Raw genomic sequence first — 72,089 nt, 5'->3', positions numbered from 1 at the left:
AAGTTTCTTAGTGAAACTCAAGTTTCAAAGAATCGAGCTCTTTACATTAGAACTCGACTATCAGAAATTCGAGTACCAAATGAGGCTACTTAACAAAATTGTTTGTAAAAATAAAATAAATAAATAAATAATGCCCAAAAATTGAGCAATACTACAAACACAACAATTTTCACAAAATTTCATAATAGCTGAGTTGGTAGGTTATTATTGATTTTTATATAAACTCACTACTGACACTACTTTAATATCTATTATCAATAACTTGCCATCTCAAACAATTGTAAAGTTTTTTGTGTCTTTAGATTCATTGTGAATGATTTAACCCATCTCATAAATACAAGCAAGAAAATGAGCGTTGAACAATGGAGACTTTTTCAAGGTACCTATTAGAATTTATTGTGATCCCCATTCAATTTACCTGCAATCAATTTTCTCTTATTATGAGATTATTCATGGACACTTAGGATTGATATTGCATGATACGATAATGATAATTGAGCATGTGTGTCTTTCCATATATGCGAAGTATGACCTTATTGGTAGGCTTTGGGGGTTTGTAACCAACCTGCGATTTCATGAGTCCGAGTAACCACGTTGGTCATTATGTCTGAGATCAACTTGAATTGTCACGTCATAATTTCTTCCTATCATAAATATAGATAAGAAGGGGGATAAACATAATGGCTTAAATAGTCTGGTAGGATTAAATCTGTGACGTCTGCTTAACTATGATTTAAACCCACGTTTCCTATTCGATGACAAAATATGTTATCAATAAGAATACAAGCCCCATATTTGTAGTTCGTAGTCTACCAAAAAAAAATGTTGGGAAGTAATTGGCTTAAGAAATGAAAGCAAATTTGGAAAGGAAAAGTAAAAAAAATCGATAAACAATTAGGATTTTTAAATTGATGATGGCTTAGTGGTTAAACAATCAACTTGTCATTGAAATCCATCTCAAAGAAGGAGAGAGGGGGGGGGGGGGGGAGACCAAGTGGCCTCCAATGGCATTGCTATAGCATTGGCCTAGGTAGATCACTTCTCTAGCTTGGCAGTCCCAATTAATTATAGCGTTTATCTTTGTCACAATTTTAATGACCTCATGATAAGGGGCTTGGATATCTTAATGCTACATTTGTGGCATAAACTTTGTTAGGGGTGAAATTCTAGATGTTCATGTGTTAAAACTTAATTCTCACAAACGAATGTTACAAGCTCCAAACATTTATTTGAATTTGAAGGTCCTTGCTCGTCCTCTTGGTTGAACTTGTCTATGGAGCTCGAGAATTCATGCTCACGCTTTAAGTGTGAGTCTGTTGTGTTCAGTTACTCACCTCACCCTACGCACTTAAGGACAATTGAGATCGCATTCTTGCAATCGTATCTTACTTATGTTGGCATCGCTTGAATCAACAACCAACAATAGGTCTATGGGAAAACATGGAAAAACAATGAGAGATGAGTTTTTTTATTATTGTTATTATTAACAAATTCAGATAATTAGATAGTTGAGGAGGGGAGATTCAAACCATAAATATCTTTATTAGAAACATCAAGAGATGTCAGTTGCACGTGCACTACAAGGCTTTTGATATTGACAAGTTATTATTGGGAGAGTTTTTTATAATGTAAGGTTTTTTTTTTTTTGTTGAGAAGGTAATGTAAAGTTTATTTGTGAGATTTAGTTGATGATATATATATATATATATATATATATATATACACATACCCCAAACTCCACTTGATGGGCTGGGCTTAGAATGGGGCTCACAATTTACTTATACAGGTGGGCTTAGTGTTTCCAACAAAGGGTAGTTCATGGCCAAGTGACCTAATGGCACCCCTTATCCCCCACAAATTCCCTCTTTTCCCTCATTGAGTAGCATTCCCTCTCTGTGTTGCTCTCTCCCCTAGTTGTCCTAGTTCACTCTCTCTCTTTCTATTTCCTCTTCAGAGTTGCCCACCCCACCTTCTCATTCTATTCTCCTATTTAAAGCTTCAGGTGGGTGGAGGCGTTATGATTATTCCCTAAGCTCACTTGTGTGGGTGGGGTCCAATCTAATTATTCCTAATGAAAGTACGCTCTAATCGAAACAGTGGTAATGGCATTGGAACTAACTCCAGCCTCCAAAAAACTGCTCGGCAGCGATATTCCCTATGGCAATATCGGGCTGCCGAGAACTTGGTTTCCTCGAGCAAGCACACTCCTGACCACGTTAAAGTTGATTGACAGGGGCTTGCTTTTGATATGTTCAAGATAGGATGGGCTCATTATGGTTTTTGGGCTCAGATTGGGCCTTAAAGTGCGTCCGGATCAAGACCTAAGATCCAATGGGAACGGGGTCACATACTGTACCACGAGGCCAGGGCCCAAGGCCCAATGGGCCTGGGGCCCTACCCCGTACAATATATATATATATATATATATATATATATATAACTGCACTAACTCATTAAGTTTGTATTACATTGACCACCGAAAACATTTTTCATCATACTAAATATTGAAAATTGTGAAAAATATTTTTCAATGTTTTATTTTTATTTTTATTTTTTATTATAATTCCATCTCTTTATTTTGGTATCATCTCGGAGAACAAAACAAAATATAATGAATTCAATTGCCCCTCCTTTTTTAAAATATTTCATGGAAAGCAATATAGATATATATGTGTGTGTAGGGGTGATAGGCCCAGAGTACATATCTATGAATATATTAGGTCGGAGGTCCAACCCGAGGACATTAAGTAGTTTGAAGACGGGTAAACACCTTCCTAAGAATCCATGTTGGTAAGATGAGGTCTGATCATGACCATCTGAGAAGGCTGTTTGAAGAGGAATGTTTCCTCGGCTAAGCAAAACTGAGGTCAGAAGGTGTGATATGATACCAGGAGCAATGTCCCTAACAATTCCACTGATAATGTTAAGTATCCAAAAGAAACAGGATAGAGGAAAGCCATAAAATATCTCAAGGGAAAGCTACTACCATTGCATTAAATGCACTGCAGTTATAAGGCTTAATATCACTGTTCAAACATCATTTCCACATAAATGCGGCCAGTTGGTTAGGTGCAGAACATTTAATGTGATGGTAGTAACTTTCTTCTCATATATTTCCTAGTTTATTGTGGACTCTTTTATCTGAAACTTATCCTTAGAAGTATAGTACCCTCTAGCACAGTATTCTCTAGGTGACCTGGCTCTAACCCCCACAACATTTTCCGAGGAAGTTTGGATCCTTGGGAGACAACCTTCGTTCGTCATTACTTGTCCTTGTGCTCGTCCCATTACCCCACATGCTAATCTTACTGTTTGACCCTCCTCGGGCTATCCTACATTCTTGGGCATGGCCCACGGCCCTATACTCCTACTCGGCTCATTTATCCCCACAATGTATAAATGTAATCTTTGACTCTCTAGACTTGTAAAATATAGAAGTTTTTACAAATATCATCAGTAGGCTTTGATACTGAGTATCAATTTAACTTTTAAATTTTCAACATGAACAATTAACAATCATCATTACGTTTATGACAAATAAAATATTCTATCTCTTCAATGAAATGATGTAATCGCGTGATATGTATGAAATTAGTGGCACGTTAAAATGGTTGATGATGTGATAAAAACTATACTCACCCTTGGTAATTAAATTTGTTGCACTTAAATGGAATGCGACCATAAGTTTTTTTGTTTTGTTGATGGAAACAAACATAAGATTTGATTCGTTGCAAATTTAATATTCTTGGATTAATTATCTTAATCAAAAGTTTAATCATTAAGTTAACACTCACATAAAAGTACAAGAGTGATATTTGTATAAACTCCATAATTGGTATTAGTGACTTGGTCAGGCTTCCTAATTGGACAAGCTCAACATCATACCTTTTTTTTCTTTCTAATGCTCCAAAAAATAAAATGTGCCATTATATTGGGATTCATAATGGTAATAAGTTTACTAACATATCAAATACTTATATGACTGAATAACAATTTGTTTCCCTTTAATTATGTATGCATATGTAGCATATACAACTATTAGGACATATGTGATTCACTTGTTAAGAACATATATTACTATTTTATGTAATTGACTTATCATTTGACAAAACGCACTTTACTTGTAATTGAGTAGATCTAAGATGTGTTTAATACTTCAAGAAACATATTGTTCAAGTCTAGTATTAAAGCCATAAAGATTGGACCAAGAAACAAGTGAATAAGAATTATTCATTAAAGCTGGATAGATAACTCAAAACCTGCTCGACAGATAGCTATCTATCGAGATTTAATGAATGAAGCTTGACAAATTCTTGATTGAACGAGGTATCTATTGAGGTTACGGGAATTTAGATTTCCAGATCTGATTTTCGACCTAAGCTTATATATTTGTGTAGGGTTTCTTTTCTCACAACCCTAAACATATATAAGGCTTATTTTAAAGGACATCAGGGTTTCTTTTCTCACAACCCTAAACATATAAAAAGCTTATTTTAGAGAACATCACATAAGAGAATATAAGGAGAACATATGCAAAAGGTGACCGATGCCTTATTCTCCATGAAATAAGCTACTATGTCTTTACGCCTTGGGGTTTTGTAACCAAGTGCTTCTTGATCTTCATTGTTGATGAAGTGAAGAACTTTGCCGCCAACATCTTGTTCTAGTTGGTGTGTTAGTTATGTATTGGAAGTCGTGCATCATTGGTTAGTCACGTACTGGGATCCATGCAAAAAGAGTGGCATTCATATATTGAAGAGTTCAAAGATTCTGAAACGGTAGAAGGTTTCTGCTGTTAGTTCTTCAACGGGGATTGTAGAGTCTAGGGACAAAATTTTTGTACTAGATCTGAAACTTCTTTTTACTATAGTGAATTGCTTTTCGGGAAGGTTTCCCCCCAGATTTTTTACTGTGAAACTTGTTTGTTTCATTGGTTTTCCTAAGTCATCATATCTTGTCTTATTTATTTTTCCGCTGCATGATTTTGACATGATATTGATGTTTGTTTGGTTGTTTTAACAAGATTTATTCATAATAAATCTAATTAACAACTTGGGTTTAAAACTTGTTAATTCTATCAACCGGGGTCTAAATTTCCCAACAACAACAATGTGTATGAAATCTATGAGCTCAAGCAAAGGTTGAATTACCAAAAAAAAAAAAATTTCGAACCCATACCAAAAGCTGCAAGCTTTTCAGATACAAGAATATATGAATAATTTTAGATCAAACTTCAAAGGTGCATATGTCAGGTAATAAATAATTTTTACAATTGACAAAATTCGTATCTTAATTTTAAGGTAATTATATTTATGTTTTATAATTAAAAATTTATAAATACAGTTATATTAATACATAATAATGTTTTTTAAGATACAGTTATATTAATACATAATAAGCAAAATAAACTGATAGTTTTATCCAAGCACATGTTTTTCCCACAATTTATGAAGTAGAGAATTATTGTGTGAATTTGTAAGAAAGTAGTAAATATGAGTCTTTTAAAAGGCCAGGCTTAATGGGCCCTCAATAAGTACAACATTATCAAGCATATGTCCCAGGGTCTTGGTGGGTACTGGTCATATGTCCCACTGACTCGATGGAAGGTCCCCACCACTATTGACATCCCAACCTCCTCTTTTTTCTTGGACTCGCGTTATCTACATTTACGTCTTCTTCATACAGTTCCACTCTCTACCCTCTACTGCTTGCTTTTTATCAAAGTCATTGGCTCAGAAATTAAAGAAGGAGTTAATGAATTTACTTAGATATGACAATATAATGACTAAGGTCCCTTTTAATTATCCAAACCGATGGAACCCATAAAATAAATAAATAAACTGTTGTGATGGTTCATGAAATTCAAGTTGCACATGAAGACTAGTTTTTGGATAATACCGCGTTTTTGTTTTGTAACGCGTTTGCATTTTCGTAAATTGTTTACGAGATTAACAAATACAAAAAAAACACGTAGAGTTTTAAGATTCATGAAATTCAGGTTGCACATGAAGACTAGTTTTGGATAATAACGCGTTTTTGTTTTGTAACGCGTTTGCATTTTCGTGGATTGTTTACGAGATTAACAAATACAAAAAAAGCACGTTGATTTAATCTTAAAACTGAGTCTTAGAGTACTATTTACACATTTAAAAATTATTTTATTACAGTATTTTCAATTTCAATTTTCAGCAATAAGAGGTATCCAAATAGAAATTGTTGTTCTGGGAAAATTGATCCTCTGGAAGAAGATATTTTATTAAGCACCAATCATTGAACTCATATATATATTTTCTCAGTTACTTCTGGTGATCAAGAAGGTAGAAGCAAAAAAAAAAAAATATATATATATATATATATACACACACATTTGAAATGATTAGAAATTTCCTAAGCTATTACTTGAATCCCTTCTCTAGCTCCTCCTCAACCCTTAGGTACTTAGAGAGGTTCCACTAGACATTGAGTCATTGGCAAGAAATTTTGTTTCATAGTTCATCAAATGACATTTTAATAAAGTAGAGTTTACTTAAGGGGAGTCATCGAGCGGAATCTTAATTACATTATTTCTTCAAGCAAGGTATTCAAAATTTCAAAGTTCAAACTGTAGTTAGCCTAATAAAACATTTTATTAGAGTTTCAATCACCTTTGTTATTATTATTATTATTATTATCATTATCATTTTTTCGCTGAGTAATCAGTTATCACCTTTCTTTTGTACGTACAAATGTGACTTCCATTACAAGCTGAGGATATTCAAGGCTGCTAGGGTTCATAGGGAGGCCAAAGGTGTTGGTCATGAATTTTGCAGATGGGCATAAGGCTGGATCCATCCAGATGAATTCCCTCCCTCCTAGTTTGTGTAAGGCTGTTGAACTTGATACTTATTCACAGCCTTCTAAATTTTTTGTTTGCAACGCAATTTATATTTTTCTAGGGAAAAAAGAAAAAAAAAAGTTTTCTACACGTTCATGAAACTTATTTACATGTTAATGTAGAAATGAAATCTTTATTAAAATATTGATAAGACTAATTTTGGATCAAAATTCCACAAAATAAAAAGATAAGGCTTATATAACATGCAGTAGCCCAAGTTTTCTAAAATCAAACTTAATTGGGTAAATGCTAATTAGGCCGAAAAATCCAAAGTAAGTCATGTCTTATTATTATTATATTTTTTTGATGTGAAGTCATGTCTCATTTTAATGAGCCAATAACCCAAAGAGCCATCAAAATAAGTTTTATATCTAAAATGCTCTTATTGGTAGGGTAAATCAAGTCTTTTCACTATTTAACTACCTCTAAAAAAATAACTTCACACACTCAAAAACAAAATCATAAATAGGGAAGGATACTCCTACTCGGGTCAGGGGTTGCAAAGGAAAAAGATTAACTCTAAATCGATTTGAGGTTATCTTTCTCTAACCCACTATGTAGCAATTAAAGAGAGCATATATACATGTAATTTTAGTTATATGACTTTTTAAACTAGTCATGTAACTTGTTTAAAAAATACACATGAATCGTTTTATAAATCGCTATGTAATAGTTTGGAAAAGATATCTCAAACTTATGCTATGTTTGGAAGTATGGAGGTAGAGGAGAGTAGAGGGGAGGAGAATGGTTATCCTCCACCTTATTTGGATGTTTTTAAAATTAAGTAAGGGGGAAGAGAATAATTAGTATTTTAATAGTTTGTAATTTTTTTAATATGGTAATGGTAAATTTGGTAATTCATTTGGTCAAGTATTTCTATACTCTACTCTCCCTCCAAATCTCTTTAATTTGCCAATTTGGAGGAATTAAAAATGTGGGGTTAGAAGTAATTAGAAATTCTAACCCCTCCAAATCTCTCTCCATCCTCCCTTAAAAAACATTCAAATAAGATAATTTAATTTACTTTCCCTCCCTTTACTTTGCTCTCCTCTACTCCCCATCCATCCAAACAAGCTATTAGTTTGGAGCTAAACTTTGTTCGAGTTGGCTTTCACCTTATTCTTACCATGTGAAATATCAAACCTTTGTGTGCAGTAACCCATGAGAGTAACAGCTCCTTTTTATTTTATTTTATTTTGTTTAGAAAACTATTTCTTGTAATTTGTATACAAATTTGTGTTTATGGTTACAATAGTATGTCTAATTCACAACTTCACAATTTGCATTTTTTTACAAGGTTTTTTTTTTTTTTTTTTTTTTAGAAACATTTTTTTACAGGGTTTTAATATTGTTATTGTCAAGCTACCATGTGGCCGTTAATTTGGTCATAAGTCATAATAAGGAGCTTCCTTGTCTTACCAGTTAGCATTCCTGTCAATGGAAAATAGATTCAATGGTAAGATTGAATATGTAGTATGATGACCAAGAAAATGTTCAATATGCCCAAAAATATGACGGTAAAGATGCCTAATAAGAAATGGTCCCCCATCCTCATCAAAAAAGAAAAACCTAACATGGAAAAGGAAAAATCTTGGAATGATGATTTACCTTACCTTACAATTGCATAAAGAAGCCTACCTCAGAGAGAGAGAGAGAGAGAGAGAGAGAGAGAGAGAGAGAGAGAGAGAGAGAGAGAGAGAGAGAGAGAGAGAGAGAGAGAGAGAGAGAGAGAGAGAGAGAGAGAGTGGTTACCTAACAATAAAATAAAATGACACTTATATTCAATTATTCATTAAAAGAGATAGTGACTTAAATTTTTTTTTTTTTTGGGGGAAGAGAATAGTGACTTTTTTTTTTTTTGTTTTTTGGTTGGTGGAGAAAAGAGAGAATAGTGACTTAAGTTATTCAATAACCTTTTGCTTTAAAAATCAGCATCGTGCATGTATTTAACAACAATATTGGATGCTTATTTATGGCTTTGCGTTTCTACCCGCCTTATCTATTTTTCTATAGATTTATCTATTTTAGGGTTTGGACCGACAGCAATGTAAATGAGGATATTCATGTTATGGTGCTCCTTATTAGAGCCTAGAATCTGTAAATAATTGAGAAATAAATAAAAAGTTCAACACCCTTATAACTCCTTTCTAATTGTCAAGTTTCGCCTCTTTGTTTGGAACCATTTAGCCATAATCCATTTGGTTAGGACAAGATTGATGGAGCAGTATACCATAGTAGTTGTTTTTCTTTTCTATTCGATGTGAGAGGTGTGTGAAATTTAGGAACTTGTCTTGATAGTTCAATACAATTTTCAACCTTTACCAATTTTCCTACACACCATCCCCTCCCTAACTAGTTTTCTTTAAGCATGACTATCTGTAATAATTGAATTTTCTTTTACGAAATGTCCCTTTTAAAGCTTGGGACATTGGCTATTACCCTTTTTTTAAGGCTCAGATGCTTTGAGTTTGTCATGATGTGCTTCTTTTGTGACTGAGAAAAAGTAACAAAGCATTAGAAGGACCAATTTTGATGATGATAAATGGAGGTTTCATATTTCCTAGAAATACTAGTTTCAATTTCAAACGTCTCCTCTTAGCTCCGATTTTTGCTTGCAGCCAAAAAAATTAAAATTTCAGATTTTTGCTTGTAATTATCACAAGAAAGCTTCTTTCATTTTTTTTTTTTTTTTGAATTCATGTTTTAAAATGTATATATAATTTATGGGGTATAATAAACTTAAATCTGAGATTTTAAAAATTAACAAATTAAACCTTAATGTTTTAAATAATAACAAATTAAATTTCAACTCAGTAAATTGAAATTGTATTGTGTTTGAGGTTTAATAAAAGTTGATTTTTAATCTGTTACTTTTAAAATTATTGGAAATTACGTTTGTGGGGCCCAAATAACTTATGGGCCGGGCCCGTTTACCTGTGAAGGGGGCCAGAGGCCCAAGCCAAGGAAAGGCTGTGGCCTAAGTTCGGCGGTATAGCTTTGAGATTTAGCCGAGGACAGTTCTGTCCTCGGCAAACCCAAAGCCCCACCAAAGAGAGGGGCAAAAACGGTATAGGAATAAGTTTGAAAGGAAATCTAAAATATCCGGGGAAAGCTGCCCTTACTGCCATTCAATGCTCTGAACCTGACAGAGCCGCATTCTTTGGCTTTTACAATCACCCCCAACGACTTTGGGTATGGGCTGATGGGACAAGTATCAGCCTTGGAAAGTTTGACCCTACACTTGGACGAAGGACAGTGAACATAGACTAGTATAAAAGGAAAAGTAAGTAAACTAGAGAAGGGGCTGGGAAAAAGGGCCAAAAACCAGAGCCTCCCAGCCCACCTCCAAGAGAAAGATTCCAGGGGTGAAGAACACTTAACTATGTATGAACACCACGAAAAACCCACCACCAGGTGACTAAGGCCTAACCTTCTAAACCCACGCTCTACAAATGATATTTTTTGGGCCTTTTCACGTGCGAACCCAACACCGTTACGGTTCGTTACGAATCGTGTCCTTACAATTGGCGCCGTCTGTGGGAAAGGCTTGTGTGTTGGCATAGGCGGTGGGTCGAGAGAGTTCCCTTGTCATTTCTGACAACTGGTTATAGAGTTTTAGAGTAAAGTTCCGCTAGGGGCTATGCTTCTTGACTAGGGGCTACGCTTGGTAGCGTTAATCGCGCGGATAATTCTAGGGGCTTGGCCGGGGAGCTAACTCCCCTAAAGCCAAGGTCCAGCGCCAAAGGAAAACTAGGTTTTGGACAGAACCAAGGCCTTGCATAGTCCTCGGACTCAAGCCTATGGGGAAACCAACTACCTGGATGAGGAAAACTAGGTTTTGGATAGAACCAAGGCCTTGCATAGTCCTCGGACTCAAGCCTATGGGGAAACCAACTACCTGGATGGGGAAAACTAGGTTTTGGACAGAACCAAGGCATTGCATAGTCCTCGGACTCAAGCCTATGGGGAAACCAACTACCTGGATGAGGAAAACTAGGTTTTGGACAGAACCAAGGCATTGCATAGTCCTCGGACTCAAGCCTCGGGGGAAACCAACTACCTGGATGAGGAAAACTAGGTTTTGGACAAAACCAAGGCATTGCATTGTCCTCGGACTCAAGCCTCGGGGGAAACCAACTACCTGGATGAGGAAAACTAGGTTTTGGACAGAACCGAGGCATTGCATAGTTCTCGGACTCAAGCCTATGGGGAAACCAACTACCTGGATGAGGAAAACTAGGTTTTGGACAGAACCAAGGCCTTGCATAGTCCTCGGACTCAAGCCTATGGGGAAACCAACTACCTGGATGAGGAAAACTACCTTTTGGACAGAACCAACTAGGTTTTGGACAGAACCAATTGCATCCCGGACTCAAGCCTATGGGGAAACCAACTACCTGGATGAGGAAAACTAGGTTTTGGACAGAACCAAGGCATTGCATAGTCCTCGGACTCAAGCCTCGGGGGAAACCAACTACCTGGATGAGGAAAACTAGGTTTTGGACAGAACCAAGGCATTGCATAGTCCTCGGACTCAAGCCTCGGGGAAACCAACTACCTGGATGAGGAAAACTAGGTTTTGGACAGAACCAAGGCATTGCATAGTCTCGGACTCAAGCCTATGGGGAAACCAACTACCTGGATGAGGAAAACTAGGTTTTGGACAGAACCAAGGCATTGCATAGTCCTCGGACTCAAGCCTATGGGGAAACCAACTACCTGGATGAGGAAAACTAGGTTTTGGACTATTGCATAGTCCTCGGACTCAAGCCTATGGGGAAACCAACTACCTGGATGAGGAAAACTAGGTTTTGGACAGAACCAAGGCATTGCATAGTCCTCGGACTCAAGCCTATGGGGAAACCAACTACCTGGATGAGGAAAACTAGGTTTTGGAAAGAACCAAGGCATTGCATGGTCCTCGGACTCAAGCCTCTGGGGAAACCAACTACTTGTAGGGAAAAACTACATTACATGGACTTTAGGATTTATCCGAGGAAAACTCCCCACTAACAATTGGGTTAGTTCCTAAATTGCGAGGATTCTCAAGTCTGCTTTCGGGTCTGCAGCACCAAAGGGATCGATGCAATATAGAGCAATATGTCGCCTGAAAAACAATCTGAGTTTTCTACTGCTCAGTCAACTCCTCGAACGAATTAGTTGGGTTATGTTTCAAGGTTTCCCGCTCTAAGCATCATTGAAGAAACACACACATGGAGCACACCCTTTCACAAAGTAGTGTTGCGAAAAGAATAGTATTCAAAACAGGTAAATAAATTTCCCTTTTTACTAAAACGAAGAAATAGTACAATGTACAATGGAAAGCTGGAATCAGCTTATGTCAAAACTCACTACATAGTTGAAAAGGAAGATACAAGAGAAGGAGATAAAGCCGAGGAGGTAGCACAGAGGAGAGGTTGGCTACTGCTTCAAGACCTTGATCTTCCTCAATGCTTTTGCATGCCCATAACTCAGGCAGCAAAAGAACCCAACTTGAGCCTCACACCGCTGAAGGAAAGGTGTAGGGAGCCGGGAGTTGAGGAGCCTTCACCAAAAATTTGCCTGCAACAAGGCAGAGGTGATGATGGCGGAGAATCTTTCTTCTGACACGCCAAAATTCTGGCATGAACAGAACCTGCTTTGGATTTTGACTAAAAGAGGGAGAAACACCCTTTTCCCTCTGTCGAAACAGAGTAATCCCTTGAATTTATGCCTCCTTTGCCCGTACCTCACTATTTTTAGTCTCAAGAGGACACGGCGCCTCTGTGGCGGAGAGAGTTCCTTTTCTCCAACCCTCACCTCAAACATGATATACTAAGGGAGGAAACTGAAGGATTTGTGCGTAAGTAAAACAACTGTCTCTCCTATTTATTTAAAAAAGATAAGGTGGTGGCATTTAATTCGCGCAGCGTCCCAAGGAACGCTACAGAAAAAATATCTCCGGCTCGATTTCCAATGCCATCTGCAACCATGAGATTAAAGGAGTCTCGTGAAGGCGCACCTCGAACACTGGGACGCCGAAAGGTACCGCGTGACCAAAGGCCACAGAAATACCTCTTAATTTGTGGGCCTAGTAAATTCGCGGCTCAGGCCCGTTCTGCATGGGGGCCTAGGGACTACAGCCCATGCCGAGGAATAGTCGTTGCTAAGGGCAACCCCCTGCTCGGCACCTTGTGAAATACCTGAGGAAAGAGAGAAACTGAACTATGGTCCTCGGACTCAAGCCCATGGGGAAACCAGCTACTCGGATGGGGAAAGTCCTCGGTTCAAACACTATAAAATGTTAAGGCCAATAAGAGTGTTAGGATGATGGCGGGATGCTCCACTATTCGGTGGCCTAAGGGGGCTGTTCATTTTTGCGGGTGATATGTCTTCGAAGGATTACTTCCTACACCGCATAAAGCATCCAGTTCTAATCTCGGCATTGTTTCGGGCAAGTATCGTTATTCACAGGTACGCATTGCTATGTCAAACAATTCTATCAAAGTTATGGTGACATTTTTTTGTTAGCAACTATTTTGGCCTTAGTTGTCATTGATTCAAACGCTATATTATTGTGCCGAGCAGCGCTTGCAAATTTGTAAAAACATAGAGACAGAACATGCGAAGTAAAATAACAACAATTTTTATTAATATGAAAAATTATTACAACGTACAAAGAGGGGCTCAAACAAGTCTATACAAAAGGTAAACTGTCGAAGCAACGATAACATCCGCAGAACAGATAAGTAAACAGTCAGGTGTCTTTTAAACTCGTCTTCAAAGTCTCTCCAATCTCTGCCTCAGTATTACTCATATTGAGAGAAGAACCTTCTTTGAAAAAAGATGAAGGAGAAGGACGAAAAAGATGGAGGAGATGAATGAAAAGAAGGAGGAGAAGAAGAGAGAAGAGATGAAAAGAAACAAAAAGGAGTAAAAGAGAGAGAAGGAAAAGCACCAGGATGGATCTGGTGCTGGGAAGACTAAGAAAGAGAGGCGGAGGGAGGCGCCAGTGAACGAAGAGGGGAAGAAGCAGGGGCGCTTGGACCCTGCTTCAGTCCTGACTCCTAACACACTGGTGCCATATTAGGTATGCTCATGAGAGAGCGGATGGTACCGATGATGGGTGTCCTCGACTCAATCACGCCGAAAGTTTGACGTGACAAATCCTTACTTCGGATTTTGGCTGAAAGAAAGGTAAGGTTGATTTTGAGTCTTCGTCATCCCTGTCCTGACTGAGCCACTACGAGCTTTATTGGAATGTGACGTTTACGGGAGGGGTATGGCTCCTTCATCACTCATTGTTATGGTAAAGTGTATCACGATTTAGTGTGTAAACTGGTGGGTAAAATAAACTCTAGGGGAGGCCAAGTATTTCAAATCTCAGAAGAATGAAAAGGGACTCTTTACAAAAACAATAAACCTCCTACCTTCCTTCTTATACAGAGGGTGGAGCGGGAGGCATTTAATAGGTTCAGATCTCTAAAGGAATCTGCAAACACAAACATGCCGGTTCCATTTCTCCACCTCATCAAAACAAACCGTCGAATTAAAGTAGTCCCGTAAATAGAGGTCATTAAAAGCGCGTTTTGGATACCCAAACGATAAGAACGCATCAAGCGTAAAATCAAAAGACTGTCTCGTAGACCGGTGCATTTCCCGGGCAGATGAAGAGCCGCCAGCATTATTGATAGGCCGAGTTGACTGGGCCATAATAAAAGCTCGGTGTTACCAAAACCCCCCTTTTCCAACCAAGAGGTTGGACAACAGGGTTTTGAGGGGCTATTGTGGGGCCCAAATAATTTATGGGCCGGGCCCGTTTACCCGTGAAGGGGGCCAGAGGCCCAAGCCAAGGAAAGGTTGTGGCCTAAGTTCGGCGGGATAGCTTTGAGATTCAGCCGAGGACAGTTCTGTCCTCGGCAAACTCAAAGCCCCACCAAAGAGAGGGGCAAAAACGGTATAGGAATAAGTTTGAAAGGAAATCTAAAATATCCGGGGAAAGCTGCCCTTACTGCCATTCAATGCTCTGAACCTGACAGAGCCGCATTCTTTGGCTTTTACAACCACCCCCAACGACTTTGGGTATGGGCTGATGGGACAAGTATCAGCCCTGGAAAGTTTGACCCTACACTTGGACGAAGGACAGTGAACACAGACTGGTATAAAAGAAAAAGTAAGTAAACTAGAGAAGGGGCTGGGAAAAAGGGTCAAAAACCAGAGCCTTCCAGCCTACCTCCAGGAGAAAGATTCCAGGGGTGAAGAACACTTAACCATGTATGAACACCACGAAAAACCCACCACCAGGTGACTAAGGCCTAGCCTTCTAAACCCACGCTCTACAAATGATATTGTTTGGGCCTTTTCACGTGCGAACCCAACACCGTTACGGTTCATTACGAATCGTGTCTTTACAACGTTGTTTAACCATTACAACCCTTAATTAGGGTTTAAAATGTTAATTTTTTACTAGTTCATTGAAACAAACACAGTTATAAATTATAGGCAAGTGGTGCAAATTAAGTTTCTAAAAAAAAAAAAAGTAATAAAGTGATGCAAATTAAGGGAGACGTAAAACATAAGATTGTTTTTTTTTTTTTCCCTATTTGGCATAGAGTAGATATGACATCCACAGTGTAATTTACGAAGATAACAACATTAAATAGTACTCTCTAAAATAATGATAGATATAATTGATGTGGCATAATTAAAAGAGTACGAATTGTATTCATGTTGTCATGTTGATTGTTAAATCGTTGATAATACATCTGCCTATGTCTTCTTTTGGCCTCACTTGGTGTCTCTTTTATGTTATTTACCGACGGCCACAAGTTTAGACTCATATGATAATCAATTTTACTAATTAAAAAGACAAAAGAATCTCCAATGATTTCATTTTTAGTGGAAAAGTTTTACTCTTACAGGTTCAATAAAAATCTGAAAGTATCATAATACTATATTACTAGATATGCGTAAATACTGTTATTGCAGGAATTTGATCATTATTCATGAGTAATAAACAAAAATAGTTAGTACTTCGTCTTCTTTTTTAATAGCAAGTCTAATTTCATTATATCTTAAAGGTGTCGATATAATTTACCATATTTTTTATTATTATTTGTTAAAATGTTCAAGGTTCTTAAAGTATCTAATTAATAAAGAATGAATGAAGAAATAATATTTAAATAAGATAGAGAATGTGATAGAGAATTTGTTGGAAAGTGTATTTGAAAAAGTGGGTAACTAAAAGGTAAAAGTTACTGTTCATTCTCTAAAAAGTACAAAAATTTGGAGAATCTGCTGGAGATGCTCTTAAGTATTTACTCAAAGTTTTTGCATATGCTTTTTGATTGACACTCAATCACCTCTATATTATATGTGCATTTTCCTAACACGTTTTTGCGTTTTGTGTTTTAAATTCTAGGTCCCACAATACTGTTCACAAATCAGCCAACTTGTGAAAAACGCAGCAATAAGTTTGCTATAGTGTTTTGTGTTTTAAAAATTATTTTGTTATAATGTTTTTAGTAATAAATTTTCAGTTTTTAGCAAAATAAGCGATATCCAAACAAAACATGTGTAAAACTGCAGTTTGATTTTATTTTATTTTCTCAATTGAGTAATTGTCACTCTTTACCCTTTTTCTCAAAAAATAGTAATAAAAATAAGAGTTCAGCTTCTATCCAATTGCCAGTAGACCTGTCAAAATACGGACACGTGTCCGCTATTTAATGTGTCAAGTGTCATTGGCCACTACATAGAAACCGTATCCTAATAATAAAACCTATGGACCTAGTGAGGTCATGGTGTGAGCATCCACACACTAGACAAATAATTCTTCATTGGGCCTGGTCTTTTTGGTGAGCTCTGACAGATTAACAATTTGTACTATCACTGGGCCCATCTACCTGTCCTTATGCTAACGTCACTCATGTGGGCCTCACATAAGAAATGCCATTTGCCCAAGAAACCCATATGCTACCCCATTTACATATGATTTCCATGTGGGCTTGCCACTCAGCTTTTGCATGATTAAAGAGATGTAGGCCCATCAACATAATTTTCTTCTGAAAGATTCTACATACGCACCCACCTTTCCTATCACCCTATTCTTCTAGGATACAAATGAAAGAGTTTAAAAAGAAATAAAAAAGGCAAATCTAAGTCAAGTCAATACAATTGAGATGGATAAAAGACTGATTTTGTGGGCCTGTGTCCAATAAATTGTAGTCTCTCTTTTCTTTTTTGGTTGGGAATGAAATTGTTAGATGAAGTGTCAAATCTTGAGCCATAAATTGAGTACTATTGAAATGAAAATGAATTAATTAGTATTTTTTTGTGAATACCTTACCTTTTGATGGCTAATATGCACTAATACTAATATGGATTTTTTAAGTGAATATTTTTCAAATTAATTAATTTAACCAATTGCACAAAGCTAATGAACAAACCCAAGGTCATTGTAGGAAATTAATGACTCAAACTTGAACCCAAAAAAAAAAAAGTCTTGATCATTTTGAGCTTAATAATAAAATAAACTAACCAAACTTAAACATAATCATATATAGCCTAATCAAATTTTAAGTTGGAACAACAAAATAATTTTGGGAACTAAAATCCTATTGGATGTTCTTAGCCTTTCGTTTTCAATTAAAAATTTCTTAGCCTTCCTTTAAATTTTGTGGGTTTTTTTTTTTTTTTTTTCTTCTTTTTTGTGTAAATAACCTTCTCACACCCTTTGGGTAGATATATCATGTAGTCCACGCCTACTAGCCTGGTCATTGAAAAGATGGCCCAGAAAAAGTTAGGTGCTAATTTAGATCATCAAGACCTTACCATGTTCATCAATACACCCTAGTTTCCTAGGAAAGATTAGTTATGATATCATCCACATCGGTACTTATGGTTATGGGTACTTTTTAATTTAAAATAAACTTTGTTGGTTTGTATCATTTGATTGAATCAGATAAATACAACAACAAAAAAGTTAATTTATGAAAAACAAAAGCAAATAAACTAAATAAAACAATAGTTAAGACTCTTATAACTTAACCTAAAGACAATAAATTATTTTTAAAAAAAAAAAAAAAACCAAACATGCATGGATTCGGGAGTGATATGACTATGATTACCAAAATAGACTCATTTGATATATATTATTTTTCGGATTAATTCAATGTCTTTGATTTATAGTGTACAGTGTAGTCAGTCATTGAGGAAATAGGAAATACTAGTAGTTTTTTAGAATAGTTTTCGAAAACATGTTTCAGACAAGTCCTTAATTTCCACGCTAACAAAATTATGAATACTGGATATATTTAATTAATCTTGTGTAGACAAAGAAAAGAAAAGGACAGTTTTACATGATACCATTGGTTATTCGACCAAAATGTCTAGATAGAATTTCACTTTAATCTGTCTCCCATTTTGTATGCTATTTCATAGTGTGGAATTTTCTGTCAACAATTCATCAGGAATGTCCTTCTCCAATATCTCTCTCCTTTAAGATAATTTAAAATATAATCTCTGAACCTATCCATTTGAAGCCCTCGTTTTTGCTACCATGTTGGCTGAAAATAATGGAACCTGTGGGTATTACTGTTTTTATTTTATTTTATTAGTACCATGCTACCATCTACTAGAGAAGACGAGAAAAAATAATAATAAGAAGATGGAACGGAGATGGTGATCAATCGTTTTTACGGATGTAACTATAATAACTTTAGAATTTGTTGGAGAACCAATATTTGAAGGGTCTAAACGAGGGGTTGAACGCTCTCTCTAATAACTTTAGTCATAAGCTAACTTCAATTCCATCTAAAGTGCCAACAATTTCAAGAGAAAAAGGATATCTTATCTTATACCCTACATTTTTTTTTTTAACTCGTAAAATTTCAATAATTGATGTAATCAAGACAATATTCCTGCTCTTAATTATTAAAAAAAATGTTAAGAAATTCAAAATCAGGTTAGTAGCAACCTACATGATTGCAGAATATTTAACCAAAAAGAATTCACTAGTTGTCATAATCAAAAACGGTATATATCTTCTTACTATGCATAATTTCATATTAAAGATATGCACTACTTAATTTAAAAACAAAAGTAAAATAAAGTCTTAAGAGAAAGAAAAAGAAAAAGATAACAAAGATGAATATGGGGTTTACCAACCCACAAAAGTAATTAACTTTTTGACTTCGTGAAAGAAAATAAAAGTAGATTTTGCTCGTTAACAGGGACTAGAACCAAGGTTAGGCCCATTTGATTGCCCTAGTCATCATAAAGCTCTTTCTCTCTCAAGCTGTAACATCATAGCAATTTCAAAGATAAACCTCATTTCAATGTAACATCATAGCAATTTCAATGTAACATCATAGCAATTTCAAAGATAAATCTCATTTGGAGTGTGACCCATACTACACAATCCGTTCATTTCCTCTTTTCTTTCTCTCTTATTGCTTTGCTTTACCTAGTTTTTGAGCACTCCAATGTGAGAAACCACCTTTGTATTTCCTTTTTCTTCTCTTTATCTAACTTTTTTTTTATAAAAAATTATTATTATCGTTTATCTTTTGGCAATACAAGAATGATTCACGCGTTTGTAACTATTAATTAACAAAGTTATGTGAGCCTAGTGTGTCCCATATTTTAGACTAACTTTGTCAAAATTAATTTTACTTCACGGTGAATTAGTAGATGTTATGATTAGTTTATTAAAAAATAAAATAAATAAAGATATTAATGTCCTAGTTCCCACCGACAAGTTTATTTACTTTTTTACCTTTATTTTTTTGATGGTTGCTTTTTACCTAAAAGCCTACAACAAGTAGATAAGAAATATTCCAACACAAGTTTTTTCTCACCGGATATTGTTACTATGCTAAAATGCCATAGGGCTCTTCTTTTTATTCACTCTCCCTTTTTTTTTAAATAATTTTTTTCTTCTTTGTGTTTTTGGAAAGGATAAAAGTTATCTCACTTTATTTGTTTATTTCAAGATTCTTTTACCTTGTAACTTTTGGCGGAGGCCTAAAGGAGGGGTAAGAGTTGTGCAAGGGTAACCTTATGGAATAATATGTAATTTGTAGTCACAAATTGGTGCAGCCTCTTGAAATTAGCTTCTTTCTTTCTTTCTTTCTTTCTTTCTTTCTTTTTTTTTTTTTTTTTTTTTTTTTTGGTTTGTTTGTTTTGGGTTGTAAGTACCATATTTGTTTACAATATGTAATAATATAAGGAGGCCTTTCATTGCTTTTAGGAATCAAAATTAGCAATCAAATTATTATCAATAAATTTATCCTCTTATTAAAACAACTATTATCATAAAATTTGGGTATTTTTATAATGGAGGATGGAGAATTTTTACAAAGGGGATGGTGCTTTTTGTAATGGAGGCCTTAGGCCTAGGTGTTGGGCCGACCCTATATATTTAGGAAAGAAGTATTAAATAGCAAATGACATTTCCTAGTTGTTTCTTGGATCTAAATCTCCCCTTACCTTGAAGGTATAAAGAAGACGCCTTGGATAGATGTATGCTATATATCTCTTTTATTTATTATTTATTAAGAACCTGTTTAATTGATGGATTGTGAAAATGAATGTTTTACTAGGAGGAACAATTTGTTTTGGATATCCACAAATTAGTTTTTTATTTTTATTTTTATAAATATAATAGAATTTCAATCTTAAGGTTTATGCTTCATGATAATTTTTTTTAAAGTTAAGAGATTTTTTCAATTGAGCTAAACTTTAATAATGCTAGAATAGTCCTAATTCTTTCTTTCCAATAATATTTACAAGCTACAAAAAGAAAAGTAATCGTCTCTTAGTTCACAATTTCTATAATTCACAAATTAAAACAAGGTTATAAAGCAGTCTTACAAAGAAAAAAGGTTTTTTTTTGGGAACCCCTTACAAAGAAAAAGTTATATTCTAAATAAGTTTTGAGGAAAATTCATCCAACTCACAACACGGGAATAAATAATAATCATTACCTTGTAATTTTGGTGACATGATTTACATTAATGATTATACAAAGAAAAATTTGTTCTGCCAACTGGGTAATGGAGACGGAGGTCATAATGTTTCAAGAACAAAGTTTCTCTCCAAACTAGTTTGGAGAGAAACCCTTCAAACTTATCCTATATCTTTTTTTCGGATGTGAATTTTGAAAATCTAACCGTTAAATTTCATGTTTCTTATATTCTTAACATGTATATCAAATTTCATTCAAATCGGATTTTATTTATTATTTGATCAATGAACTTATTTTTTATACACATTTTTAGATTACAAAAATTTGAAATTTTAACATTTGTTTGATGATATAGCAATTGATCTTTGATCTTCTTGAAATTTTGCAAGCATAAAGGATATAATAAGAACATGCAATCCAACGGTTAGATTTTCAAATTTCACACTCAATATAAAAATATATGATAAGTTTGAAGGGTTTCTCTCCAAATTAGTTTGAAGAGAAACTTTATTCATGTTTCAATGGGCTACCTAGGCCCATTGATTTCCCACTTTCTTCCCGCACATTGTCATCGCTTGTGCGGACTCAAATGCAACGTTACAGATTCACAGTTCACCTTTTGGATGTGAGTGTGACCCACGGAAACACAATCCCTATGTTTCCTCCTCAGCTTTGCTTTTCACTATTTATTAATTTTTCTTGAACATACCTTAAGGGGACACCTTTTTCTAGTTGCTACTTTCTTTTCAATTTTCATTCGATGATGATGGCAGTACAAGAATCAATCCTTGACGCGTATGTACTCATTGTCACTGATAGCAATAAAAAAGTAAGAAGCACAATGATTTCCTTTCACAATGGTATATAGATGGGTTTCAGATTAATTAATGATTCTATTTCTAAAATCATTCATTATGGACCAATTATCATATGCAACCACATTTTGTTATAATAATTTGGTGCAAGATAGTGAAAATCCAAACCTTAAACTATAATAATTTAAGTTTGGATGAAAAAACCAATAGCAAATGCAAACTCTCACTTACAACTTGTTACACACACATATATATTTTTTTTTCTTTCCTTATAAAATAATCAAAATTTAAAATGAGAAAAAAAAAATCAAACACATGATAATTTGTGATTAATAGAAGATAAAATGGAATAAAGAATTTTCATTTCTCATTTCTCAGTTCCTTAGCAACTTTTAAGCAATCCACATATGACCCAATGATTGTGTTAGTTGCAAGTTCCTCAAGAATTAAAGATAGTTTCTAAAGAAAAGATGACATGTTACCTTCACTTAATAAAGTAGGCAAATGTTTTTTTACTGTTTGAGATTTGGGCATTGCAAGGTACATCAATTGATGAGGACTATATTAAATGTATTTCAAAGCAATGCACTCGAGTATATATGGTAAATGTGAGAGTAGTAAGGGTGTGTCTGTTTGGAAGTGAAATAGGGTGCATGAAAAACTTTGGAGAAAAAATAGGAAGGAAAACTTGTTGGAGTGTATTTAGTTGGGTGGGAATGAAGGAAAATAAATAGTGGGACTCAAGTGTTTTCTCTATGGGCCCATCAAAAAGTTTTCTTTCTAAGTTTTCTCTCCATTTTAGAGAGAAAACTGAAGAGAAAAATTGGACATTATTTTTGAACAAAAATGCCCATGTGCAACTGCACATGGGCTTGTCCAAGTTGCTCTTTTTTATTTTTCTTTCCTCCTAGATGTTGCGTTTTTTTTTTTTTTTTTTTTTTTTTTTGGGCAGGCTTCCTACACTTTCAATGCTCATATATATAATATATATATATTTGTTTGCTTTCTTTTGTGTTTTTTTTTTTTTTTTTTTCTAGACATGATTTTTACTTTAAATAAATTAGGTGATTGATTTTTTTTTTTTTTTTGGTTGTTTATCCCTTTTTTGGTTTTAACTTGGCATCATTTTTTAATTAGGGTATATGCGTAAATTTATACAAACTCACTTTTTTCTATTTTTCTACTTTTCCACTCCCAACTAAATAAAAAGGAGGGAAATTAAAATTTTTTCTATCCTTCTATTTTTTCATCCTCTCACTTTTCCACCCCTCCAACCAAACAGATCCTAAGAGTTTGCACACTGCTGCTAGAGAAGAAAAAACATCATTGTTCATAAATGTGAGCAGTAGCTTAAATCAAGAGAGGCAATGGTGCAGCATTACACTTGACACTTGCGAAACAATTAATTTTGATCAATGTTATATACATATAGGGTCATGCTAACGAGTACCCCTAAAAACTTTAATTGCTGTCAAAACATGAATTTTTTTTTTTTTCCCATAAAAACTATTTTTAAATAGATTATTAACCATTGTCCTAATGGCATCCATTAGCATTTCCCATACATATATACACAGGAGATTATACATACTCGCTAATATATAGAGGGCATTAACGTTGTTTCATGAGATGGAGTCTCCATTTTTTATTTTTCTAGAAGAATGACACAAACATGAATCTACAAGGCTCATTGGACTACAAAGTGAATTGGAACGCACACCAATTGTGGGTACATTAATAAGAGGACTAAAATAGTTGGGCAATCTTCTATAAGGCTTTGCAACATATTCTCTAAGTGCTAGTGCAACACTTGGTAGTCTTCTTTAATTGGTAGCAAGTCTACAACATGATTCCAAAGTTAATCATTATTGTTATATGACTGACCTTTGTTTGTGGGCTTAATAGGTTGGCTAATATGGGAACCAAGAGTGATTGCTCTTGACGATTTGAGAAAGTAAGGGCTAAGGGGGAACAAAAGGGAAAGGAAGGGGGGGTTCTCTCAGCGTAAATAAACATCAATACATAGAAATGTATTTCTTCCTATTCCTTTTTTTTTTTTTTTGAGAGAGAGATTTACAGGGGGGTTGTTGTTTGAAAATTGAGACAATGAAAATAACTCATTGCGGCAAAAGATGAAAAATTGTTGAAATTGTCATAATGTCACAATATAAAACAAAATGTGTACTTATTTGATTCTAATGCATATCAAAGTTGACAACAAGAGTTACTACAAGCTTGATTTTATATCATAAAAGTCATTCTCAAGTGCAGATTTTAGGGATTAGGTGAAAATTTCCAGTTCCTTAAAACCTTTCTTAGGGAACTTTGCTTCGTTTAGCAACTTCACCGTGCATTCCCAAAAATCACACCATCGGCTACACATCTAGCTACCATAATATACAATTTAGTAATATATGCCAACATGGAAGGAAGCACAACAACCTACACAAACATTTAAAGGTAAATCTTCTAAACCTAACCTGTTTTACATGCTTAAGATTTGATATGCCAAAGCTAACTGCCACAAGCTTGGTAATTGCAAGTCATCCAAAAAATAAATTTTAACAAGCTTTATATCATGTTAGGCAAAGATATTTGCTACATTCCAAGAATCTTAACAGATGACAGAGTTATACTTTGAAGATACTAAGATAATGAACTCATTGGTATTTAAATCAACTCATTGAAATGGTTTATCTACACACCCAGCACAACCACAATTAGATTTTAGACATGCTTGCTTCCTAAATATAAACTCCATTCAGGGGTATATTACTGATTCCAATCCACCAATTGCTATGATAGTTATTGTTTGTGGTTTATTAATGACTTGAAACTCCTTTTTTCTCTTCAGTTGGGACTTGAAACTCATTCAAAAGTTATCATAAGAGATATATATTGGATACCGAGAATAGATTAAGTAGACAAATCTCTTCAATTTCTCAAAGAAGAGTTTAACTAGCATTCAAAAGAATCAACAATTAACTCGTTAAAAGTTTTTTCAATCCACTTTTGCAATTGAGTTTTCACTAATAACAAAGGTGGTATGACGTGAGTCAAATTACTATTCTTTATGAACATCTCACAAAGACTTGATAGTGGATGTTTTGCCTAACATAAAACAAATGAAGAAATAGTACAATAAAATAATAGAGCTTTTTTTTGTATCTTGATCTAATGATGGCAAAAAATGGCATGGCATTGTATAATGGCCCTACCTTCATCATATATATAATTGCATTGTAATTTGTCCCTCTTGCCAAGGAACATGTAGCTGCAACTTGAACAAAAAGACACATTATTAAAAGAAGTGCACACATTAATTTTAAAAAACATAAAAGACAACTATAATACTTGGATAATTGGAGCATCCACCAAAGGATCAGAGTGTGGCGTACCAGCTCAATTATGTCTGATCCATGAGAGTCAAGAACTTTCAATGCTTCTGCTGTGGTTGAAAGGTCAAAATCACCAACCGTTGTGTATGGATTTATACAAGCATGCTCGTTAAAGAGAAAATACTTGATAGAGAATCTTGCATGTTTAACAATTGTTAACACTTGATCCCAAATGATATGTAATTGAAATTAATATTTCATGATTTAGTGAAATGAGTACATTTGATTTCACAATTCAAGAAGATGCCAAAATATGCAGTATAGGACCTTAGCAATTACAAGAGATAATTTAGAAAGCTATGCTTTAAAAGATGGCATGGAACTTGAATAATGTTTCATAAAGTTGGCAAAGCAATAGCCAAGTAACAAGTTCACATCAATACCCAAAATGAAATACAGTTGCAAGCTTGCAACCTCATTTGTTCTCTTTTTATTTTATTGGTTATTTAATCTGTGATCTTGAAACTATAAACTCACTCACCCATTGCATTTTATGAGGGGAGGAGATGCCATTTGAATTAGAGGTCATTGGCCAACAACAAGATCACAACTTGAGACCTAAAACAACAAATTACCACCAAAAACTGCCAAGAGAACTATACAAGATCCCAGTTCATGGAAAATGGATAATAATTTTACTTAAGAGTGGATAACTTACCCAGACATATGCATTCCAGTAGTGTTCTATGCCTATTCATAAGAGAAGTATGGAAAATTTGCTAAAGAGATTAAGTTGGTAGCATCACCTTATAAATTTGAATTTTCAAATCCCCAAAACACTATGTAGTTCAACCGGCTCTTCTATGATACATCTTTTATTACCACATTCAAACACACACCATTAACTAAAATCCACTAGAATCGTCGACCAATTGAACAAATTAAACCACTTAGAACAACCCCTCAAAAAACAACCAAATCTCCAAGACTTATCTCACTCAACAATGGAGCAATTACATAAAATAGTAAACCAAATTTAAAATTATTAACTCATGCTCCATTACCATATCAAACAAGATCATAATGGCATATGATAAGAGAACAGGAAATCAATAATGATAAGATGCACAACAACAAATATACCAGTAGTCCAACAACAAAGTACCCAAAACAGAAAGTGAAAGGAGTGGATTTGAAATCAAAATAAAAGATACTTGCTTACTTTGCCTTGTTTTTTCAATCTGTAAAAGTCTCAGAGAGCCCAACAGTATCATATTAAATGGGTTACGAAAACAGGTATTTAAGGTTAAAATTTGAGCAAACCTTGATTTCACAAGCTCATACTGTGAGCAACTGTGATGGATGAATTTGAACATGAAATTTTGCCAAGAAATAGAGAGCGAGAGAGAGAGCATGGTTGAGATATTTGAGGATAAACAAGGACTCAATGACATGACATCTAAGAGATAGTTTTGGAAATTGTGTACATTCTTTAGGGAATTATGTCAAACACAGGTATTTAAGTGTGTGTTTCGTTGCAAATTCAGCTTATTTTACTATTCAGTTTATTTTTGCTACTATTTATGTCCCATTGCACTTTTTAGTACTATTCATAAGTCCCACCGTACTATTTCAGCTAATTTTTACTTTTATCTATAATACTTTCAGCAAAAAGTTTTAAGTCTCAGCAAAATAAGCAGATTCCAAATGGACCTTAAGTGTCCGTTTGGCTCCAGCTTAAAAAGCCAACTTATTTCACTATTCAGTTCATTTTTGTTACTATTCATAGGCAACATTACACTTTTTAGTACTATTCATGGGTTCTATTATACTATTTCAGCTAACTTTTACATTTATCTACAATATTTTCAGTAAAAAGTTTTCAGTTTTAGTAAAATAAGCGGATCCCAAATAGACCCCAAGTTAAACTGTCCACTAAAAGAAAGAAAAAATCATCACCATACACATAAAAAAGCAAACCAATTATTATCAAAATCCAACACAACCTAAGAGACTACATGATCAAACAATCAGAGAAAAAATTGATTATGATAGTTACCGGATAAGCTTTTCAAGTCAATAGAGAAAGGGGTGAGAAAGCTTGTGAAGTCAATCTCTGGTTCAAATTGCTCTCGCAATGCAAGATATATTGCTCTTTTTGTAGAGAGAGAGAGAGAGAGAGACTAAGAAAATGAGAGAAAGGTCAAGAAATATTTTGATTTGAGAGAGAGAGAGAGAGAGAGAGAGAGAGAGAGAGAGAGAGAGAGAGAGAGGAAATCTATGGAAAGAAAGGTAAAGAATGTAACTAATGAAAATCTTTTCCGCTGCCCGTGTCCATGTCCATGCCCATGCAAGTAGAAACAATTTTTGCTTTTCCTCACAAAAAACACACTAATTTTTGCTCCCAAAAGAGACGATGCTTGACTAAATCAAAGTACTGTACATGAGCATATTTACACTTCTTATGTAGTTAGTAGATAGTAGAAGTCCTTAAAAAAAGGGTAGATAGTAGAAGTAGAAGTAGAATATATATATATATATTTTTTTTTTTTATGAAATTACAATTACTATAATTAATATATAAGTTACTTTATTTATTCTACTTTGTTTGCTGTTCTCATAGGAGTCGCAAGCTCAAACTATAGGATATCATAGGAGTACTGTCAATACTGGAAGTATTATACATAATTTTGTGTTTGGACAAATTATGTTTATTGTTTGGCATACATGACACATTGGAATATGTGTTATGAAATTATCTTTTTTTTTTTTTTTTTTTTTTGTTTTGTTTGTTTTTTGTTTTTTTTTTTTGTTTTTTTGTTTTTGTTTTTGTTTTGTAAATAGAGATTAATAACCAAACAAAAACTAACCAACAATCAAGGTTGCTAGATTAGAACATAGTTTGATACAAAATAGCCTCGAAGAGTCTTGTATGTGCAAGTTAGATTTGAGCTGATATAGACGAATAAAATAAGTTATCTAACAGTACATCTACATGAAAAAGCTTCTAAGCGACAATGATTCTAGCTTTAACATGACACATGTTAGAGAAGAAGAAAATGATAGTAAGAATGTAAAAAGGGACACAAGATATACGTGGAAAACCCTAGGAAAGGGATGAAAAACCACGGTTTGAGCAATAATGGAATGTTCTTGTTTTGCTCAGATTTGTATTATGTGAGGAAAAGAGGTTACTCTTATACAATAAGGATGTTCTTCCTTAAAGAGAGACATTGTTTCCTATCTTCTTATATTATCAACTTTCTACTTTATTCTCCAAATATCTACTTGGGCTCTTACCCCAAAATACAGTTACATGTTCCTCTTATAATCTGAGGAATATGGTTGATTACAAAGGCAGGTGTCAAGTCATCATTTCTTTATTTTTGACATTTTCACATTTGTGACATTATTTGTTGATTAGATGATAGAGATTGCACCAATGTGGCACTAGGGCCCGTGGGTAGGTGACTTTGCCACTGTTTGGAAAATAGCCCCTAGACATTGAGAAGGACATCAGGAGTCCTGTAACTGATACACGTGTCTTTGAAGTGGTCCAACATGCATTCAACTAATAAAGGGTGTCTTTATAGCTGATAATCTTAGAAAGTCACTATCTCCCTTCTTGTGAGTGCTTGAGTACTATGTCAGGTGCATATCTTACTTCCTTCCAAAGGCAATCACGCCTTTAGCATGAACCAAGAATAGGATATTTTTGCCAACGCTTCCTCTTCCTTTGCTTACAGCCATTCCATGTCTAGGGTCTATATTCAATCACATATGCATTCTTCCATGCCTTTATGATGTAACGTACAAGTTCCTAAGCAAAAGCTGGGCAATCTCCACAAACGGAGTGTCCAGAGTAACAAAATCATACTAAAGACGAGTTCTTTCATAGCTAACACATCCGTACAAGCATTTGCCTCCTTAAAGCAAGGGAGCATCTTCAATGCTGGGATTGGTTCATGAATTGTTGCAATCATCAAGAATTGAAGCAAATTCAGCACAAGGCCCTATCATTATTATCTTCTTGTCACCATTGATCACTCCCTCTCAAAACAGACCCAGTTTACTTGGTTTTTTAAGGAATTTATACAACATTTATATTTATAACTTGCATATAACATACTCAACGACCAGCATCCCATCCCATCCCGCCTTACCCTCAACCTCAAGCACCGAAAAGAACCTACTGTTCGGTCCGGTCCAGTCCGAGACTCGGACCTAAACCAAGATTGTTAAAAATACATAGTTATTGGGCCAAGACCCAGACCCACGAGTCTACTTCCTGTACTCTATATTCACGTGACTGTCCAAAGGGTTAAAACTTAAAACAAAGAAAGTGTGGGAAAAAAGTAATTTGAAATCCAAAAAATTGGGTTTTTCACTTTTCATTTTCCCACCCAAAACAAACCCGCCCATTTTTGCTCTGACCCCAATTCAATTCAATTCAATTCAGAGCTTAAAAATTAAAAACCCACACAAGTTCTTTCCTCTCATTTCATTTTCTTTCCCTTCTCCACTGTTCCCTCCTTCTCTTCCTTCTCTCAAACGCTCTCAGGTCTCTCTCTAAACCTTTTTATCACTTTTAGTTGTTTTTCTCCTTTCATTTTGTTCGTGGGTTTTAAAAGCAAAGCTGCTCTTTGAGCAATTAACCTAAATTTGTGTATTATGCTTCATGTGTGTGTTTTAATTTTTCAGGTTATGTTTCAGTTATTGTTGTAACAAAGTTAATTTTTGTTCGAGAAAATTTACCCAGATCTGTTTTACCCCAAAAGTTACAAACCAGATCTGATCTGGGTTTTTCTTTACTCAAATTTCTGGTCACAATTTTCTCTCCATTTATATTTTTAACCTAAAAAAAATTGAAAATTTGAAAGTTCTTTACTCGTAACTCGTAATTTGGTTTTTGTTGTCTGTATTGGTTATAATTTTGGTTGTATATTGCTGTGTTTCTGATATGGTTATATTAATTTGAATTTTTAATCTCAATTTATCAAATGGGTTTTTTGGGTTTGAAATTTGGATAGGTGAGAAATGGCGGGAAAAGGTGGAAAGGGGCTTTTGGCAGCCAAGACAACAGCAGCTAACAAGGACAAGGACAAGGACAAGGATAAGGATAAGAAAAGGCCCGTTTCCAAGTCCTCCCGTGCCGGTATTCAGGTTGCCAAACACCCCCGTACTTCCTTTTTTCACTTTTATATGCAATCTCTTTATATTAATTTTATGAATTTAAAATTTTAGATGATGTGACAGTATATCGTTTGTTACCTAAAGTTGTTAATTATTCATAAAAACTTGTCGGCTTTTGTAAAGAGAGTAGGTGAGCTGTCATGTGTGTTTTAATAAAAATGAATTATGAAAGTCTCAAAAGCAACTTATGTGTTTGTCTTTTGGTGTGAAGAATTTTTAATTTTGAATACATGCTTGTTTTTGGAACTGGGTCCCAATTAACTGAGGTTGATGATAGTACTTGGTTTTTTGAAGTATGGTTAATTTGTGTTTGGTTTAATTGGATTGAAATGCTAATTCAACTTACTGTGACTAAAAGTTAATTTTGATGATGATAATTGGCTAGGTTGTCACATAATTATTGATTTTGTTGGGCATAGTGAAGGTGATAATGATTTTTTTCCTGCTTCAATTATTATGCTTTAAAACTTTGTACTAGCTCCTCAATGTTAGCAATAGGAACATAGTTTGGGTTGCAGTAAAGTTGGTGAGAACTATGATTTTGATGCTGTTTGTACTAGTTTTCTTAGCCCATTCATGATTATTCTGCTTGGTGGAAGATTTGATTGCTACCAAAAAAGTTGTCTTTGAGACTTACCTCAAGTTGTAGGAGGAGCTGAGATGATATAACACATATGATCTTGTTCTTGCATCTTGATATGCGAAAAGTATTTTTCTATAATAAATTAACAGATTTATTATAGATAAACATTGGTGTGCCCTCGTAATACACGTGGTTGATCTTAACTAGTTTGTTGCAGATTCATAATCGACTGAATTTTGGGACTGAGGCTTTGATTGTTGTAATTGAATTATGTTTGTGACAGCACTTGTTTTCCTTCTATTTTTTCGCCTGGTTTATGATTCTGAATTTATCTTATATGTCATGTTGTTGCATGGGGGAGTAGTTTCCTGTGGGTCGTATTCACAGGCACTTGAAAACAAGGATTTCTGCTAATGGGAGAGTTGGGGCCACGGCTGCAGTTTACTTGGCTTCAATTCTTGAGTACCTGACTGCAGAGGTGCTTGAGCTGGCAGGAAATGCAAGCAAAGATCTGAAGGTGAAGAGAATCACACCAAGGCATCTGCAGCTGGCTATTAGAGGAGATGAGGAGCTTGACACCCTGATTAAGGGAACCATTGCTGGAGGTGGAGTGATCCCTCACATTCACAAGTCCCTCATCAACAAAACCTCTAAAGATTAAGCTGTTTGTGTCTGGTTTGAAATGGCTGTTAACTTTAGGACAGTGTGTTTAGTTTGTGACCCATTTTAGTAATGGTGCTGTGGACTTTGTTTCAGTTTGTAGAAGATTGTTTAGATGGGCTAGGTTAGTACTTAGTATATATTGGGTAATCTATTGTGCCTTCTTCAAACTGTTATGTTCGTTTAGACTCTAGAGTAGGACTGGCGTTTCTTGAATGGATTTAAATGTGGTTTCCTAACCACCTTTAACCATTATCTATGATTCTCAAAACTTCTGCATGTAATATGATGCTTATGTTGTTTAATGGATTGACCTGTGATGGGATGGGATTGCTGGTGTTGTAGCATTTTCTATGAAGACAACAAATGTCACACTCTTAGATTGTTTTCAGACTTCTCTTTCCATTTAACTTGTTATTCTTGTTTGAGTTTGAATGTAACCATTTATTGCTTTTCCTCTTCAGTGAGCAAATGTCTGACTGTAATGAATTTATAAACATGCAATTTTGCTTTTACATGCAGGGTTCTTTCTCTCACATACAAAGGCATGCTCACAGCAGTAATTCTCTTACGTTCATAGTGGGCCACTTTTTATAGGTGGGTTTCACACTTTTGGGGCTTACAGTGTTGTATGCAGCCCATTCTAAGAAACAAACACAAAAGATGCTTCAACGTTTCCTTGGGCTATCATTTGGGCCGAATCGGCCTAATTTAGAAATCCTGGGGCTATAATCATTTGGGTTTGATTCAGTCTCGATTTGATATGTGCTTGTCCAAGTCTTATTGGGTGAAATGTAAATTAACCTCTGAATCTGTACATCATATTAATTAGCTCCCACTCTTTGGTTTTTGCTCCATTTTTTGTTATGGCTTCGTGTAATTAATCTTTGTTTCTGGTTTGTGTTATATTTTTCTAGCTTAAGAAAACAGCAAGAATGTTGGTGACCTAAGGTGTTTTGGTGTAAAACCAATAGGTTAATTGTCTTGTTTCATTATTATATTATAACAAAGGTTCGGTTTCTATCCGTTATTGTAAGAATGGGATAAGGGGGTATCTTATTATAGCAAGTGTATATATAAAAATCATTTCTTTCACACTCGTGGAGTTCACATATGCTGGTTCTACGTGCATGTGTGATGAGTATTGTATAAGATTAATGTATTCTATTCTTTTGGTGAATGTTTTCTATTCAGAAAACGTTACCATAGAGGCATGTTCATGTCTAATTCGATGAAAAACTACACATAAGTTGGATACAACAATTAATTAACAGAGAGGTCAGTCTCAAATGACAAATCCAAATTCAAACTAGGACTGCGATAGGTGTAGAAAATACATAATTTGAGAAGGCATTTTAGCTACTTCAGTCTTGGACTGATATTATCGGAAGTTCTTGCATTCACAAAAAGACATGGGGATGGGGAGGCCAATTATGACCAATTGTGTGGTTAGGAAAAAAAAAAAATGCGTTGCATTAACATGAACATGATACGTCAGAAAAATGCTGACGAAGTTGAAAATGACAAAATTGTTATAGAAGCTGCTTATTGCCAAAGAAAAATTCAAGAATTCAAGAGTATTTAAATAGCTAATAAGCCGTTGCAGGCCAAGAAATGGTACAAAACAAGCTGCTTAATTACGCAATTTCAAAAATTTATAGTATTTGTTTTGGCTAAGCTCGTGAACAGGGTTACGTAACTTGACATCACATGGCTACCGCAGGTTGCTAATTTTGGCTTTTACTTAAATATATTTGTTAACAACAGAATGAAACTTTTTTTTGATAATCATCACTATACTGTCTATAAAAGCTGAACAATATATATACAACTGATTTGATCATATTTTCATAAGAAATTCTATGTCCATAAAAATTTTTATAATACTTTCACAACAAATCTTAAGTGGTAGTTTGTTATTGGTTGTTATGGGTGAACAAAAAAATAATTTAAGTTGTAGATTTAAATTAGAATTAATAACAACTTATCAACTATAATTTGTTGTGAAAATGTTGTAAGCATAGTGTAAGGACTGAAATTGGATTGGACGCAATATAGGATTGGATTCTAGCCCAAGCGGCTCAAACAATAAATTTGTAGAGCGTGGATAAAAGAATTAGATCTATTCTATTATACAAGAGTTTGCAGTCCATTAACTAGCAGCTTTAAGGCTTCTTGATCACTGTTCAAGCATCACTTTCACATTAATACGGCCAGAGAGTTGGTTGGGAGTCATTTAATGCGGAGGTAGCAATTTTTTGAAGATATTTGTTGCCCTTCTCCTTTCTTATCCCTTGTCCAACGTCTAACTCTTAGTGGTGATGTAATTTCGAAGAAAGTCCATGATGATATGGCACTCTTACTGACCTCGGACAATTTTTGCTGAGATGGCTTTCATCCTCGGACACTCGTTAGACTTATCTCATATTATCTCTACTCTTCTCTTTACTCCGTTCTCCTTATAATCTTATCTGGGCCTACTCGGATGGTCTAATGTCCTCAGATCGGGCCATAGGCCTAGCTGGCACAGCTTTAACAGTACCTCCTGATTAACTGGCCCCTACACATAGCATTCCCCTATTTTAATTGCAAGCTTAGATGATAATTTGTTAGGGTATTAAGTGTAACGTTGGATCCAATGGTTTTTGTTTTATTGTTTTATTTATATTTTTTGCATTTTTCTGGGTGCTAGGTAAAGAATTCATTGGAGGAAAAAAGAAAGAGGGGATTTACCGATTAGCTGGAGTCCTTATTTTAAAATTTTCCCACATAAAAAAAGTTTTATAGTAAAATAAGTTTCCTATCTAAGAAAGAATTACTTAATAGTTAATAGGGCTATGCTACCTATCAAAATAAAATAAAATAAAAAGAGAAAAAAAAAAGAAAAAAGAAAAAAAGAGGTCTATGCTAGAATATGTAGTGCACCATTTAAACAGCTTAAAAGTTGACATATATGTAGTGCACCACTTGAGGTGACATGTTTAATTGATTCTTAAAAAATAAAAGTTGACATATATGTTTAATTAAAAAAATGAGTTTTGACCTATCAAAAAAAAAAAAAAAAAAAAAAAAAGAGTTTTGAATGAACTCTTCATATTTTTTATTCATTTTAATTGATAATTTATATAAACATTGAATCTTATTATAATTTCACTTTCAATCTTATTATCCTTCTTAGAGGTGTCATTTGAATTACAACTAACGTAGTTGATTTTCATGTTTACACTCATTCGAGTGCTTTTCCCTTCTTGAGGAGGTAGCTAATATTCATTGTATTATTAAGTTGTGCAATATCACCCTCATATCATTTGGTCAATAAAGATAAAAATAAATTAACAAGAAAATACACAAAAAACAAATAATTTATGTGATTTTGCATTTTGTCTACACCCATGAGTGACAGCTAAGAAGAAAATATAGAGTACAATAATGACATAAAGACTCTAAAAAGGAGCAAACTCTAATATACTGAATCTACCCAAGAGTAACTCTCACAAAAGCGTAGAGCAAGAAAAAATCTTGGGGTAAAACTTAAGTATAGTTTATTAGATGTTACACCTTAGCTTACCCAATTAAATTTAACAATGTGGTGGCATTTTTCAATGCATCAATTTTATTGACTTTGGAAAAGATAATATTAATCAACACAATCCATATGATTAAATCTAATTGAAGAATTTGAGGTACAACATTTGAAGAATGGTACCTAACTTTTGTTTGAAATCTTAACCACTATAATTTGATAATATATCATATTTGAGGTGAGTGTGTGTGTATATATATATATATATATGAGATATAAGTTTTTTTTATCGGAGATATAATTTGGACTATAGCATTCGCTTCATAATACTTACTCTTTATTATTAGGTTAAAATAGCAATTGATTATATATATGTATTAATAGATAAGATATAATTTGAAGAATAAAGTTTAACTACAAAATTGGTTGTAGGCTAAGGATACAACTTTACTCAATATCTTTTTTATTGAAGGTGAATTTTGATAAATCTATCATTGTATTACATCTTCTTCTTATATTCTCTATACTTGCAAAATTTCTGGAAAATTAAATATCAATAGCTATGTTATCAATAAATTGTTTAAATTGCAAGTTTTTATAGTTTAAAATTATACACAAAATATAAGCTTATAAATCATATAGTAAATAACATCCTATTGACACAAAATTTGACATGTATATTAAGAGTATAAGGAATATGCAATTCAACGGTTATATTTTCAAAATATGTAGTAATATCTATTTTATTGAGTATACAATCAATTTTATAGCTAAACTTTGTCATAATTTGAACCATAGCATTTTCTTTGTGATGCTTACTCTTTATTATTAGGTTAAGATAGCAATTGATTTCCTTCTCCCCTCTTCCTGTGTGTGTGAGTTAAATACGTAGTATTAAAAAAAAAAAATATTGGGTTAATTCCACATTGGAAAGTGAGTGTGAGTTAAAAAGGTTTAAAACCTATGTCGTATATCTAAGAATTAGACCCTTTTGGATATACACCACTATCAGTTTCTTTAAGATTTTCTCACCTCTCCCCGTGTGTGTGAGTTAAATACTTAGTATTTTCAAAAAAAAGAAAAAAAAAAAAAGAAAGAAAGATAGCAATTTATTTTGGTGTAAACAAAATTTATTGGTTGAATTAAGTTTAATTGTAACCCACTATTTTTAGTTATTTATAAATTAGGTTCGCATTAAATAGAAGCCTGGCTATGTTTAAAGACACTATTCAAAGCAGCTGTGGTCTTACACCAAGGAGTATAGGACTCATTTTACCAATAAATTTTGGCCAATTATGAATTGACAAACCTTAATGGCAATTAAAGCCACGTATTCAACAAGTTGTAAACTGGGAAGCATCAAGCATTGCTTTCCACGGATCAAAATAGCAAACCCCATCTTTTAGCCAATCATGAATGTATGATGGCTGATCTCTACAACACTCCAAACACACAGGATCTTTAGTATGGGCCTCCTCCGAAATACTCTACCATTCAACCTTTGTTTTTATTTGCTCAAAGCCTTTCTACAAATTACTTATATTTGAACCATTCATTATTCATTCAAACTCTCTCTCTCTCTCTCTCACACACACACACACACACAAATGGATACAAAGTTTCTTTCACATAGCAGGAGCCCTTTCTCAACTTTGTCTCACTGTAGGCACACATGTAAGCCAGTATGTACTCCTATTCATGCAGTGCTCACGAGGCCCTCACCAAACATAACTCAAGAAGCAAGAAAGACTAGTGTCTATAATGATAGATGGTTTGATCTAATAGCCATAAACCATCTATCCCAGAGTGTTCAAGCTGCAACAGGTTCATTTCTCTTATACATATAAACTTCTCTATTAAAAAAGAAAAAGAAAGATTCTGAAAATTGTATATATGCAGGATTGAGGAACGGCATGAGTGGGTATGAGAGCTTGGTGGAGTCAGCTAGGGTGGCATCACAGAAGTTTAATCCGATTCAACAACGTGAAGTTGTCATTAAAGCTCTTGAGAGAGCCTTTCCAAGGCCAATACTCTACTTGGTAAGTCCATTTAATCACTTGCCTTGTTTCTTTTACATAGAAGTGCGGGGTTTGTTGAAGAAAACGACATGCATATTTGTTCTCATGCATGCAACCAATTATGTTTCATAATTTTGTTCATATGGATAATGGATTTGTGGCGTTCACCTTTCCTATCCCAAGACCAATATGTAAGAAGCAAATGTTTTCACAGATTTCAGGTTTATCACTTTTGTTTATATACAACTGTACTTTTATCAACTTTGCAAGTAAGCCAATCTACACATATTCACATTTCCCAAAACCAATATGCAAGAAGCAATGTTTTCAAGCTTAAGATTCCAGGTTTATCACTTTTTTTTTTTTTTTTTTTCTAGATACAACAGTATTATTTATCAACTTTGCAAGTGAGCTAATCCACACACAAATGTTTCCATACACAAGCAGTGTTGAGACTTTTTGATTGAAAAATATTAGCAAAATGACCACTGCACGATGGAGCTTATTTACATGTTATTAATTGGTGCTTTGCTAAAAGAGCCGACCAAACAAATATCTGGGAAGCTTAAAACAAATGAACCAGAATTGCATGCCATATGTTTTTCTCTGTTTTGAGACTGAGTTTTAAAGAAGTGTTTATGCTTTATTAATTTCATTATAGTATATTAGTGTATTTTTGTTTTTGTTTTATATGAATAAATAAATACCTTGTTAAATTAACAATTTGTTGTTTATGTCATGCGTGGTGGCCGAGGACAGATAAGGACATTGCTGCCACCGTCTAAATTTGCAAGGGAATATTTTGCAGCCTTCACCACTGTGTTTTTTGCTTGGCTGGTTGGACCCTGCGAGGTAAGGTCATAATAGTACTTTTAGATATTTCTGAAATCAATTTGACATATTTATCCCCCCAAAAAAAAAAAGTAAAAAGGAAATTACTTTGACACTTATAACAAAAATAAGGATACAGTAAAAATCCTGGGATTTACATTCACTTTTCACTTACATGGTAGACTATCCTATTCATTGTACGTGTTCAGAACCACATGATAGTTTGACATGATTAAGAAAATTCAAGTGTGAATGAGTTTTGACTGATACCTAAAACTCACACAAGTTATTACATTCTTTATGAGATCCAAAACATGTATCACACCTCCAAAGAACTTTCCTATCTCTATCAAACATCTTAATCTTTATAATACCAATTCCTATGATTTGATACAAATCATTGCCCATTAGGATTGTGCCTTCGTTACAAAGCCTAAATGTGTCAACCAATTGTTTCTTTGGATGCGTGTATGGTAGGTGCATATAGAATCTATAATTCATGATTCATGCACAACACTATTTAATAACTTAAGAACCTACATGGACATGTCACTAGATTCATCTTTAAATTTGTAAAATTTAATTTGAACCATGAATTGGGTTTCAAATCTTTTCGTTTGAGTGGAGGTGGAGCATTGATGCATAATATGCTAGATGACATGGCTAGCCAAGAACTTCAACAATTAGACCCTCTGATTCCAGCAAACATTGCATTCTAACACTAAACATTTTCTTCTATCCAAACTAAGTCACACACTCATGTGGCAAGTGGCTACTCTAGTTATTTTTTAAGACTGATTGAATCTTAGATCATTTATTAAGTATAGCAAACTAACAGAAAATAACAAACTTTGACACCATCCTTCAAACTTCAAAGCCAATTCAGATTCCAGGTTTAGAGGGGTTAGAATTGGTCATAGAGCAAACATATCGAGTACATAAATGAACAGACCCACAGTAACTTATATTGGGGTGATTCACCATCATGGCAGCAGCTCCTAGTAAAATTTTGCATCTACATTGCCTTAAACTGTTAGAATTTCATCTTCTGGGATCAACTACTCAAACATATGCATGCACATGCATCATGCACATATACATGCAGAGCAATCAGAAAAATGATGCTTTTATAAGAGTGTTCATCAAATTCTAACTCGAGTCAGTTTATATTTTCCACAAATTAAGGTGAGGGAATCTGAAGCCGATGGAAGAAGAGAAATGAATATAGTCCACATAAAAAAGTGCAGGTAAGTTTAGCTTCACCCTTCTATTTGACGTTTAAACTATACATATTTCACCTAAGAACTATGTCCCACCTCACCAACCTAAGACACTTTCTTGCCGAAAACAATCTGCTCCAATGATTGTGCTACTCCTAGAGTATTCTTCTCTTTAACCATCATTAGCATCATGAATCACCATCAAATTCTTTGTCAATATCCAAATCATCACCGATGTTTTCATCATGCTTGGCATCATCCATGTTATAAGCCTTTAATATTGTTTCTAAAATATTATTGCAGGTTTTTGGAGGAGACCAATTGTGTGGGAATGTGCACTAATCTCTGTAAGATACCATCCCAAACCTTTATCAAGGACTCCTTTGGAATACCAGTTAACATGGTCCCTAGTAAGAATCCTCATCTATAGCTTTCATATGTTTAATCATGATTGCAGGTCCAAGCACCCTTCAAATATTCAAACACTAATTCATTTTCAAATGGTGGTACTAGGCCTCCTCTAGCATATTTATGGGATCCCCTTTTTTAAGTCTTACCTTAAACCTCATCAGTAATAAGCCAAATTATCAACTTCTTGTTTGTTAGAAAAGTTATATTAAATTGCATATATTCATAGATACAAAGTCTCCATTTTATTAATATCGAAAAAAGATTTTCTGTGTTTATTGAGTGGAATAGCATTGTGTGTTTAAATTATAGGATTTGAATTTTCAGTGTTTAATTTGTTACTTTTGAAGTTAAGATATTTAATTAATTTGTTACACTCTCTAAATTATAGGATTTAAAAAGTAACTTTTCCTTCTTGTTTAATTTATTGAGGTGTATGTTATATTCTTCTATAAAAGGTTTACAATGTGCACTGATAACAAACTTGAATCGGAAAAGTCCCCAGCACTAATAAAAATCTTGAATTTCCGCTTTAAGTAAAATTACTATTCACAGAATGAACCTAAGATCAACAAAAGACAAGGAATTCTGCTTTGAAGTGTAACAGTACCTGCACTAAAGAAGTGGACTTCATGTCAATGGAGGACCCCATGTATAAGCCACTGAGGGTGCAAAGCTGCAAGTAGACCCATCCAATTTCATTAAGAATTCGAACACATACATTAATAACAGACGAATATGCATGTTATTGCTCATGAGATTAATAGCTGAATTCCTAACCGTAAATTACACATCATGATTTCATAATTACGGCCATATGCCACCAAATTGTGTAATGGAAGAAATTCAATTTGTCTGTTTCCCATGAAGCCAATCATCCTCTTATAACCCATTGCTTGGACACAATTCATCACAAGCATCCAAATCACCCACTGAAAGGACTTAAGTTGAACATTTAGTAACATTCCTACGTGCCAAGGAATGGTTGGGAAGCATATGATCACTAGCTTTGACAATATATTTGATCAGTAAAATAGCAATATTTTATAAGAATCCTTCCGGTGGATAGAGTTCACATTAACTATACTGTAACTTCCAATTTGCAGATTTTGAGGATATGAGTTGCCAGATGATATTTGGTCAGGAGCCTCGGGATTTAATTGATGATCCAGCACTCAAGCAACCATGCTATAAATTATGTAATATTTCAAAGACCCCCTTATTAACCTCTTCAATTCTTCATAAATTGCCATGCTATAACAGCTACTTAGGTGTATCTTATGTAACAGATATATGCAATATCATTCTCACGTAAATATAAAGTTAACATGTGGATAGTACATGTGTACATGTAAGAAGAGTGTCGCAGGCTGTAATGAGCTTGGCATACACACCAAAGGCACTGCTTATATAGGAATATTAATAATATGTGTTGTATTGGAAATTAGATTATAGCTCATATTTATTTACATGATTCATGCAGGCAAAGCAAAACAGAAACACAGCATGAAGTGCTCCAGTTAAAGCATAGAGATGTTGGAAGGAGGCATTTTTTGGAAAATATATATCCTATTTTCGACAGCCGACAATCTTTTCATTTTACTATTTATGTAATTAACTTGTTTATAGTTTTATTTAAAATTAAAAAGAAATGCCATATCATTCTTCCACAGCTAAAAGGTTATTCCTATCTATTCAACTATTGGAGCATCTATAACCAAAATGACTTTCCTAATCAAGAGACCATGCAAAGATTGTGAGAGAGTGGATGAGAGAGGGAGAACAGTAAAAGATATCAAAGATACTATACATGACAGCATAGGTAATAGCAACATACATACCTTTTTCTCCAATGAACTGGAGTTGCAATATTGAAAATGCAATTACAAGAATATATGACTACTGTCACATGTCAAACTTAAATTTGTTATGTTACAGTAATCATAAGTATCACCTAAGTTAATTTTTTTACTCAAGTGTTTATTGCCATAGACCATGGGTCTATTGTGACTTTAGCAGGAACACAAGGTAATCTGTCTCTTCTAACTGTTGAAAAGGGTCCAGAGAACTTGAATCCAGTAAAGGCACAATCCTGAGGAGTGATTTTTTGATTATTTTGTGATCTACAAGTTCATTAATGCTCATTCAATTGCTGAATTCAAATAAATAGTAATTGATAAAATATTAAATTTCTGGATCTGAAAATTTTTTTATTGGTAAAATACTCACCCAAACAGTAAATCTCAAACACAATTTACTCTCCATCTTATTATTACAGAAGGAGGAAGTATTGTTTAAGCTAGATCTTATTGGCAGTTTCTAAGTTTGAAATTTGAAATAAGATTACTGGTGTTTGTCCAAAACCTACATGAGAGACAAAACTTGAAGTATAGATCCTAGACCAGAGTCATTAGACCAAATTGTAGTGGGAGCAGCCATCAATTGGTGCAAAAAATTTCAGGGTTCATAAGATGGGGCAAATAAAGGTTGTACCTAATTTACAAGGTTCCTGTTTCTAAGAGTTCTGTAAGAGGTGGTTAGTATTCTTTTCTCTCATTTTAGAAAAATTGATTCCTGGAGTCAAACCCCCAGATGGGACCAAAAAAATAGGTGGAAAATGAATATGAAGTTCCACACTTTCACTAGTTAAAGAGCAACTGAATATCTAATTATGGGTTTATGATAAGTGGACAGATATATAAATTGAACATACAACTCACATGAAATAATTATGAGGTTATTATGGTGTCAAATCAAGAAGTTTTCCTTCATACAGATGGGACTCATTAATCATTATTGCAGTGACACTACCTAAATGAAGCAAAAATCCAGAATAGTGCATGAGCAGCTAGACAGCTCCAAATAAAAAAAAGATGTCAAAGGATGCTACAACTTCATATTTATCTCAACTTGGGGAACTGTATAGTGATTAGTGATTACTTCAAAATTCAGAGGATGAGGTTTCTTTGCCGCCTTTGATAAGGCTTGGACTGGGATGATACTTCTGAATTTCATTATTTACTCTTAATGGCAAAGCCAATTAGCTTCTTTGTTAGGAGAAGTGTTTTGACTGAATATATTATATGGTTTAAGGTCAGCAGAGGTGGACCAAGAGTGTTTCCCACATTTTGTGTGCTGTTGTTAGGCGACCAAGCTAAGATTCCTCTGCAGTCTTTTCTGTCTGATTAGGAGAGTGACCGAGTGCTCAGACCCACTTTGACCCAATGTAAAATTAAAATCTCCTAAATAATTTTGCTTTGAAGTTTTTTCTTGGGTGTCCAAATGTGCGACAACAAGTGGAAGGACAATGTGCATTTGTGGGCTACAAAGAATAATTTTTTATTCTCAGCTAACCAGTTTGGACATTAAAGGCACTTAAACTGTTTTGTTGGGATGTCAAGCATATGATATTGTATAGTACAGTAATGTGAATAATACTAGGAACAAGATAAGCATTGGAATTGAGAAGCATCAAATTTATGTTTTTAAAATTTAAGTATTCTGTTTCTCAAATAGAACCATAAGCATTTCATATGCATTCCAGTAGAATCTATAAATATATACAATCAAAGCTTTGGAGCTTGGTTGTGGAAGAGAAGTCTCAGACCACAGAAATTTCTAATTGGAAGGGAGATGCCTCCATCTTGATAGTCTCTGAGGCCCCAAATTGTCAATCAATAACTCTAATGGATGGCTTATTTACAGGCTATATGCTGGTTTAAGATCCTATCAAGAACCAAGAAAAACCATATTGTGAATATTCAATTGAAACATTTTTGTCTGTTATAACCACAACTTGACATGTAGGGGAATTTTTTGGTCAGGCCAACTAAAGGTAAATGACAAGGCACACAAAGAAATCCAGTTATTAACACTGATTTTGAATGAATAACACATAGGGGAAGATATGGGCTTTCAGATTTTTTATTTATAAAATTCCAGAAAAATAAGCTTTTAGATTAATTATGTATTAACATTGCAAACCTAAGTATATGAAATGACTAATTTGCAGCTATACAAATGGTATTAGAGTATATATGCTATTTCATAGAATAACACATTATATATATGTAAGAGAAAAAAACGTAAGAGAATAGAAAAATACCACAGAAAGAGAATTGTAGATGAAAATTCTGCTCTTATTTTTTGGGGTTGCTTTTGGGGTTAAAACTTAAAGCTGCTCAAATTTGTTTAGGTCATCCTTCCCGATTATACATCATTCATTTTAGGCTATTGTGTGTTAAAGTTAGGCCTATAGGATCTACTCTGGGCTGGGTTTTCTTGGCCCAGACCATTTTCAGAGCTTGGGTCAGAACCCATATCAAATTGAATTTTTGATATTGAAATCAAAACAAAAGCACCCAAAAAAAAATCCTAGCCCAAATACCCCAACTTCCTAATTGTTTGTAAATAGTAGTTCGTGTCAATCTCATGGAACAGGCCTAAATATAGACCTCCTTCTTGGTCTGACATTAGGAAAAGTTTAATATAGGCCCTACTCATTCTTTTATGGGCTCGTTTTGAAAATTTTCTGTTCAAGACATTTATGAAGGCCCATTATTTCTTTTATTATTGTTGCTCAAATAAACTGGATTTAGTGGGTCTCCCCATCAAAAGAACCCAAAGCCCATCATGACCATGAAACTTGTATTCAAAGGGGACAATGTTATTAATAACCAATTTTTACAAAAATTGATTGCTTTAATGGGAACAATGTTAGTACCATAAAAAATTTCATAAATTTTTCCACAATTTAACATGTGGCGAGTTGTGAATGGTGCATAAAAGTAGTGAGTCTATGTGGGTCCACACCTTCACCGCTCACAGCTCGTTACATGACAAATTGTGACAAAAATTATAAAGATTTTTATGGTATTAGCATTTCTCCTTGAATATACTATATCATCAAGTCCTCGCCCCATTTTGATCCAAATTGTCATGGCAATCCTTTTAGTCATATTTGTGACTTCAAAAAGAATAAAATGGTACTAAAAAAGAAAGAAAAAAAAAAACACACACACACATATGTGGTTGATCTTGATTAGTACATTGAGGATTCATGGCCGATCTTTGTATTTTTTGTTTTCTTAGGTTGTAATATGGATGTCATAGTGATGTAGGCAGGTCTAAGCAATTGGCTAAATTTGCCAGACAAGCTTAAGCTTAATTGTGAATTTGAGAAGCCTCATCAACTACCTCTACCATACGTTGCTTAAGATCTTCTACTTTGCTTCTAGCTAGCCATCGTTTTCGGTTTTCACTTTGCCCTCCTCATTTCCTATCATTACCTTTTCCACTATGTTTTTGAATGAAAGTAAATTATTATTATTATTAATAATGCAGATAAAAAAGTCGAAGGAATATGTGTTTTGCTCTCAAAGGAGAAAACTATACAAAGCACATAAACAGTCTCAAGATGTAAAATGCTAATAGTTTTGGCTTTGCAGACTTAGAGCATAACGCTCCTAAATCCTAATCAATGATTCAATAGACCAGTTAGTCCCGTTAGCTGAAAACTTGGTAGTAGTCAGAAGTAGATCATATACAACAAAACATTTTGGTTAGCCTTTTGTTTCATTCCAAGTACAACAGGACCAGGTTTCTTTTCATAGTTTCATTTCATTGGGGAGCACACTGAGCATGAGTTTGGAGTTCAGCTTCAGTGCCTAACTTCACACGACAAGGCAATGGCCAATAATGGATTCACATAGTCAAAATTATCAACTGGCAAAGGACCCAATTTAGGAGACAACAATGAGGATGATAATGACAACAAATCAGAACAAGGATTGGACAAGATTCAATGAAGGTTTTTTTTACTTATGAGGTCACCAAGTTATTATCCCAAAAATAAAAGATGTACCACTTAAATGGAAGGAAAGCCCATAGCAATGGCATGTGCCTCTGCCAGTGCACCCATCCACATCTCTCACACATACTTAGATATGATTGTGCCCTTTTAGGATGACAAGGACCCCCCAGTTTTTGCCTTGTTTGAGAAGCTCTTGGTTTTAGCTTCTTCTGCTTTTAAAGATCCCTACTTATGGATTGCTGTCAAAAAAAAAAAAAAGATCCCTACTTATTACTGATTGAATAAAGTAGGCAGAAAACACCGTTTGTTAGGCTTCTCCAATCAAAGTTTATGATGTCTGCATGTGATTTTATTTTTTATTTTTTATTTTTGGTGTGGTAATAGTGTGCATGTGATTTATAACTGTAAGTAAATAGGAATGTCACAAAATTTTTTTTTTTTAATTACTTTTACGATTGAAATAACATTACTTTTACATAGGTCTATAATTGACATTACTTTTATTATACACTAATCAAAACAAGGTATGTCAAGTGTCAACAGTTATTAGAAAAGTTCTGATAAATATTGTGTTCCTAAACTTATTGAATTTATAAATTTAAAAAAAAAAAAAAAAAACCTTTTCTGTGTGAGAGAGAGAGAGAGAGAGAGAGAGAGATGGGCTGGTGCAGTGTTTTAAAGAGCCGAGATATGGACAAGAGAGCGTACCATGGAGAGGGGAAATAGAAAGAGAAATTAAGGCCCACAACTGGGAGAAAAACTGTGCTGAGGTTGCTCTTAGCTCCTCTCAACCAGCCCCACCATGTTGAACTTTTTTTTTCATTGCCATTATTATCGATGGCGTGATCAAAAATTGCCAAACCAAAGCAGAAACATATGAGCCCAGAGTGGTTCCATTCTTCACCATTGAGGAAGAAAATTCAAAGATATGGATAAACACTGATTGAGTGTACAAATTTAACCATCCAACCCCACATGCTACATTGCAGATTGAATGAATTAATTAGATTTGGAAGAAAGAGTTCATTTTTTTCCATTTTGTTATGGTCTAAACTCTAAAAGGATCAAAGTGTTAACATCAGGTAGTGTTTGGCATGAATGATTAATGGACCACAGACCACTCTCAGGCCTCAGCAGTAGGAAAAATGTGTTGATTGATGGGCCATACACAATTAAAGAGGTAGCAAGGCTTTTCCATATTGGCTCATTAAAGAGAGTGAAAAAAATGTGGCTTAAGTACCAGTGCTTGAAAGACTTAAACATTGACTCATTTGTCAGCCTAGAATCAATAACCGCAGTGTGTGTTAGGGGCATTGTAAGAGTTTGTTAAAAATAGACTTAACTCAACCTGTCTGTGAAGTGTGAACAACAGGTTGACCCAACATATGTCTTAACGTGCGTTTGGATTAACATTTTTCCATTAGCTTATCCACTTTATTTAATTTGCACCGAAAATCCATTTCAATCGTTTATTTCTAATTGTCTGGTTTATACAGCTGCATTATACAATAACATAGGAGAAACCAAAGGGGAAATGAATTCCCTTTAATTGGTGTGCCTTGTAAATACAACTGAAGGGTTTCTACCAATATGTACGTTGGCCCCCCGGGAAATAATTCCTATTCACTATTCACAGTCACACAATTAGTTCCCTCCCACTATTCCATGATGTTTAAGAAGAGAAAAATGCTACTACAATTTTTACCACTATTTATACAATTTTTACTGCAACTCACTAACATTGTTAAATGTTGGCCATGATGAATTGCAGCAAAAATTGTATAAATAGTTGTAGTATGGCATTGTTATTATGAACAAGGACTTGTTGCCTACTCTATTATTATATCGAATGGCTTTAAAATTCTAGAGAAATATTTTTTTAATAAAACCATCAATATTTTCTGTTGCACAGGTGAAATGAAGTCATCAGAAAGACGTGTCCAAGTAGTTAAGTTCGCCAATGAATGCATACTTGTTATTGATGGATTTCTGTCATGCATACAAGAATCAAAGGCTGTTTAAACTTTTTCCTGAAACTGCATTCTTCATATTACTTTTTCCTTTATTTGTAACACTGTTTTGATCTATCAAATGAAGAGAAGCTAGATTAAAATCCCCTCCCCTGTATAATAAGGAAAAAAAAAAAAGAGAATTTATCTTTCCATTTGATGTCAATTAAATTATCATTTTAATAGAGCAGTCCTCATTTAATGGGAGCACCAGGGGTCTCTGTCATGGAGTGACACTCGTTTCTTTGTCATAAATAAAGACTAATAAAGAGGTTGATTTCAACCCATGTGAGGAGAAATAATTTTGGATGAATCAAAGTTATTTCAAAGTGGGGGTGACTTGCAAATTACAACTCTCATCTTATACTTAAAAATAAGAAATAAATTTAAACATAATTGAGGTTGATCATACTGTAGTAATGGGCCATGCATGGTGATTAAGGCCACCTAAATTTGTTAGGATGTTAGAGCCCGCAGGACTTTGGTAATTTTTAGATCATATTTTTCAGCAACAGCCAAGAAATGATTACCCATAGGTTAGCATTCACTCTCAGACAAAACACTGCATTATAACTTAGCTTTGAAGAATTTAATCTTGAAAACACTGCCTTCTTTTTCACTTTCACTTAACCTTTTTTTGATTATCTAATGGCATGGGGGACATGACCAAAAGTACTTTTATTGAAATGCAAACATAATACTATATTCTTGAAAAGTGACACACACACATGCAATTCTACATAACTTCAATTGTGGTTCCAAAGATAATAATTAATATCCCACCTTTTTACATATTGCAAAAGTGACAGTTAGATTTTGCCTGGACTTCAGGGGCACATAGATATTTTCCATCATTTTTTTTTAAAACCCAAAAAAGAAAAAAAAAAGGGTCAAACTAAACCTAATAGTAAAACCTAAAAACAATAATCAACACAAAGAAAGAAAGGATCCAAAGAAAGCGCGCCAAAAACAAACAATGTTTCCCTCACTTTCATTAGAACACCAACTTCCTACGAAGTGCTGAGACTTTATTACAATCCCCGGAAAGAACAGCGAGATCTCCGATGGTCTCGCCGATCAAATCCTTGAATATCAGCCGTTCAATATCCAAAACCGCTTCAGACATCTCAATTGGGCAGTCCACCCATCCACTAATGGTATCCCCCATTACTAAGTCCTTTCTCAACACACCACAAATCACCTCAAACAAGTCCTCTGATGCATCCCTCTCTTGAATCCTCTGAAATTCTGACCAAATTTGTTGCAGTGAAGCAGAACTCGTCCATGAATTGGGCTTCCAAGGCGGCAATTGTCTATTTCGGTCAAGAATTTCATTGATCGTATCGAAAATTAGCCTTCTTTGGAGTCTTGAAACCTTAGACGTGTCCTTTCCTTTCAGATATTGTTGCTCCTCTAGTAATAGGAATATATCAGAATCTTCGGGTAAATAAATTGAAGCCCGGAGGATTTCCGATATGTAGACAAAATCACAATCATCGGATTTTGATTCCAAGGATGACATTGCCAGGCTCCAAATATCATCTTCCAATTCAACTGGTTGATCTGTTAAATATACCCAAAAACAAAAAAAAAAACAAAAACAAAATCAGACACTATAATGCTAACATTAATTGTTTAAAATATCTTACAGTACGAAGTGTGAAGGCAACAAGACAATGGATGAAGTTGACTCAACCAAGAGTGACATAAACTGATCTAATGTTTAAGGGTGTACATGAGTCAGTCAAGTCAATTCAGAAACGAATGCTAAGATTGCATGAATACGTTCTCTTGTTTTCAAGACTTCATAAAACGACATAAAAGCTTTTCGTGACACTGCCTAACGAAATGGTTATATATAGTTAACATAAGTACGGACCTTGATAAAAGGGTCTGACCACCCAAAAGCAACATAAAATGGCTCTAATAAATTTACTCCGATCTATTGGGGTTCTCCCAAGGGACACACACACCATACCAGTCAGTCAATTTCAGCCAGGTATATTCTTTCTTTGCAACCAGCTACAGTGTACAATGTACGGTGGGGTTTGGTTACATTTTCTCACATCAGGTAAATTTTCAGAGAAAGAGAGGTCTCCATCCCTTTCCAATTTAATCTGAAGTTGAATAATACATGTTAATAGTTACACTTCATCTATTCTGTTTGCCTAGGATACGCCGTCGTAATAAGAATTAATAATCCCACCACAAACCCCATCCGCTCCCACGTGACTCTGCTCTCTAGTACTAGTACTGTTCAGTGTGTTCCCCTTATGGCACATTTCGAATTTCCCACCTACTGTACCGTTAGAATGAACTGGACAAAACTACCCAATTAATTCCACCTACGTCAGTACTAAACATAATAATTTCAAATTAAACAAAAAAAAAAAAAAAACACTACAATGTTATCAATGCAAGCATATGTGAATTTAATTACAGAACTTAGGTTACAATAATTAAAAAGTTATCAAGGTAAAGCATATGTTCAATAAGACAGAAAACACTACAATTTTCACAATTCTTTTAATAACTATTGAGATAATATGCTGTGCAACATAAACCCATGCAACAATCATATTGGTATATTTTTTTTTATAACAATATTATGGACACTATGTTTTTGTAACTTTTGATTATGCAAAGGTTGTGGTGGAGAACTTGCTCACCTCATCTAACGCACAGCAAACATTTGTAATAGACTTACTCTAATATATTAACCCTTTTAACAAACAAAAATATAATTGGATGTAAACCCGGTTTTCTTTTAAGAACCCATGGATAAATTGTAAAATTGTTGCGTACTTCTGGTTCATTGCAGTTTCACCCAAAGTGAAAATAAGTCAATGATAATAATTCAATGCATAGAACAAGTAGAGAGTCTCAAGAACTATAAGTTACCAAAGGCAAACGTCACCCACAGAATAGTCATATGCAGAATTTAGTGTCTTTGTCATTTTATTTTGGTACCTTTGAAATCAATGCTCCGTTTCATTACTGGAGAAGGCGATGACGACTCGTCCTTGTAAAACGAAGAGTCAAGCACCGATACTGGACTCGGTTGCAACTCGGTCGCAGTTATCTCAGCTATACTGTGAAGCAGCTTATCACACCTCTCCAATAAACTCCTCCCCTCCTTGTATTCCTCCACCTTCAACCTCTACAACAAAAGTTATAAAAAAAAAAAAAAAAACCCATTAAAATTAATAACTAGCACTAATATATAATATAATTTCATGGATTAATTAATGTAATCCATTATTATTAATAATAATTATGGTGTACCTCTATATCGGTTTGTGAAGAAGTGCTAATACTGCTCTCTGAAACGGTGGTGGATGAGTATGACTCATCCTCAGCTGGATTACTAAAAACCTTATCATCCTTTTGATAAATCTCAGCCGTTGGTTTCTTCATTCGCGGTGATCGGCTTGTGATTGGTTGATCTGATGATCCAATTCTCCTTGCACTTACCTTAGGAGATTGGACCGGAGAGACTCTTCTGTTTTCCACTGAGTCAATTCTCCTTCGACTCGGGCTCCCCACGTTGCTCTCACTCCGAGTTGGCGAGTTTGCATTTCGTCCTCTCGCTTGGTACCTTCCATTCCGATCAATCTCCGGCCGGTCGCGCCTCGGACTCACCGCCGGCGACACCTCGTTTGTATTCCGGCGAGGACCAGGCCTCGATCTGAAGCTCGAAGGCGGCGATTCGTTTCCACCACGACTAAAACGGTTTGCCGGAGACCTTGCTGGCTTCATTACGACGATCGGAGACTCGCCGTTCCGATCGTAAACGAAGTTCTGGTGGCTCATTTGGTTTTTAGCTTTCTTCGAATGCAAAAGGCCTTTGAGTTGCAGAGCTTCGAGAATATGCTTCAAAGTCTCCAAATCTTTGGAAGGTTCTTCAATCCCTCGCATCCTCAACCTCCTCTCAATCTCTCCGTAGATCAAAACGCCCCGTTTCGCTTGCTCTGGAAAGAAGTCCGCTGAATCAACGAAACTCTTCCTCTGTGCCATTCCTCTATACGACACCGTTCTAGCCGCCTCAGTCTTCACATTATGATTATGATTCCGTACAGGTCTATCACCGAAACGGTGCGTTTCCTTAGCTACTGCATAGCCTACATTCTCTCTGATCACATTGTTCGAAGCGTTATTACTCTGTGAATTCAGATTCTGATTCGTTGGCCTCACCTGGAAATTGAAGTTGTTGCCGTACTGGAACAGATCTCTGGAAACTCTAGACTCCGACGCGGATCTCCGGAGCTCCGCTTGCTTAACCGGTTCCGGATCCGAATCCTGTAACGATTCGAGTCCCATGAGCCTAGCAATCACACTCGGAGACTTACTATTACTCTGCTTATCGCTCTCCACTGCTTCGCGTCGATTCGACGACAAAAACGCACCGTTTGTACGGATCTCTCGAGGCTTCAAGCTTCCTTTCGCGTCAACCACAGCTCTGCTATCCAAAGACAGCCTCGGAGCTTCTCTGGAGAACTTCCACGATGACTTCGTGCCTTCCTTTAGTTCGAAAACCGGGAAAGGAAGCGGCGACTTCGTCGGAGGTGGAGGTGTCTCTGAAGGAGTTGCTGATTCCGGCACCGGAGATCGGAGCTCTGGTAGCTGACTCTGCTGCTTCGGTCTTTCCGGTGATGGTGCCGATCTCGCTTGTTGTTGCTTCTCCAATTCTTTCGATACCGATGGAGAAGCCGAAACCATGCTCTTCTCCGACTCTGGTGTTGATTCCACCGCCTGAGAAATCTGCATACAAATCAATTTTCCTTCCATTTTCTCAGTAACCAAACAGAGAATATAAAAACAAGGGAAAGAGAAAGAGAAAGAGAAAACTCACCGTAGCGGGAGGGAGGCGTTTGGCTGAGCAGAAACGTTTTCCGGTGAGAATCTGATGGCGGTCGAAGATCTGAAGGAAGCCAGACATGCAACCCATTTGCTTCTCAATGTGTTTTTCCAGCTTATTCTGCTCTTGCATTATCCCCGTCGTCATGTTTTGATTTCCCGGAAAATTCGTACCTCACTTTTTTTTTTTTTTTTCTTTTACTTTCTAAAATTTTCTCTCTGTCCAAACAGCTTCGAAACTCTCAAAGAGCCTCCTCTCGTCTCTACATTTGTGAGAGTGAGAGAGAGCGAAAGAGAAAGAGAGCATTGGGTTTTAACAGTGACTCCCGCTTTTCTGGTCATTTTAAAGGTGGGGTTGGAGGATGAGGATAAAGTCGGTATTAATGAAAAAGTTGATGCCTCCTTTTGTAGTTTTTGTGAAAATGCCAAAATAAGAGTTGGGTTGGGCAGTTTGGGGATTTGGCAATTGGATCCTCATTGCAAAAAAATGGCTAAATCCATATAGAAATATTGTTCTAAATTCTAATTCATCGTCAAGAATTATAAAAGATATGGAAAATGTTGCGAACTGACCATTTGAAAAAATAATAATGTGATAATATAATTAGTATTATTTCAATAATTAATAAATAAATATTTAAATTAAATTTATATGATTGGGTTAAACTAATCGCAATCCTAAGTGGATGAGGGATAGACATAAGGAATTGTTTGACTCTCATGCCATTCTTACTACAAAAGGAAAGCTATTTTGAAAGCGGCTACAACCTTCACGTATGCATCCTTAACTGAGATGCCTCAAAAAACACAACAAATAAAATAGGGTAGGACTTCCATAAATGGGTAGGATGCAAGCTAGATGTTCAATTTTATAGAAACTAGACCTACATTTATAGGATAAAATGGGCAACTAACCCTAATTTTCTGACTATTTAGTTAGTAGGCTCAGTTATCAAACTAATTTATTTATTAGCATCTTGAGTCTAAGAGAAGAGACTCGATTTTGGCCTATAAATCGAGTTTTTGAGAGTCGATTTTGATGCTCTGATCGGTTCCGAGGTGGCACTTTTGTCAGGAGGCGTCCACCTGTAAATCGAGTTTCTAAGACTCAATTTACATCTACAATACAAATATTTTCAAGTTTCAAGTGTCTGGGTCGTTCTTCTCCCATTCTCATTTCTCAAACTTCCAAAAAACCCAAGAACAAAATCAAATCAAACTTTCAAGTTTCAAGTGTCTGGGTCGTTCTTCTCCCATTCTCATTTCTCAAACTTCAAAAGTGCCAAAAAACCCAAGAACAAAATCAAATCAAACTGAAAACCCAAGAACAAACTGACCCAGGCCAGCGCGACCTGGCTGCAAGACCTGGGCCAACGCGACCTGGCCACGCGACGCTGGCCCAAGTCGCGCTGGCTTAGGTCGCGCAGCCAGGGCCAGCGCGACCCGTGACCTCAGTCGACGACGGACCACGGGCGGCGCTGGGCGAGGTTGTTGCGAACCGTGACGAACGTCGCCTGAGAGATCGACCTCCTCGGCGGTCCAGAACGAGGCATCGGCCTTCTTGTACATCTCCCAGATCTCCAGGTACTGAATCGGGAACATGCAGAACCGGTCCGGGTTCGGTGCTAGCAATGGCTCTTCAGGATCGAAGGCATATTGGTATTTGAAATTTGAAAGAAATTTAGGTTTTGTTTATATGATTTTGGGGTGATAAGAGAAGTTTATATAATGGTTATAAATCGAGGCTTAAAGACTCGATTTCCAGCTGATCTGATGTGGAAAAAATGCCACATCAGACCATGAAAATCGAGTCTATGAGACTCGATTTATAGGCCAAAATCAAGTCTCTTAGACTAGAGATGCTAATAAATAAATTAGTTTGATAACTAAGCCTACTAACTAAATGGTTAGAAAATTAGGGTTAGTTACCCATTTTATCCAAGTACCTTCTCAAGTAGGATGGACAACCCCTTGTGTGAGAAGATTACTCTTTGGAACAAACACATGAGATTGCCACCAAGGCTAGTCCAAAGAGCACAAAGGCAAGGACTTGCAATCCTACAAAACAAATAGAAATCATGGAGGTGAAGAAGAAACTTAGGCTGCGTTTGTTTTGTCCGAAAACACTTTCAGGAAATTATTTTACACCCTTGTGTGTGTTTAGCATCTACGAAAAGTACAGTCAAATGGAAAATCATTTACGCTTTGACTGGAAAATAATCCACTTAAAGTGTAAAATCATTTACGATTTGATTTTACCTTCAAACAATTTTCGGAAAACCACACTTGAAGAGAGAGCTCGAGCATGAGCACACTCCTCACATGATCCAAAACCCATCTCTAAGCTTACCTCAGCCAAGCTTCGGCGAGCCCAGATCATGTTACCTCACTGCCCAGATCACGCTGCCTCACCGCCCAAATCACGCGCAGGCCAAGCTTCCTTTTTTTTTTTCTCTCTTCTTCCTCAATGTCACCACCATCTAGATCGAAGCCTTGCATCTCATTCTCGTCGTCACCACCCAAGACTGATCTCGTTCTTGACCCACCCAAGACCTATCTCATTGCCACCGTTGAAGACCGATATCTCTTTCCCGATCTATCTCTCTTTCCCTCAATCTCTCAATCTTTCTCTCTTTGATCTTTGATTTTTTTTGTTGATGTTGTGGTGGTGTGGGTGGTGGTGTTTTGGTGGTTTTTGTGTTGTGTGGTGGTGAGTTTTGTGTGGATAGTGGTGGATTTTCTGTGGGTGGTGGTGTGTGGGTGGTGATGGATTTTCTGATATAAAATTTGTTTGAAAGCTGAGAAAATGTGAAAAATTTGTAAGAAAATAACATTTTCAGAATATTACCAAACACTAAAAATCATTTTCTGGACTATTTTCTATTGCACACCCAAACACCTGGATTTTAATTTCCTTATGGGAATTTATTTTCCCCTGCATTCATTTTACACTCGGAATTCGATTTACATCGAACCAAACGTAGCCTTAACCCAATTTTTTATTTAGGAAGAAAGCCTAGGCGAGAAGGCAACTTGTCGAGCTAGAAGCACATTAAAGAGAGACCTCTTATTCACTTAGAAAAAAGTAGCGCCCTTAAGGAAGAGAAAAACCTAAATCTCTTCCTATATTATCTATTAGAACTTGGATTGATTATAATAATTAATAAATTAATATTATATGATTAATGATATATCAAATTTTTTAAAAATGAACATGATAAAATTTATCATTTTCACTGTATCACTCGAAAATAGCTTATAGTATTATTTTAATAAGTCATTCTCATAATTTTTTTTTTTTGTAACTATTGATGTAATTAGTGAATAGAAAAGTTATGTCAATACTCAATAGTGATTTTATGATAAAATAATATTGTTCTAACTTAAAAATATTGTACCCTAGATTAAATTTATTGCAATAGATATATAATAAAAATAATTTTAACATCTAATTGAGATTCATATGACAATAATTTTGATTGTGAGAGCATTAGCATTCTCTAATTGAGATTCATATGACAATAATTTTGATTGTGAGAGCATTAGCATTCTCTAATTGAGATTCATATGACAATAATTTTGATTGTGAGAGCATTAGCATTGAAGAATGCTAATGCTAAATCTAAGGACAATTTGGCATTTTAAGCCTTAAAACCAGTTGCATCAATTAATGGTAAAGGCCACTATTGCAAATTTTTTTGCATAGTGCTACAGTACAATTCTAAGAGCATCAGCATCATAGAATGCTATGCTATACTATTATACCATCTCAAAAAATCACTTTATTACTTATACCATCCCATTTTACAATACCTCCTACATCCTAAAACTCTATTTTTATTAAAATATTATTTTTTATCTTTCTTTACTATTTTTTTCTAACCGTAACTTCTGTTTTCCTACGCTTTTCCAAATCCATCACCACACACACACACACACACACAAATACACAAACACAACCATCAAACCTTAAATAGAGCAACAAACACACATAATCCAAATATCCGCCGGTGATTCGATTAACTGATTCCGGCAACATGTACAAAGCAGTTTCTCTAAAATCCCACCGGAACAAAAATCCCAATTAAAAAAAAAAAAAAAAAAAAACCAGCGTCACAACAGAACCCGATCTCCAATCTCCGATCTCCGTGACCCACGCTGTGACCACTTTAGCCATACCCACAACCCACTTCAGCCCACTCCGATCTCCGACTCCGTGACGCATGCCGTGACCCGCGTCGTGACCCACTTTAGCCCACTCCGATCTTCGATCTCCGTGACCCACGCCATGACCCACTCCGATCTCCGTGACCCACAACTCACCTCAGCCATACCCACCACTTCCTTTAAGCACCGGTTACAGCCAAAAAAAAAAAGCAGATGAGAAAGAGATGGATGATGTTTGGGTTTGAAACCCACCACTTCCTTTAAGCACTGGTCACAGCCAAAAAAAAAAAAAGCAGATGAGAAAGAGATGGATGATGTTTGGGTTTGAAAGAGGAAAGAGCAGAGAGAATGAAGAGAGCGGAGAGAGCATATGATGTTTGGGTTTGGAAGAGGAAAGAGCAGAGAGAATGAAGAGAGCGGAGAGAGCAGATGAGAAAGAGAGAGTGAAGAGAGAGAAATGCCGGTTGATTAAAATATATATTTTTTTTACAATTGTGCTATAGTATAATTCTAAAGATAGAATTGTACTGTAGCACTATTGTAAAATTTTTTACAATAGTTGTGTTTAAAATTTTTTTTTACAATACTATACCATTTTACAATACACCCTACATCCAAAAACTCTATTATTTTACTTTTTCATTAAAATATTATTTTTTTAATTTTTCTTTATTATTTCTTTCACATCATCACTTTTTTTTAACTAAGGGGTGGAATAAAATATATATATATATATATTTTTTAGCATAGTGCTACAGTACAATTCTAAGTTTAGAATTGCACTGTAGTACTATTGTAAAAAAATTTTGCAATAGTGAGGTATAGCATTTTTTGATGCAAATGTTTTTTAGCTATGAAATGTCAAAAAGACCTTAGATATTCTAAAACAGTCTTTTTTTAGCATTGAAGAATGCTAATGCTCTAACTTTAGAATAGTAGTAGCAGTATTCTAAAACATATATACATATTTTATTCACTCTGACTCCCACTCTCAAAAGCTTCAACTGTCCTCCTCGTCTCTCTCTCTTTCTCCCTCTCCCTTTCCTCTCTCTGATTGCTGTTTGCTCCGATGGGTTCGATGGGTTTGTTCCGATGTGGGTGTGGTTTGCTCCGATCGGTGTATCATGGGTCAAGTGGTGGATTGGCATGGTGGGCCGTGGGTTATGGTTTATGGGTTTTGGATTTGGGTTGATCTGGGCGTTTTTTTGGGTATTTTCTGGGTTGATCATGTGGCGTCGACGTTTTCTGGGTTGATCGGTGTATCATGGGTCAAGCTCCGATCGAAGTGGCTTCGACGTTTTTCTGGGTTGATCGGTGTATCATGGGTCAAATCGGCGTTTTTCTGGGTATTTTCAATGTATCATGGGTTTTTCTAGGCGTTTTTCTGGGTATTTTCTGGGTTGATCGGTGTATTTTCTGAGTATTTTCGATGGCCTGAGTTTCTGATTGGCAGCGTGGGTTTCTGATCGGCGGCGTGAGTTTGCTGATCGGTGGCTTGGGTGGTGGGTCTGGTAGCTATTGTTGGCTCCAACTGGTTTGTGTGTGGCTCGGTGACTGTAGGTCTATTGATGGTTTGGTGGTTTATGTTTATGTGTGTGGCTTTGTTGATGGTTTGTGTTTGTGTGTGTGTGTGTGTGTGTGGTGATGGGTTTGGATAGGTTGATCGGTGCATCATGGGTTTGTGTGTGTGTGTGTGTGTGTGTGGCTTTGTGTGTTGAACCAGTGTCAAAGGTTAAGGGAGAAAGATAAGAAAAAAAAGACTGTTGGGAAAACTTAAGAAAATGTGATTCAATCACGTCTAGTTTGAAAAAAACGATTAGAAATAAATAATAAAGAAAGATTAAAAAATAATATTTTAATAAAAATAGAGTTTTTAGATATAGAAGGTATTGTAAAATGGTATGGTATAAGTAATAAAGTGACTTTTTGATATGTTAAAATATAATAATATTCTTTGACACTGATGCTATGAGAGAATAAAAAAGTGATTTTATTATTATTATAAATTTACTGTGCGTGCCTGGCTGTGTAGCATTGTTGTTGCTAGCATTATTCAATGGTAATAAAAAAACTTTGAAAAGCGCCAAAAACTAAAACCACTATTCCTTGCAGGTAAGCGTAAGCCTCCGTGGGCAATGCTCTCAACATGTCAGTCAGCCACCGACTTCCTCGGACTTTGTGTGGGTTTGAATGATCCACTCACACCCTTCATTGACCTCTCCCATTTCCTATACTACGATCATTGGCATCTAGCATTTCCCAATCCAATTCATTGGGATTTTTGATGACCACCTATCAGTTTTATAGTTCTTAATTAGTAGTTATGTTGGGCGAGATCCAGTCCTACGTGAAAGGAAAACTTTATATTTTGGAAGTATTCAACAACAGCAAGGCTTAAGTATGGTACTTAAGTACTGTTCTTTAGATTCCATTTTTAACATTTTTTTATGTGAATTTTTTCTTATGGGATGAAAGTATATTTTTTAGTTAAATAGTCACATAACTAAATTATAAGAGACGAATTTAAGGAATAAAACCTAAAGTACTGTATTTAAGTTTTGTCCATCCAAGAATATCCCTAAAACGAATAATGGAACGTATACAATATCTTTATAATAAATTATAGGTGGCAAACAGTCATAAGTAGATTAAAAATTTAATGTTAGTGGTATACACAAATTAAAACCAATAATAATTTACTATTTATAATTTGTTATAGAATTATCATAAATGTGTATTTTTTCCTCTCACATAACTGTAGGTTCCACTAGTTAAATTTATTGTAGAACTCACAATTCATGTGAAATGAGGAGTACACATTTATAGTACTTCCGGAATATTCAATAATTTTTCATAAAAATATTATAAACATAGGCATTACTCAAACAAAACTACCCCATCATACAATGAATGAAAGAGAGTGATGGATGAGAGTTATAACCTTACACAATGAATGTTCTAGCCATATACACTTAAAAACACATAATTATATCTTTCCACTCGAAAGTAAATACGTGACTTTGTCCATAAATATGAAAAGTGAATAAAGGAAATAAGTGCACGAAACTTGTAAGCTCAATACTTACCTAAAAACATGAATATAGGTGATTTTATTCATGGAAGTCCTATTATCATAGTAACCATAACAACTCCCTATTGATTGGAGAATTAATATCAGAATAGAAAAAAAAAAGAAAAAAGAGAATTATAAATGTTCCCTTAATTTGATTTTTGAGTTTAGTCATAACATGATGTTATATATATAACACAAATTTATATATAATAGTAATAAGTAAAACTGAGAGAAAATTTAATTAGATTTTAAATTAGAATTCATTTAAAGTTTAATTTTACGCCATGTGTCATAAATTATTTATTTTTAGAGAGAGTTTATTTCTTAATTTTAGAATCAAATATGAGATTATATCATAAATATTCATTCAAGTGAGTTATTGTGTACAAAAACCAAAGAGTCTAAAATTAATGAACATAAAAATATTTAAAAAATGGACAATTTATATTTTTCATCTAATAACATTCTTACAAGACTTTTTAAAAAGTTAAAAAAAGAAAAGAATGATTATCAATAATATTTAAATTATATATATAAGATTATTATACTATGCATCTTAATGTATATCTTTTAAGTATATCCATGCATATGCATGAAATTTTTAATATAATGGAAAAATACGTTGTATATGAAAATTAAGGACTTACTTGAATTGAGGAGAAAAAGGAAAAGTAGAGTAGATACTTATCTAATTTTCAACTAATTCTATTCTGTTTCTACTTTCTCTCGGTACAAACAAGTCATAAAAAAAAAAAAAAAACAAAAAACAAAAAAAAAGCAAACAACAACAACAACAAAATTTAGTTTATTTTCAGAGTTTAACCTCTTTTTTATTTTATTTTTTATTATTATTATTAAAGTGAATCACGAGGAAGTTGGAAAGGTTTTAGCAAAGAGAGGGGAAGAGTGAGTGAACTGGGAAAAAGCAAAGCCCGTGACATTGGAAACTATAAACCAATCGTTTTGTTTGTTTGTCAGTACTGTGAAGAGCTAATAATTAACATTAACAGACAAACAAACGCAGGCAAAGTTTAGCCAGGTATCATGATCGATCACCGGCTGTATCAAAACGGAGGACATATATGGTTCCAAAAGTAACTCTCTTATCTCTATATATAAGTGTACTACTAACAGTCACCGCTTTCACTTCATGACGAGTACATGGGAACTAGCTAAAGCTAGGTTGAGTGTGTGGGTACGTAGGTGACCATTTCGACTGTTAGGCACGTGGCAGCCACATGAGTTCATTGTCTCACAGATGGAGCTGATTAATATACACGTCACAAACACAAACACTCGTATACAGACTTCGGCCTAGCTCGATCATTATAGTTTTTGAGGGAATCAAAGATCTAGGCCAGCATATGTATAAGAAATGAAAAGGACCTCACGATTTAGCTTGGCTTTACAACCAGTTCCTCTTGCATATATGGCATAATAAAGACATGCCCAACCGCTTGGGCCTTGCATGCTCTCGTCATCAGCATATCCAGTTAGGTAAGTTCCCCCAAACATTCTTCTTTTGTGTAATATTTGACAAGATAGCAAGCCCTAAATTGATATAAATTATTGGTGTGGGTCAGAGAATTTGTGATCCCGGCCCACTTTACATTAGGGCTCAAGGCCGGCGTCGAGGAGAGACGTTGCCAAAGACATGCAACGAAAGTCCAAATGGCCTAGAGATGTAGCCGAGGACGATCCTGTCCTCAGCATCCCAAAACTTAGAAGGAAAGAACGGCACGCCATCAAAGACAGCCCCTAGAGCGCTCCCAGAAGAAAGGGCGAGTACAGTGTAGGAGCAGTTTAAGGAAAAGATGTTACATCCGCATTGAATGAGCCAACAAACGTCCTGGCAGCATTAATGAGGAAATGACCCTTGAACAGTGTGGCTACAAAGAACAAGGTAAAGGTTGCCATTACTACAATTAAGTACTCTACGCCTAACAGAGCCATGCTATTCAGTTTTTACAACCACCCCCAACCACTTTGGATATGGGCTGATAAGACAAGTATCAGCCCTATAAAGCTGAACCTACACGTAAACGTTCGAGAGAGGGGAAAAACTAGTATAAAAGGAGAGAAAGGGAGGAGCATGAGAGGATGGTCTCCAGGACCATTGAAACCTAGCGTAAAAGGAATAAGAAGAACATTAAGCTCTTCGGGACGAGATCCAAGGACCGGAGCCACCCAGGCTGTGCCGAGGAGCAAGTCTTCTTGGATACGCTCAGTTCACCTCTGTGTGATCATCATGAACACCATGACTAACGATTGTCTGTTCACCAAGGCCTAGCCTTTTAGCCTACTCTCTACAAATTTATTGTTTGAGACTTTAACGTTCGAACCCAATACCAATTTGGGATCGTTACAAATGGAGTCCTTACAATTGGTTTGAAAGAAAATTGTGTACTATGTTTTATTATTATTATAAATACAATAGAATTTCAAATCTATGTTGTTCGGTTTATGAGGATTGTTCTTTACAATTAAACTAAGATAATAATTAATTGATACGACAAAAGATTTTACCAGTTAAACTAATTAAAAATCATCATATGATATATGTTTTTAATCACATTATATTATATGTTTAATAGTCTAGTGGGTTTATTTAAAAACTTAATGAATCATATGATTAAAACAATGATAATTAATGGGTCATTTGAATTTTTACCAAATTGTTGGAAGTTTATGAAAGTTATTACCATCAAATCATGAGCTTTGAACAATTTTCAAGGAAATTAATTCATTGGATAGCTAGGTCTTCACTCTTCAACATCATTATTTTGTTTGTTGTTATGTTCTTAATTTTGAGCACCTTTATTTGTTTTAAGAGCAGACTCACCACTAATATGGCATTGTGATAATTTATTAATTTATCAATGTTGTTTTATGTCTAGAATACTTGACTGTTTCAATTCTATTATGTCATATGATTTTAGTTTTATTAGTGCAACTGATGAGCATCGTCCTTGATAGCTGATACATCACTTGTGCATATTATAAATAATTTAAATCAGTTGACCTAGGATACTAGAAGTTCTGGAACACGTATTTGCTTCGTAATTAATTTGGCCGTCTTAGAAAACTCTCATCTACTAAAACCAGAATAATAAATTGACCTTGGTCTTTGTTCCATTTTGATCCAAAGTCGGCAGAAACTAAAACTCGTATATAGAACAGAATAATACGTACAGAAGCAAAGAAGATGTGTCTTTATTATTAGCTTTTCCGACCACATGTATCAACTTCACAAGTTTGACTTCTCAACATGCAAACTTCATGACGTTAAAATGTCTAATGAAACCCCAAAATGCCATACCACTTCTTCAAATACAGTCGCAAGGCTGTACAAAAGCCAATTTTGAGTCACTGCGACTCCACACATGTCTCTGCTATATTGGGTTGGTGGGTTACCAAGTTACTCTTCCACCTATGGCCTGAAAAGACTAAACAAATATTGATTAATAAGTAGTACTAGTGTGCTTGTACAATTTAGGTAGTAATATAATAAAATTTTTGTGTAACTTAAAAAAAAATTGATGTCCAATGAATGAAGGCATTTAAGAATCAAATTATTTTTCAATTTTTAATAGAAGAAATCAAAATTAAACAATGAAATAATTATTTTAAAAATTTGCCTTAAGTTAAATAAAAGAATCTTGTTATGTGTGACTGAAATTTTTGTTAAAATTTTGAACTTCTAACAATAATTTAAAAAAGTGAGTAATTAAGTTTCAACTTAATATAATTAACTTAATAGTTAATAGTGCCATGAGGACTATTTTACTTGTTGGAATTAAATGTATTAGGTGTGTATAATAAAAAAGCAACGTGATATGATATAAAAATTGTATTATGCATGCATATGGTTGTAACCACAACATGTATAATATAATTTTAATCATATTATATTATAGGTTGGATTTAAGTTACACTTGGTATAAGTTTAATTAAGTAATGTTATGCCACTCAATATTTTTTAATTAGATGCGAATTTCGACAAATCCACCTTTAGATTACATTATTTTTGTATATTCTTCATGCTTGCAAAATTTAAAGATGATCAAAGATCAATGGCAATATTATCATTCAATTGTTTAAATTCAAATTTTTATAATTTAAAATAATGCATAAAAGATGAGTTTATGGATCGAATGATAAATTACATCCGATTGACATAAAAATTGGCATGCATGTTAAGAACATAGAGAACATGTAATTCAACGGTGAGATTCTCAAAATATGAATTTTATAACAAATTATTGAGTGATGTAACATTACTTAGAGTTACATCAGGTGTAATTTGAACCCAATCTTATATTATATATGATATAAAAGGTTTTTTTTTATAGCTTGATTATAAATATTAATTACTAGTGAACTAATGAGTCCAGTGGTTATGATATGATGTTGAAGGTGCTTTGCAGCATCAGATGTATACAATAGCTCAGATTTTGATAATATATATGGGTAACGAGTGCCCTTAGGACACTTGTTAATAATCCATTTTAAGAAAATTTTGAAATCACTTTTATGGAAAATGAAAAAAGCTGTCAAAACATTAATTATTTTTTTTATTTTACCACAAAAACTTTATTTAACTGGATTCTTAACCAATGTCCTAAAGACACTCATTAGTATTTCCCAATATATATTAAAATAATTAGGATTTATTAGCTATAAATTAAGATGGAGTACAACTTTTGTTCGCCAAAATGCTAATCTTCTGGCTTTAATCATCAGCTTGAATATTACGCAACAACGATGCTACGGTATTAGTGCCCTTTTAACAACTTGAACAATGTATATAGTATCATTTTAGGGGGCTCTGCTTTCCTTTAATATCTATTGTGAGTTTCATCAAATTTGCCATTTTTAAATTTGGGTTTATTTTCCCAAGTAACGGTAAATTTACTTCTCTAAGTAAAAGGTTGCATTGAACTTCCAAACTTCTTTGCTTCTGGTTTAAACAAGTGTGCCATAATATACACACAGATTACACATACCATAAATATATATGGTTAATGATTTTTCTGTATCTTGGTCTTGTCAATACACATACATTCCAAGAAAATACCCAAATTTACAAATCAAATATGATTAATATGGTTTATCTCTATAATGCATTAAATTATGTTCATAATTAATGTGAGTAAATTTGCAACTTGGTCACCCTTAACTCGTTTCAAGTTGACCAAGCATCACATGCATGCTAAGCCTAAATTAACTTAAATTTGATCCCAACTCTCTACTTAAATTAAAACATTTTTATATTAAATTTTTTTTACTACTGCACCAATTAAGGCCTTAAGGGGATTCAAAACCCCGTTCTCACTCATCACTTCATGGTTCATGCATATAGTGATAGAGATGCCATTTGGTTGAATGGCCATTGACCCCTAAACCTAATTATTTAATCCACCCTAGACTTGATATGCTTTAACTTCTCAATTTATGGTGCCTATTGACTTAATCTCTTGGGTTGAACATAGTGGGGATCTGCAATAATATGATAACTTTAAGATACTATACCGTTTAGCTTTTGTTTTTCTTGCTCTAGAAATTTAATTAATCTAAATGAGCATTCTAATATCTATCTTGCATTCATTTATTTAGGTATTCTTTATGCATTGAAGACCAGATCAATAGGTTTTCCATTTTACAAAAAACCATAGCTTGTTTGGTTTGAAATTTTGAAATGATGTGTTTATTTTTATGGTTTTTAGCTATCTTATCTATGATACTTTGGATCCTGTTGATTTGTATTAGATTAGAAAAGAACATGGATTGTGCGAACATATACTAAGTCTCACATTAAATGTGTAATAGATTGATCGGAACTATATAATCTAATTAATTCTTTTAGAATATATCAAAAATAAATTATAAAATCATATTTTAATTGTAGGGTTTTTCTAAATACCATTTGAAATTGGAGTAAAAATGTTTTTTTTTTCCTTTTTTTTTTTCTGTACTTTTTGTCTAAATAATCTAATAAAAAAATGAGATAAAGAAATAGTTTTAAAGATTAATCTAAATGAGCACTCTAATATCTATCTTGCATTCATTTATGGGGTGTTTGATACATGCACTTAAACAACAGTTTTCAGTTTTTAAACAACATTACATGTATTTCCACACATTTTTTCATTCACACCTATTTCCAAAAAATACAAACAATGTTACCAGAACAACCTTACCAAACGAACCGCTAGGCTTTCCAGTTTAAAAAAAAACCATAGCTTATTTAATTGAAAATTTTGAAATGAAGTTTTTATTTTCATGGCTTTTAGCTACCTTATCTAGACCCTCTTGATTTGTATTAGATTAGATAAGAACATGGATTGTGCGAACGTGTACTAAGTTTCACATCAAATGTGTAATAGATTGATCGGAGCTATATAATCTAATTAATTCTTTTAGAATATATCAAAAATATATTATAAAATCAAATTTTAATTGTAGGGTTTATCTAAATACCATTTGAAATTGGAGTAAAAATGTTAGTTTTTCCCCCCTTTTCATTTTCTGGACTCTTTGTCTAAATAATCTAATAAAAAAATGAAATAAAGAAATAGTTTTAAAGATTAACGAAAGATGTCTAACTTAATCGAAAGTTGGATATAGGGGCTAAGTTCATGTTTGTCTATGAAACTTACTAAACTGTTTAATTAGCTCAAACTAACCCTTTTTCTTTGTCTGATATTCTTGACATTTCCATGGCCATGAAAGACAATAAAGAGAATTCTGGAAGGTACATCACAGAATTCAACAGTGCAATCCGTAATCATAATTCATACCTTCCGAGTTCTAGAGTAATAGTGTGTAAAATGTCCATTGGGAAAAATCTAGTGCCATTTTCACAAGTTGGAGAAACTATTTGTACAAGGACTGCATCAAGCCCATCAATCCATCTTCCATAACAGGTAAAAAGCACATTCTTTTACAGGGAAAATGAATTTTCTGCTTGCCAAACAGTCATTAATAATCACTGGTATGACTGACTGAACCTTATAATAGCTGGTTCCAGTCATCAAAGATAGGGGTCACTGCTCAGGCTGCCACCCCATGTGCCATGTGGCTTGTCTTCAGGACAAATCACCAATAAGCTTTTCTGGTTCTCCATGTGAGCCTATTAGTCCACTTACATGCCTATAAGCTCACCCTATACTTCATATTTTAGAAACCTAACATCTCTCTCTTTTGTCTTCTTCTCTAGCCTAATAAATATTACAACATATATCTCACATATAAAAAGCATGCAGACCCTTTTGACCTATCAGTGTCTCTTTTCTCATTTAACCCACATGCATTTCAGATCTGTAAACCCCACTTCATCCCCCTTTTTCATAAATACAATCTCACCACACCCATCAGATCTCACTATTAAATTGCAAAAGAAAATCGGGTAATCTTTGGGACCTAAATCGAAAATTTTTATGGAACTAAATTAGATTATAATGGGATAATTTGTTTGCCTGAACAATATATAATCCATTATTTTTTTATGGAATCCTAACATTTTCATTTTAGTCCCAAATTTAAATGATTAAATATAACAATTGGTAGTTTGTGGACACATGTGATAGGACCGTACATAATTATTTTTATGATCTATCAAGTTGATCAATTGTGATTAAAGTTGTAGGACTGGGAAACTTATGATCCGGCCCACGCACTATCCGAGCTCAGGGCCCGTGCCGAGGAGGTAGTGTGTCGAGGACGAGTGATCAAAGGCCGAGGGGTTAAGGGGAACAGCTGAGGACGACCCTGTCCTCGGCACTCCAGGGCTCTGATGAGAAGAGCAACGTATTAGTGAAGGCCGCCCCCGAATAATCCCCTGAAGGGGATGTGAGTGGAATAGGGCCCACATGGGGGGGGGGGGGCGGTGCAAAATAGGTTCAAGGAAAATACGTCCCCTCCACATTAAATGCACTGGCCAATGTTCTGATCATATTAATGAGAGAAGACGCTTGGACGGTGTAACCTTGATCCTCACGACTAAACAGAAAAGTAAAAGGGGACAGTTGATGGGACAGGTACAGGACTAAGTACCTGCCTGACCTACAAGTGGATGGCTAGGATCAACCAAGAAGGACTATATAATGTAAAAGTGAGTGTGCAAAGAGGGGGTTGGGAAAAATGGCAAAAAACCAGAGCCTCCTAGCCCGCCTCCAGGAGAAAGACTCCTAAGGCGAAGACGACCTAACCATGTATGCATATCACGTAAAACCCACCGTTTGGCGACCAAGGCCTAACCTTTCAAACCCACGCTCTACAAATGATGTTGTTTGGGCCTTTTTACGTGCGAACCCAACACTGTTACGGTCCGCCACGAATCGTGTCCTTACAATTGGCGTCGTCTGTGGGGAAGGCTTGTGTCTTGGCACTGGTGGTGGGTTGATACCATCCTTCACGTCATTTTCAGTAGTTGAATATAGTGTTTTAGAGTAAAGTCCCACTAGGGGCTACGTTTCTTCACTAGAGGCTGCGCTTTGTAGCGTCAATAGCATGGATAGTTCCAGGGGCTTGGCCGAGGGGCTGGTCCCTTTAAACCAAGATCCTACGCCATAGGCGAGGGGATAATTCCCCCAACTTCTTATCAAAACTGGGTTTTGGACAGAACCAAGGCATTGCATGGTCCTCGGACTCAAGCCTATGGGGAAACCAACTACTTGGATGAGAAAACTGGGTTTTGGACAGAACCAAGGCATTGCATGGTCCTCGGACTCAAGCCTATGGGGAAACTAACTACTTGGATGAGAAAACTGGGTTTTGGACAGAAATCAAGGCATTGCATGGTCCTCAGACTCAAGCCTATGGGGAAACCAACTACTTGGATGAGAAAACTGAGTTTTGGACAGAACCAAGGCATTGCATGGTCCTCGGACTCAAGCCTATGGGGAAACCAACTACTTGGATGAAAACTGAGTTTTGGACAGAACCAAGGCATTGCATGGTCTCGGACTCAAGCTATGGGGAAACCAACTACCTCAATCTAAAGCCTATGGTACTGGATGAGAAAACTGGGTTTTGGACAGAATCAAGGCATTGCATGGTCCTCGGACTCAAGCCTATGGGGAAACCAACTACTTGGATGAGAAAACTGAGTTTTGGACAGAACTAAGGTATTGCATGGTCCTCGGACTCAAGCCTATGGGGAAACCAACTACTTGGATGAGAAAATTGAGTTTTGGACAGAACCAAGGCATTGCATGGTCCTCGGACTCAAGCCTAGGGGGAAATCAACTACTTGGATGAGAAAACTGAGTTTTGGATAGAACCAAGGTATTGTATGGTCCTCGAATCATGCAATATTCATACATGGGGAAAAATAGGGGTGTGCATGGGTCGGGTTGGGTCGGGTTGAGGGGAGTTTTTGACCCAACCCACCATGGTGGGTCAAAAAAAACCCAACCTAACCCAACCCACATGGGTCGGGTTGAACCCATGGGTTTGAAATTTATTATTATTATTATTATTAAATTGAGTAGAAAAAAATATTAAAATATTAAAAAAACCTAAAGATTAGTATCAATGTAACTCCTTAAAGGCAAACAACATTAATGACTAAACAACAATAGCAATTTATTAGGATTTGTGTGAACTAATTGGTTTTTATATAGGATAGGAAGAACTGGCTATTTAAAAAAATTTATTAATTATATAATATATTATAAATATATATTAAATTAGTATTAGTAGGAGAAACTAAGGAAATGCTGCTCTACAACTGTTTTTTTTTTTAATTATTAAATATATAATATATATTTAAATATATATATATATATATATAAAAGTGTCCTACAATTGATTTAAAAAAAATTATTAAATATAAAAATATATTTTAAATATATATTAAATATGGGTGGGTCGGGTTGGGTTTGGCGGGTTTGTAATTTTATGACCCAAACCCAACCCAACCCGCCATTAATTTTTTTTTTGTAACCCAACCCAACCCACCAAGCCTTAAAAACCGACCTAACCTGGTGGGTCGGGTTGGGTTGGGTCGGGTTTGGCGGGTCGGTGGGTTTTCTGCACACCCCTAGGGAAAAACAACCACTTTCAAGGAACCTGGGCACTAAGCAGGACTTCGTAGCTACACGTGATATCTAAAATGATACTTATATCTTAGTTGAATGAGGGTTAGAAATGAGTCTAAAGGCTCTCCGGGTGCAAATAAGCTAGGGTTTTGAAGCATGATGTTAAATGTATTGCATGCACAGATATTCGTACATGTTAAGATGAATTAGTGCAGGATTCATAAACAATATTAAGTATCAGCGAGGACAATTATCAAGTAACCAGAAGGAAAAAGGAATGAAAAGATTTCATATATACATGTCCTTACAGTTTCAAATTATCAACAGATTAGAAAGTTTTCAAAATAAAAAGAAGCAAGTTGATCGTTAAACTATAAATAAATACAAAAACCTAGCCAAGATTTCTACTTTTTTAGTTTTGCGTAGGCCACGTCCTGGGAAGAAGGAACGGGATAAGCTTCGACGCCCTGGAGGATAGTCCCTTCTGGGGAAGGCTGAACAGGGTCAGCGTTGGTACTCTGGGGAACCACAGTAAGGGGAACTGCCTGTGGCGGCTGGGCAAGTGTGGCTGGCTCCTCAGTACTAGACACCTGAATGCCAACCACGGGCTCAGTAACCTCTCTAGGTGCCTCAGGATCCATACGCCGAGATATTTCTATCACATCCTGAAGTTTTCCCTCTTTGAGTATCTGGCCAGAAGAACCGCTGACCTGTAAGTCTTCCGACGGGGTGACCCCTTCCTCAGGTTGGACATCCATAGTCACGGAGCTGGTAGAAGTGGCCTCGCGGATGGCAGTAGGGTAGAATATATTCTCCACCTTCCACAAATCAGATGAAACATCTACCCCAGCTCGCTTCAATGCCTCTTCCCAAACTTGGGAGCAATATAACCTGCACACCCCAGGAATCTGGGCTTTAAGGATGGCTTGGGTTTCGGTCACCCCCGCATTATAACCAACATCCTCGGCCGTTTCCTTGGCAATCTCTGCCTCGGTTCTGGCAAACTCGGCCTCCTTCTTGACCCTTTGGGCTTCATCACGGGCGTATTCCGCCACCCCTTTGTCATGCACGGCCGTGGCCAGTTGCTTATTTAAACCCTCGATCAGATTTTTGGCTATTCGCAACTGATCCTCGGCTTCAAGTACGCGCTTTGTTTGGTCTTCGGCCTGTTTTTGGGCGCTAGTTAGGCCCGCCGAGACGTTATCCCTCTCGCGGATAGTTATTGTTAAGTCAGCCTTGACTTTGGCAAGTTCATCCTCAGAGGTTTCGAGAGTCTTCGAGGCCGTTATGCGCTTCTTGCGTTCGTTCTCGGCCGCCTTACTCCTGTTATTCACTTCTTCCTCCATTCTATAGGTTGCCTGGAGAGCCTGGTAAGGGAGATGAGCGTGTAGTTAGTGACAAACCAGTGGCAAGAGTTAATAAGGTTTTAGGTTTCGAGAAATCTTACCATGCCCAGGTACCTCTTAGTACTGAGGAAGACCTCCTGCATCCTCATTTTCTTTAGTTCATCCATGTCATTAGGGAGTAGCATGGTTCTCCCTAACACGTCTGCCACGTAGCCACCCTCGCCATCTCCAAGGTCCCTCAGGGATGCCGTTTCCAGTAGTGGACCCCCGTGAATCATTGGGGCAAGAAGCCAGGCACTCGGCAGGGACTGGGCCTCTATCCCCTTTCCCTTGCCTTGGGTGGGTTGGGCTTCAGCTTCTTTGCCCTTGTTCTGGTGTCCAATCTTCAGTTGTTTAGTACGCGGGGCCTCCTCCTTCTCCTTGGGAGGTTGGGATTTTCCCCCGTCCATGACTCTCTTACCCTTGGGACTCCTCTTTTTCTTTGAGTCAGTGCCTTCAGGTCGAGGAGGCCGAGCTGGTTGGGAGGAAGCAGGAAGTGCGGGGTGGGGGGATTGTGGCTGTGACTTGGTGGAAGATGACCTGGTCTGGATAGTCAGAGGCCGAGGTGGTGGGGAAGGAGCTTTTGGTTGTGGCGTTCCCTGCATATCCTTCCCAGGTTGGTCCTCGAGGAGTTCGAGAAGGGGGGTCAGTGGTATTCTCTTGACTCCCACCTCTTCTGACGACAATTTCGCCTCGGACAAGGCTGGGTCACCTAGGTCACCAGAAGGATCCTCGGATTGGAGAGCTTGGTCAAATACCCCAAAACCTTCCTCGGGCCGATCTGGCTCGCCTTCGTCCTCTGCTACTTGATAAGACGAGGAGGGGCCCACCTGTGGGGTGTTCTCAGGGACAGCTGGTTCCTGGGAGATTAAAAATCCCGTCTCAACCACGGTAATTTTTGGAAGCCAAGGGCGGCTGGCGCTGATCACGTGGCTTGCGTCCGCAAATGACTTCTGAACAGGGGGGTACCCTAATATCTTGTGAGCAGCTTGGACTTGACCATCTCTGTCATTTACAAAAACTGCTGCTTGCAAAACGGTCTCCAAGTCCGCCCGATTGACTAAGTGAAAATGTCGTGTGTAGGCGTGTAGATCTACAAAAAGACAAACACATACGCATGGTTAGTTACCGAACAAACATTAGATTAGAATGGCGTAAAAGGTCATCTCCCTTCCATTCCCAGTACCCCACCTTGTTCTCCTTCTACTATGGGGCACGGGTCGCCATCGTGCCATTCCCCAGAGACGATAAGGAAATCCTTGTTCAGTCCTTTGTTGAAGTCAGGGAGGCACTGGATTAACCGAACCCTTTCGTCCCTCGACTTCAGGTAGT

At 35.5% G+C, this 72,089-nt stretch overlaps 3 protein-coding genes and 1 long non-coding RNA gene across 4 annotated transcripts; 2 read left to right on the top strand and 2 right to left on the bottom strand.

Moving 5' to 3' along the window:
* The first annotated feature begins 29,380 nt into the window (after positions 1-29,380).
* Positions 29,381-31,868, top strand: LOC115972003 (histone H2A variant 1). Its single transcript, XM_031092139.1, has 3 exons — positions 29,381-29,536; positions 30,006-30,138; positions 31,116-31,868. Exons 2-3 carry the CDS (start codon positions 30,013-30,015, stop codon positions 31,410-31,412), a joined length of 423 nt encoding a protein of 140 aa, XP_030947999.1. The 5' UTR covers positions 29,381-29,536; positions 30,006-30,012; the 3' UTR covers positions 31,413-31,868.
* A 4,660-nt stretch (positions 31,869-36,528) lies between these two features.
* Positions 36,529-41,079, top strand: LOC115970943 (beta-carotene isomerase D27, chloroplastic). Its single transcript, XM_031090581.1, has 7 exons — positions 36,529-36,758; positions 36,834-36,973; positions 37,712-37,804; positions 38,969-39,030; positions 39,307-39,413; positions 40,518-40,610; positions 40,895-41,079. The coding sequence occupies exons 1-7, from the start codon at positions 36,542-36,544 to the stop codon at positions 40,933-40,935; spliced, it is 753 nt and encodes a 250-aa protein (XP_030946441.1). The 5' UTR covers positions 36,529-36,541; the 3' UTR covers positions 40,936-41,079.
* Positions 37,715-43,603, bottom strand: LOC115970944. The gene is made up of 3 exons (XR_004087179.1): positions 43,517-43,603; positions 40,022-40,087; positions 37,715-37,797 (listed from the first exon to the last, which is right to left on the bottom strand). It is a non-coding gene; the product is annotated as an uncharacterized LOC115970944 (long non-coding RNA).
* Positions 43,604-47,966: 4,363 nt separating this feature from the next.
* On the bottom strand, positions 47,967-52,417 carry LOC115971454 (protein LONGIFOLIA 1). Its single transcript, XM_031091380.1, has 4 exons — positions 52,085-52,417; positions 50,518-51,993; positions 50,203-50,392; positions 47,967-48,795 (listed from the first exon to the last, which is right to left on the bottom strand). The coding sequence occupies exons 1-4, from the start codon at positions 52,235-52,237 to the stop codon at positions 48,227-48,229; spliced, it is 2,388 nt and encodes a 795-aa protein (XP_030947240.1). The 5' UTR covers positions 52,238-52,417; the 3' UTR covers positions 47,967-48,226.
* Positions 52,418-72,089: the final 19,672 nt, after the last annotated feature.

Source organism: Quercus lobata, chromosome 12 (assembly GCF_001633185.2).
Source record: "Quercus lobata isolate SW786 chromosome 12, ValleyOak3.0 Primary Assembly, whole genome shotgun sequence".
Classification (NCBI taxonomy): Eukaryota; Viridiplantae; Streptophyta; class Magnoliopsida; order Fagales; family Fagaceae; genus Quercus; species Quercus lobata.
The sequence above is the reverse complement of the archived record's forward strand: the minus strand, read 5'-3'. Positions and strand labels throughout refer to the sequence as shown.

What these genes read in the sequence shown, in the direction of transcription:
- LOC115971454 (XM_031091380.1), bottom strand. Translation starts at nt 52,237, where the DNA reads ATGACGACGGGGATAATGCAAGAGCAGAATAAGCTGGAAAAACACATT. An exon ending in AACGCCTCCCTCCCGCTACG is followed by an intron (nt 51,994 to 52,084) that starts GTGAGTTTTCTC and finishes ATTTGTATGCAG; the next exon opens with ATTTCTCAGGCGGTGGAATC. An exon ending in ACGGAGCATTGATTTCAAAG is followed by an intron (nt 48,796 to 50,202) that starts GTACCAAAATAA and finishes TATATTTAACAG; the next exon opens with ATCAACCAGTTGAATTGGAA.
- LOC115970943 (XM_031090581.1), top strand. Translation starts at nt 36,542, where the DNA reads ATGGATACAAAGTTTCTTTCACATAGCAGGAGCCCTTTCTCAACTTTG. An exon ending in CAAGGCCAATACTCTACTTG is followed by an intron (nt 36,974 to 37,711) that starts GTAAGTCCATTT and finishes GGCCGAGGACAG; the next exon opens with ATAAGGACATTGCTGCCACC. An exon ending in GCAACCATGCTATAAATTAT is followed by an intron (nt 40,611 to 40,894) that starts GTAATATTTCAA and finishes TGATTCATGCAG; the next exon opens with GCAAAGCAAAACAGAAACAC.
- LOC115972003 (XM_031092139.1), top strand. Translation starts at nt 30,013, where the DNA reads ATGGCGGGAAAAGGTGGAAAGGGGCTTTTGGCAGCCAAGACAACAGCA. An exon ending in CCTCCCGTGCCGGTATTCAG is followed by an intron (nt 30,139 to 31,115) that starts GTTGCCAAACAC and finishes ATGGGGGAGTAG; the next exon opens with TTTCCTGTGGGTCGTATTCA.